The sequence below is a fragment of the Capsicum annuum genome, chromosome 8 (assembly GCF_002878395.1).
Source record: "Capsicum annuum cultivar UCD-10X-F1 chromosome 8, UCD10Xv1.1, whole genome shotgun sequence".
Lineage (NCBI taxonomy): Eukaryota > Viridiplantae > Streptophyta > Magnoliopsida > Solanales > Solanaceae > Capsicum > Capsicum annuum.
Window position 1 is genome coordinate 58,832,899 of NC_061118.1, and position 72,089 is coordinate 58,904,987.

Below are 72,089 nucleotides of genomic sequence, written 5' to 3' on the forward strand. Positions count from 1 at the left end.
ATTGTGACCTATATGTTGTTTATAGCCCAAAATTACGTTGAAGCTTCAAGAAAAGGCAAGACTTAAGTTTATTAGAGCATTGCAAAGCTTGGACTAAGGCAGGTGATCGTTGAATTGGAGTTAACAATTTAATTTGGTTTAAGTATGCATGTTAACTATCTATTTGTCTTCTTGTTGCAATGCATGTTATTGAATATTGACTTCTTGGATAATTTTAAAAGTTATTTATCACCTAAAATGTGATAACTTTAAAAAGGGCTTGTTTTAAAGTACAAATGTGAATGAATTATCTCATTAAGTGATTGTACATGTCATGACATGGATTGATATTGTGAATTAAACAGGTAAAGGTTGATCTTCTCAGGAATTGGTGGATTTTAGGAAATATAAGGTTAGGGACATTGGAATAAGGGTGGTATAACACTTGGTTTGGGGTAATGATAGCAGATACTAGTTGTTTTGAATATTTGGTACATCAATTGAACTCGTCCTTTGCACTTCATGGCTACTTTTACAAGATTATTAGCATGTGTATACATGGTACTAGACAGATAAGGAGTTCTATAAGTAAACTATGTTATATTGTTGTTTCTTATTTTAATTTAGTTGCTTGAGTGAACAAGGTTATATTGTTGTTATTTGGATCCATGAGTGGTCTAAGCTATTGATATACTTAAACTGATTGAATGCTTATTTGAGTTGAATATTTACACTTATAATATGGTATCATTGGTTATTTGATCGATTGCTTAATGAATATGTGAAAGAAAGACTAAGTGAACAAAATTTGTTAATATTACATGGTTGCTTCTTATTTAGAAATTGTTGATTAAGTGTTCATATTATTAAGTTAAGTTGGCCTATTACCCTAGTACATAGTGGTTATGTATTTATACTATCCTGTACTTTTTTTTCATGAAGTGTAGATCATATTCTAGTTGCTCAAACAAGACCTCATTTGTAGACAGTAATTGACTTTTGATCCAAAGATGGGCGTCATCTTCCAAGAAACCATGGGTCTTTTTTCACTATGTTCTTGTCCATTTATTTCGTACATGGAAAGTTTAGTAATTGCTAATTTTATGGGTTTTACCCACAAATTATTTAGTTAGATGTTTTGGAACGGTGACCTTTAATTCTGATGGCATTTTAAACATTTTGATGTTATTCTATATTGTTTCATTTTAGAACTACTTTGAATATTGTTACTTATATATAATTGATTTCTTCTGAATTGAAAATGACTAATTGTAGGTAGTGGTTATTTGTCACGACTCAATTTCTCAAGTCATGATGACACCTACTTTAACTCACTAATAGTTAAAAAGTACAACAGAGAGTGAAAGACAAAATATACAAAAATAGTTTCCCTCAAGACCAGGTAAGGTCGGTACGAGAGCCATTAAGACAAAATAAAGTAGTATACAAAGAAAGATATGTAATATAGTGTTGGAATGTACAAAAATACTATATAAAAAGAGTTTATGGGGTAGGATCAGATCCAGGATCTAAAAGCTCACACTAGCTCCAAACACTAATACATCCTGAGGACAACATCATCGACGGTGACTTGTAATTAGATCTACATCAGGAAAAAGATGCAAAAGTCCAGTATGAGTACCAAAACAATGAGTACTTAGTAGGTATCTATCACGACCCGAATCAGGGCCTGACTGTGAAGAGTTTCCTAGGTCCGTCGAGGACCAGAGACTACATAATTTGCCTAGTCAAAACAGAATACAATACAACTAGCAGCGGATGAATTTCAAACATATAACAAGATAGGCAACTCAACTAACTCAGAAAAGAATCTAAGAATTTCAAATACCATTCCAATCCACAGTAATCCACAAAGCCTCTAAACAGATCAAAACTAATCTAAGTTGGGACAGGCCACCGACACTAGCTAAAATAGTCCAATAGAAGTAGTCTAATACATAAATGAAAAGAAACTTTAAAATAACACTCCTTCCAAAGAATACAAGATCACCACTTAAAAGTTGACTGCTAATAACCCAGAATACTATCACTGTGCAAGAAAGTAGAAGTGTCTCTGATTTCTGCATCGCCTGGGGATACAATGTTTGGATACAATTATCAAGTTGAGCGCTGGCATATAACTCGAGAATGGTATAAAGTAATGCCATAATCAACAGTCTAAAATTACTCAAGACAATACACATGATCATATACATACATATAACATGCTGGGATAGGGAACAAGGCTTAGTATCAAGTAAAACATTAGCCTGAACTATTTATCTTAACTGTCTTAAAAAGTTATCCACGGGCTATATGGGTTCAGCTTCCTCTACTGAAAGGGCCTCAGTACGTGTTAGCCGCACAAACTAGAGGTAACAAGGAAGACCAGGGAAATGCCCTGACCCCACGTCAATCCAGGATATAAATAAATATCAATAGTGTAAACCACGCACACAGTCATCAAGATCAACCCACACACCAGCAAATGCGAGTTTCCAGTATCAGTCTTTTGGGACCTCCACTTTTACGGCTTAGCTACATAACCCCCATTAAGCCAAATTTTAAAAAAAATTCACATAACCCATGCATTTAACCAAGGAATTGACCACTAAGGTACATCATTGGTATCATCATACCCTTACGCTTACAAGCTTATAATTATGCCATTACAAGTCCATTAACTTGGGGGAATGCATCAACCTCTTTTGTTTATTAAATCAGTGGGGGGGAATGTCACGATCCCCTTTGTTCATTAAATTAGCATGGGGAATGACAAGACCCCCTTTGTTAATTAAATCGGTATGAGAGAATCCCACGACCCCCTTTGTTCATTAAATCAAATTTTGTTCTCTAGCCTTTTATGCTATGCAATAGTTCAAAATGTATTTTCAATGTCTATAGTCTCATGTTTAAAGCAAGTTTCACAAAATTTGGTTAAGGTTATTGACAGTGCCCAAGCGCACACGCAAGTGTACGTGGTCTTATCAAGTAGTAAAGTGGCTTCAAAGAAGCCCAAATATCGATCTCTCAGGGACTTGCGTTCGCCGACTATCCAATTCTAGTTTAACAATTGAGAAAAAGTAAACAAAAAGAGAGTTTGTAATTTTATAAATTAAAAATAAAATAAAATAAATAATGTGTAAAAATATAAGTCTTGGGACAATAAATGGATTAAAGCCCAGGGTTAAACCACTTCGAACAATCATACTATGTTAATGAAATTAATCCGTTAATTCGCTTATCTTGGTTGTTGATTCTCAAGGTTTATTGCATGATCATGATTTCCCAACCTCTAATTTTTTACCTAATTTGGACATTACAACTACATCGTTGAGAGGGGATGTTATAATCCAATTAATAATAATCCAATTAAGTTAATGAAATTTATCATCCTACGTATAAATCAAGTAAGACATCTAAGTACATCCCTTTCCTAGATGCTAAGTTTAATTATTTATTTTATAAAAGAATGAAAACCCAAACTTTATTTATTCCTATGTTCTATCTCCCTATTTCCTCTCCTGAGATCAAAAGATCGACAATATATGTATTTTATGAGTGCTCAATCCATAAAATAATTAAAATAAGAATAAACAAACAATCAACTATGATAAGCAAAATTAATTGAATATATCCAAAATAATAGTACTCATATTCTTGACTTTAACCCCAGAAGGAGAGGTTTTAGCCGATAATATTCATAATCATGATATAAATAATTGAATACATGATATGACAAATTAAAAGCTAAATAAAATAATTTAAAACCTATAAAAAAATTATGTAGCCGCATCATTTATTTTTCCCGTCCAATCCGTGTCCACTTGTTCCTAGGTGTGACAAAAATATTAATATCCAAGTCTCCAAATATTATCTTTTCCAAGATTTACCAGCTGTCAACATGTCCCACTTGTGCTATATATAATCTCTTAATTATATAGAGAATAAAGATTCCCAAATAGCCTTTGGTACTTGTGCCAACTTATATTAAAATAGGATAATGGTACTTTGCCTAAACATTATCGGTCAACATTTAAATTTGCCATGCATAGACTGGCAAAATTTGGAATGTCGACGCGATGCATCGATTTTGCGTCGACGCACTAGAATTTAACTTTAAAATTTTGGTTAAATGTTGAACGTCCTATTCTTTATCCATATCTTTTGTAATGTATTTCTAATGAATTTTCGTCCTTTAAATCCTCAATATATCATCATATTTAGCTCAAAAAGACTCTTATAATATCACAAACCATAAATTAAAGATTAAAACAGCACAATAACCTCAATGATAAATTAAAATAAGATTAAGATAAGGTAAATTTGCAATGATCTTCTATTTATTATTGTGACTCTTGACTTAATCAAATTAAATTTCGCATATTACAAATAAGTTATTCCACATAAAATTTCACCATTAAAATATTTGGAACAAATCAAACACATTAGAATCCACTAAAAATAACTAGACTGTAATACTCCATTCTTTTTCCTAGCTAATTTCATCTCAAGAATATCTAGTATTAGCTTCTAAATTGAATGATGGTTATTTCATGAGGAATTTTAAAAATTTTCACTTTTTGTCATATGAGAAATTCAATAAGCTTTCCATCGATTTAAGATTCGCCCAAATCCGATAATCGGGTCAGAAGTTATGACTATTTTAAGTTTCTGTCATAAAACAATGCCATATTAGTCAGTGGTGCACCGCGCCACAAGAGGAAATGGCATTTGACAAATTCCAGAAGGGGTCCACGATTATGGCGCGTCGCGCCAGGGCCCAAATTCAGAATTGTTCGTTTTTCAGTGTCTCAGCGCGATTTTCCTCGCATCGCGCCAAACTTTCAGGTCACAAAGAAAGTGGCAACGGGATGGCTCCGCGTCGCGCCATCCCTTAATTTCTCAATTTTCAAAATCTAGTGACATGGCGTGATAGTGCCGCGTCGCGCAAGGGTCCAATTCGAAAAATTTTCACTGAAATTAAATGATGCGTTCAGGGTTAAAAGGGTCAACTTCCCACCCCTATTTAAGCCCTTTAAAACGTGATTCAGCTACTTTTCACCCAAAATATTCTAGTTTCTCTCAAGTTTCTCTCAAGAACAAGCTAGAATTTTCATAAAAGATCCAATTTTAAGAAAGTTTCACTGTCAATCTTCACAAAATCACGAACTAAGGTATGCATAGTGTTCATTCATGGACTCCTTTCGTCCATGAAACCTAAGAATCCCTTTTCTAGATTCAAGTTCATGAATTTTCTTATGAATTTCATGATTGGGCTGCTCTTATTCATGTGGATAAATGAGAAATTGAATTCTACTCCATGTTGGGTGACAAATTTTATGTGGGTTAAATTATTATAGATACAGATTCATGCAAACCTATGACTAAACCCTTGAATGATGAAATTAGAATTGAACCATGATGTTTAATTATTGTACAATGATGTTTACACGTACCATGCCTATAATATGTTTGATTAAATGCCTAGATGAAGGAAAAGTGTCTAACTCACATGATACTATGAAATCTCCATGTATGTACAAGTTATACCTATCAAATGTTTTGATAAAATGCTTCTATAAATGTATTATGGATTATGATGTTAGTTATATATTCAACTAAGTTATGCTTGTTCAGTTTTCTTCCATCGAGTCTTGGGGGTACTCATACCCGAAACATTAGCTGTGTGCCTAGAGCCATGTCATGTTTTCAAAATAATCTCAGTCAAGCTATGATCCTTAGACTTCAGACAGTCTAATGACTCAGGAAATTTCCATGATCTCATAAACTCAGTCAGTTGTCAGATATCTGTAGTATTCTGTCAGTCAACGGAATTCAGTAACTCAGTTCGGTTCAGTAATCATGTTCAGAGTCTATTTAGATGGGAGTAGGAATTAGCACCGAGTGAACCTAAGGATGAGAACACACATTATCAGATGAGGGTGTGATTCTTAAAATCATCCTTACGTTCCAGAACTATGTAGCCAACATAAGTGGAGACATCAACAATGTCCGATGAGGGTTGATAAGGTGGATAAGCATTGTCAGATAAGGGCCCTACCGTTCTCGTATAGGGGATACTATCAGATGAGGGTTGCCTATAGGTGGCGCAGTATTGACACACTTTTCAATTGGAGTTACAGATTGGACCCCAACTCAGCCATAATGGCATATCAGGGGCATGTCGGTTAGATAACTACTAACCATAGTTTCATGTTACAGAATTAGGACTGTCAGATATAGTCAATCAGTTTCAGTAATAGAACTCAGATAGTTCTTCAGATTTCAAGACTGTCAGATAGAGTCAACTCAAATACAGTACGGAACTCAAATAGTTCCATCAGATTCAGGATTGTCTGATACAGTCACTCATGTTATCAGTTATATTCAGATTCAACAATCATGTTATCACAATATTAGTGTTAGTTGTTATGTCTAATGCATGTATTCTCACGCTCATGATAGTTAGTTAGTTATTATTATTGTTCATGCATATGAACCCCATGCATTCAGCCTACCTCACATGCATACCAGTACATTCAAAGTACTGTCGCATTTGTGCTATGTTGTCTTATACCATAGGTTCAGAGACACTAGCTCCAGAGCAACAATAGATTCTAGATATCCGCAAACAGAGTTAGAAGTGAGTCCTCATCTTTCAAGGACATGATTATTTCCCTATTATCTCATTAATCAGTTTATTAGTTGGAGTTAGTTTGGGACATGTCTCATCAAATCCTTACTCAGATAGTTCAGTTAGTAAGAGGTTTTCTAGACTATCATGTTTCAGACTTCAGTATGTTCAGTTTTGTATTAGGTATTCTATTACCCCATACATATATTATATCATTCAGATCATGTTCAGTATTTAACCTTATGGCCTTTTAGTTCATGCTTCTGCATTATAAAGTATTTTATGCAGTATATAGGTACAGATATAAGTCATGGGTTAGCTTGTGGTCCTTCAAGGTCATGAGCACCGTGTAACATTCCGGGTACCATATTTGGGGCGTTAAATAGACACATACCTAGCTCAAGCTAATAAAACTAGTTTTTCGGGTTGAACTCTAAATTACTTAATTAAATACAAACTTGTTCGAAAAATATGTTGGATATTGTAATCACATACTTGGACACTTAAATTCTTATTTGTATCAATATGAACACATTAAGTACACGAATTGCTCCCAAAATAAGGCAAAATAAGCTAGAATAATGATATCGAAATGTATAAAATCACCTCAGGTCATCACCTCACACTTAAACTCTTGTTTGTCCTTAACAACTCTTTACTCTAAGCATAAAAATATGAGATGACGCTACACTTCTACTAAATGCAAGACACTCAAGCTAATAATATAATGACTACACAGAATGCAAGTTTCTACACAAAAGCACGTTATTCACACAATTGATAGCTCATGAACACAACTCCAAAACATCCTAGCCTCAAGAATTGACTCACCAAGTGGGAAACTCATGCTTATCATTCAATCCTGAACATCATACTAATCACCCACATTTATTAAACATGTGCCCCTCACAACAATAGAGTTACCCATAATCACTCACAATAATGCAATTTAGAACATAATAGGTCCAAGAATCAAATTATGCTCACTCTCACAAAGAATTCACAAGTTACACATAATGAACCATAGGCTTGCCCTTAGTGTAATGCTCCACTAATAGTCAAATGTAAAGCTTAGGGTCAAATAGGTCTTTATTGGGTTGTAATATAGGCAAAGAGACGGGGTCAAAAATATGACAACACCCAAGTGCACACACAAGTGTACATGGTCTACCAAGTAATAAAGTGGCCTAATTAAAGCCAAGTATCTATCCCACAAGGACTTGATTTAACAGAGATTTAATTTTAGTTCACAATCTAGATTAATTTAGTGCAAAATTAACCAAAGAAAGAGTTTGTAATTTTTGTAAATAAAAAATACAGTACATAATACGTAAAATAAAATACTTGAGTCAATCAATGGAGAAAATTCCAGGGTTAAAGCACTTCGAACAATCATACTATGTTATTGAATTTCATTCTTTAATTTGCTTATCTTGGTTGTTGATTCGTAGGGTTAATTGCATGATCATGGTTTTCCAACCTCTAATCTTTTACCTAATTTGGACATTACAACTACATTGTTGAGCGGGGATGTAATAATCCAATTAAGTTAATTAAAGCTATCATCCTACATATGAATCAAGTAAGGCATCTAAGTACATCCCTGTCCTAGACGCTAAGTTTAATTCTTTATTTTATAAAAGAATAAAAATCCAAATTTATTTATTCTCATGTTCTATCTCCCTATTCACTCTCCCGAAATCAAAAGGTCGACAATATATGTATTTTATTGGTGATCAATCCATAAAATAATTAAAGCAAGAATAAACAAACAATCAAATATGATAAGCAAAATTAATTGAAATTAATCCAAAATAATAGTACTCATATTTTCGGCTTTAACCCCAGAAAGGAGTTTTTTAGACTATAATATACATAATCATGATCCAAATATTTGAATACATGATATGAAAAATTAAATACTAAACAAAAATTAGAAACCTAATTTATTCGTGTAGCCGCTCCGTAATCGTACAAGCCGTCCCTTTGACCAGGTTGTTCTCCATGTATTTAATAATGTCCAACATATAATATTCTCCTAATTGTCCATTGTGTCAATGACGTGTCCAAGTTGACCAAGGAAAATAAAAATTGATCCCGTTTTGTTAAATATTGTCCAATAAACATGATGACGTCCAGCTCAATTTGTACTAAAATAATCTCACCTCTTGCTTTTAATTGCTTTGAATTACGTGCCATCCGTGTGAATTCAATTTAGGACCAATTCCTGGTGTCGGTGCAATTTGAAATTACTGTCCTTACTTGCATCGGCTAGACGCGTCGAGTTAGCATCGCTGGACGGGAATTGGCATTGAAAATATTTTCGAAGTGTAAATTGTGTTATCATTGATGCGATGCATTGATTCATTGAAATTTGCTTTCAAATTTTTGGTTAAGTATTGAACGTTCTATTCTTTATCCATGTCTTTCGTAGTGTATTTTTCATAATTTTTTTTTCTTTAAATCATGAACATATCACCGTATTTAGCTCACAAAGCCTCCTACAATATCACACACCACAAATTAGAGATCCAAACAACACACTATTATTAACGATAAATCAAAATAAAAGCTAAAATAAGACAAATTCGCAATGATCTTCCATTTAATATTTCGACTCTTGACTTTATCAAATTAAACTTTGCACATTACAAACAAGTTATTCCACTCATAATTACACCATTAAAATATTTGGAATAAATTAAACACTTTAGAATCCAATGGAACCAACTAGACACACACCTAGCTCAAACTAGTAAAACTAGTTTTTCGCGTTGAACTCTAAATTACTCAATTAAGCACAAACTTATTTAAAAAAAATACTTTGGACATTGTAATCACATACTTGGAAAATTAAATTCTTATTTGTATCAATATGAACACGTTAAGCACACAAATTGCTCTCAAAACAAGGTGAAATAAGCTAGAATAATGATACCGAAGTATATAAAATCACTTTAGATCATCACCCCACACTTAAACTCTTGTTCGTCCTTGAACAACTCTTTACTCTAAGCATAAAAATCTGAGGTGATGCTACACTTCTACTAAATGCAAGACACTTAAGCTAGTACTACAATGACTACACAGAATGCAAGTTTCTACACAAAGCACGTTATTTACACAATTGATAGCTCATGAACACTATTACAAAACATCCTAGCCTTAAGAATTGACTAACCAAGTGGATAACTCATTCTTATCATTCAATCAAGGACATCATCCAAATCACCTACATTCATCAAACATGTGCCCCTCATAACAAGAGAGTTACCTATAATTTCTCACAATAATGCAATTTATAACATAATTGGTACAAGAATCAAATTACGCTCACTCTCACAAAGAATTCACAAGCTACACACAATGAATCATAGGTTTGCCCTTAGTATAATGCTTCATTAATAGTCAAATGTAAAGCTTAGGATCAAATTGGTCTTTTCCGGGTTATAATGTAGGATAAGAGACGTGTAGTAACTATTTAGGAATAGTCACTAACCTCTCTAAGTGCTTTAATACACTACATTATACATTTAAAATCAATCTCCAACAGCCAAATTATACCTTTTTCATCCGCCCATCTCTTTTATATTCGCCCCATCTCTTTTAATTTTTTTCACAAACACTTGGTGGACGTAAAGTTTACTATCATATGAATCAATTTTTCTCTTTTTTTCCCAATCATAGAAATATTTCTTTCATCAATTATATCACATCAATCCACCACACATCAATTATAAACACCAATAACTATTACCTTGGTGCATCAATTTCACTTTTTTCTTAATCAATTTCTCAAACTCTTTTCTTAATTATTTTTTTTCATTAAAGCACTTAGGAGCTTTTTGGATCAAATTATGGTCTATCAAAGAAGGGATTTATCTACTTATGAGGTTACTAAATAAAAGGCTAAAGGTTTAATAGGGTTTAACTAGGATAATACACAAAGGTAGGTAAAAAGAAGGTGTAAAACAAGGCTATCAAAGAAATGCCTATAGCATCTCCTAAACCCACATTCTTTATTTCGCTTCACATACTCACCTGGAAAGTTCTAGACATCATATGAAACAAGGAATATATAAAATACCTCACAACACATGGCACATACTCAACTCAATAGGATCATCATAGACTCTTAACAAAACAAAAGCATAAATTCAAAATTAAGCCAAAAAGTACAAGAGTAAAAAACATGAGCCTAAGAGTCTCAGAAGTAGTAATTCACTCAATCAACATGCTTTTACCAAACAAAACACTTGCACCATGTAATAAAAAATAGCACCAACAAGAATATCTCAGTTATTCCTAACCTAAAAATTTTTAAATTGATCAAAAATTTGGAAATTTCTCCACCCCACACTTAAAAATTTACTCTGTCTCCAAAGTGAATTTAAAAGTAAAAAGATAGAAATATATCCTGAGGCCTCTAGGCCTAGATAGATGCATCTTCACACAAAAAGGGGATCCATGGGAACCCACACTCAATTTTTGCCATTCTTCTTAGCTCGTGTTTCTGGTACTCAAGACTTCCCATTAACCTGTGACTCAATCACAAACAAAAACTACGTGAAATAAAAACTAAAAACTGAAAAGAAAATATTTCTTAACTTGGGTTGCCTCCCAAGCAGCACCTGATTTAGTGTCGCGGCACAATCTATATCAACTCACCCATATTCCTTTACCCTTTTACTTCCTTTTGGGAGCTATTTTTTCATTTGATTCAGACTTTTTTTACCTTTTAACATGTCGAAAATCGGTGGTTTCATATTAGTCCACTCAATCAGGTAGTCGAAAGAGGTCTTTAGTGGCTTAAGAACCCCACACTCATCCCTTTCCAACACATTGATCATGCATAAATCTTTATATAAGGGATTTTCAATGGTGGCCTTGTAAACATCAAATACAATCTCTTCATCATCTACCCTCATCTTGAGTATGCCTTCTCTAATATCAATCAAAGCACATCCAGCCACTAAGAATGAGCGCCCTATGATAATTGGTACTTGTTCGTCTACCACAAAATCAAGAACAAAAAAGTCAGCAAGAATAATATATTTACAAACCTTTATGAGGACATTCTCAATGATTCTATCCGGGTATGCTATGGATCCATATGCAAGATGCATCACCACTCGTGTCGCTTTAGGTCTCCCAAGCCCAATTTTTTAAACAATGATAGGGGCATTAAATTTATGCTTGCCCCTAAGTCACTCACTGCATGAACCTCCTTACTCCCAATTTGAATAGGGATGGAAAACTTCCCTTGATCTTTAAATTTCTTGGGGATTTTATGTGACATCACCACGCTACACTCTTCAGTGAGTGTTATAGCTCTTACCTCTTGTAGTTTTACCTTTTTAGCCACCACATCCCTCAAGTACTTTTCATACTTAGGCATACTCTGCAAAATATCAAGCAAAGGTAAGTTAATATGAAGCTCTTTAAATGTGTCAATGAACAGTTTGAACAAGGCATCCTCCTTTGCTTTTATGTACTTTTGAGGGAAGGGTAGTGGTAGCATCTTCTTCTTCTCTGGTTTAACAAATTTTTCATTCAAGTACTCAAACTTCCTTGAATTTTCAGCATCTTCTTCAACCACCTTTTGGGTTACCACATCAGCATCTACCTCCTATGTTGCCATGGGAGGTTCTCCTTGAATCTCTTTGTCACTCCGCAAAGTTATTGCCATGACTTGCTTGGGATTTTCTGTATCAGCTGGCAAACCACCTTGTGGTTTGGTATTTAATGCTTACTGTAATTGCCCAACCTGTAACTCTAAATTTCTGGGCCACTTTCTAATTTTGTAATTCCGCCCTTTGATTGTTCATATTCACAACCAATTATGTTTGACCAGCTAAGATTTGTTTCAACATCTCTTCCATGTTGCTTGTAGACTGATTTGATTGGGCCTGTGCCTGTGGGGTGTTCCATGGCTGATTAGGTGGCTGAGTTTGCCACTTCATGTTGTAGGCATTACCGTAATTTGGCATTTGAGCATTGCCTATATACATAATAGATTCTGGATTTAAAGCACACATGGTAGCCACATGACCACTATTTCCATATACTTCACACCAACCTGCAGCCTATTGGATGGAATTAACTGTGGCTGCAGGTTGTGTTGCTCCCAACTTCATGCTGTTGAATGATGTGTTGATCAAATTCTGCAATGTAGAAACTTAAGCTGATAGGGCTATGAATTGGTCCACCTCCAACACACCCACAATTCTTTCCATGGCACTTCTAGAATCTGAATGCCACTCTCGATTTGCTTGTGCTATGCGATTCAGCAATGTGTACAGCTCATCATAAGTTAGCTCCAATGCTTGACCACCTACGGATGAGTTTAGAAAAATCTTCATATTGTGATCAAGAGCTTCTACAAAAGTATGAGCAAGTATCTCATTCGACTATTGATGGTGTGGACAATCCCTAAGAAGAGGCTTGAAGCGTTCCCAGCATGATATAGATTTTCATGAGGCTTCTGTTTGAAGCTCACTATTTTATTGCTAATCTCGCAGTCTTTCCTGATGGAAAGAATCGGATGAGGAACCTTCTGGCTAAGTCATCTCATGATGTGATTGAATTGGCTGGCTCCATATTCAACCACTTTTTAGCTTCCACCAAAAGTGAATAGGGAAACAGTGTCAACCTCACATAATCTGGAGTCACCCCAGTCGGAGTGAATGTATCAATAAGCTCAATAAAAGTCTGCAAGTGGACTTATGGATCCTCGTGTGAAAACCCTACAAACTATCCACTGCTAATAAGAAGCTGCACCATATTATGTTTCAACTCAAAGTTCCCCCTGCTGCCGATTGTAATGCCCCAAGAACCTATCCCGAGATGTCACACAGTGCTTAAGGCCACACGTGGCCTCAAGTTAACCCTCTAAGCCTTTCATCACTTTTAAAACTTACTATAACACTAATAATTTTAAAATAGGGAAGAATAATTATGCCATGAGAATACTGTGATATGAAGAAATACTGTTCTGTACAAACAAAATACTGAAAGTTCTATACATACTGGTACTCTAGTCTAACAAGGCTTCTACTACAAAAGACTTAGGATCCATTAGGACAGATCCCCAACTGAATCACCTGAACTGAAAAGAAACAACCAGCTACTATCAAGGAAAAAATCAGTGACATAGGTCCTCAAACCATGAAGACTCACCAACTGTAAGAATGTAGATGAAGGTACTCAAAGATCACTGTCACTGCTGAGACTGAGCACTACATCACGAGAAAATATAAAACATAGAAATGAGAATCAGTACTTGGGATTGTACTGAGTATGTGGGGGTGTGTGCGACACTTTTAAACAATATCATAAATGTAAAATAAAGTCATGCATGCTGACAATAATGACTCACTTCGTTTGAATTTCTTGAAACATAATTTCCATAAATCATCGATAATAACACATGCTTCACAAATCTCATAAATCATTGGACTCAACTCAAACTCTTTAACTCATGACTTAGAGTGACTTGGTAACTTAAGAAACTTAGACTATTATGGACTTGGGAGTTTCTTATAACCGACATAAACCACATGAGCTGCATGGAGTCCAACGTTTTTCCCTTCTAAGGAAGGAACCCCACATTGGTGGGAGCGTTATACTCTTTCCAGGGAGTATAACCTCAAACTCATCTCTGTGATCACAAACTCAGCTCTTTGACCCTTAAATCTCAATCCTACGGTGGCACGTAGTTTTGGAGAAGTAGGATGTATTGAACCCACACTTCCCACTTGGTGCTAAATAGTCCTCCCAGACTCAGCTCAGAATGCATTAGGAAATCCACCTTAATCAACTCAAGGGTCTATCATAAAGACCAAATCATAAATATATCTCATCTGTAAATCATAAACAACTTATGAATTCCTAACTAGACTCAAACTCAAAACAGTCTTTCCAAATATCAAGTACACTTACTTATCAAATCGTATAAAGTATCAAAAGCTTCGAGAAAATATCGTAGGACTCATTCTTGACTCTCAAGCTCAATATCAATAAATATATTCAATACTCAAACTTCTCTTGGAAAAAGCATAACTCATGACACTTGTCTTAAATCGCTTAGAAATCATCAATACAAAATGACAATATACAACTCATGGCGTAAATTCTCAATTTAAGAAATGTGATGGTAAAATAATCATAAACATCAAGCTTATTCAACTCAAATCTCATAAATCATCATTACAGAAATTTGGGTATAAACCCACTTGCAAGGATCATAAAATTGTAATGGTAAAAATCAATTCTTTGGGCACAAGAATGAAAGGATATTCTTGTTCAAGCCCCACATACCTTGATTATTATCAGGGATGAATAAACTTGCTATAGACTTCTTTTCCCACTTCTTGAGTTAGAAATCTTAATGTTCTTGACTTGAAAATTTTAAATCTTTAACTAATTTATGAAAACCATGGCTTGATATTGAGATGTTTAGACAAGAATTAGATTGAATTTTGGAGAGAAATCCTAGAATTTTGAAGAAGATGGAAGAGAAAATGAGGATTTTCTCCCTGACTTGTATAGATATAAAGGGTAAGGACGGGTAGAAAAGACCAAAATACCCTTGAGCAAATTCTAGAACTGGAGCTCGATTTTTGGCCCTGGTGCGACGCGTTAGGATCGCGGTCCTTCAATGGAATTGAACAATTGGGAAACTGCTCAGTGGCGCGACGCGGTGAAGTCGCATTAGCCACCTTCATCGTGACCTGGAAAGGCACCGCGACGCGGTGGAATCGCGTTGGTGCGCTGGAATTTGACAATCCTAAAATTGATCCTTGGTACAATGCGTCAATATCGCGGAGGCTTACTGGAAAATGACAATTGCCATTTTGGCTGGCTCCGCGACATGCTAAAGTGCCAGGTGGCACATTGTCTCACTAAAATGGCTCTAACTCTTCACCCAGTGTCGAATTTGGGCGAATTTGGTATGATGGAAAGCTTATTCAATGCTCTACATGGAAAATAATTGAAATTAAAGAAATACAACATGGTATAAACATCAATCACTTTGGAAGTAATCCATATTCACTCAAAAGGCGGATTTAGGCTTAAGGAACGATCGGGTATTACACCGATCTCTGAATTGGGGAAATCAAGTTCGTCGAAACTGGGACTGCCACTTCCCTAACCTTCCTACCAGTTGCTTGTTGTTCAGCCATAGGAACCATATTCTCTTGGTCTTCTTGGAATTGAGGAATTCTGGGGAGAAGGATTGCTTCTCTCCTGCGTTGATGGTAAAGTTGCTCAGGTTTGGAGCTTGGTTCAACTAGGTTGTGATCCCTTGCCAACTTTCTACTTTGAAAACTTATTTCCTGCAAAAGCAAAACCAAGACCAAGCGTAAAAACACCAAATAAATCTAAAAGTAAAACTAAAATAAATAATTGCCAAATAATAAGTCCCCGACAATGGCGTCAAAAACTTGACAATGCACACGCAAGTGTATGTGGTCTTATCAAGTATTAAAGTGGCTTCAAGGAAGCCCAAGTATCGATCTCTCAGGAACTTGCATTCGCCAATTATCCAATTATAGTTTAACAATTGAGAAAAAGTAAACAAAAAGAGAGTTTGTAATTTTATAAATTAAAAATAAAATAAATTAAATAATGCGTAAAAATATAAGTCTTGGGATAATCAATGGATTAAAGCCCAGTGTTAAAGAACTTCGAACAATCATACTATGTTAATGAAATTAATCCGTTAATTCACTTATCTTGGTTGTTGATTCGTATGGTTAATCGTATGATCATAGTTTCCCAACCTCTAATATTTTACCTAATTTGGACATTACAACTACATCATTGAGCGGGGATGTAATAATCCAATCAAGTGAATTAAATCTATCCTCCTGCGTATGAATCAAGTAAGACATCTAAGTACATCTCTGTCCTAGATGCTAAGTTTAATTCTATATTTTATAAAAGAATAAAAACCCAAACTTTGTTTATTCTGATATTCTATCTTCCTATTCCCACTCCCGAGATCAAAAGATCGACAATATATGTATTTTATGAGTGATCAATCCATAAAATAATTAGAATAAGATATGATAAGCAAAGTTAACGGAATTTAATAAAAAATTAATAGTACTCATGTTCTTGGCTTTAACCCCGAAAAGGAAGTTTTTAGCTGATAATATTCATAATCATGATCCAAATATTTAAATACATGATATGAAAATTTAAAGACTAAACAAAAATTAAAAACCTAATTTATTCGTGTAGCCGCTCCGAAATCGTTCAGGCCGTCCCTTTGACTAGGTTGTTCTCCATGTATTTAATAATGTTCAACATATAATATACTCCTAATTTTCCTTTGTGTCAATGACGTGTCCAAGTTGACCAAGGAAAATAAAAATTGATCCCTTTTTGTTAAATGTTGTCCAAGAAACTTGATGATGTCCAACTGTCCAATTTGTACTAAAATAATCTCACCTCTTGACTTTAATTACTTTGAATTGCGTGCCATCTGTGTGAATTCAATTTAGGACCAAGTCCTAGTATTGGTGCAATTTGAAATTACTGTCCTTAGTTGCATTGACGCGACGTGTCGAGTTAGCGTCACTGGACTGAAATTAGCATTGAAAATATTTTCTAAGTGTAAACGGTGTGATCCTTGATGCGATGTGTCGACTTCGTGTTGACTTACTGGAATTTGCTTCCAAAATTTTGGTTAAGTGTTGAACGTCCTATCTTTTGGCTATGCCTTTTATAGTGTATTTTCAATGAATTTTCGGCCTTTAAATCATGAACATATCACCATATTTAGCTCACAAAGCCTCCTACAATATCACACACCACAAATTAGAAATCCAAACAACACACTAGTCTTAACAATAAATCAAAACAAAAGCTAAGATAAGGCAAGTTGACAATGATCTTCCACTTATTATTTGGACTCTTGACTTAATCAAATTAAACTTTGCACATTACAAACAAGTTATTCCACTCATAATTACACCATTAAAATATTTGGAACAAATTAAACACATTAGAATCCAACAGAACCAACTAGACACACACCCAGCTCAAGCTAGTAAAACTAGTTTTTCGGGTTGAACTCTAAATTACTCAATTAAGCACAAACTTGTTTAAAAAATACTTTGGACATTGTAATCACATACTTGGACAATTAAATGCTTATTTGTATCAATATGAACACCTTAAGCACATGAATTGCTCTCAAAATAAGACAAAATAAGCTAGAATAATGATATCGAAGTGTTTAAAATCACCATAGATCAGTTACCACCAATTCAATTATCAAAATCTAGATAATTGGGGGAATCCATGACCCCTTAGTTTATTCACCATGCCCCTTCACCCAACACGTTCAAAAGCATCACTAAAGCATGAAGAAATACATATAAACCATGGGACCATCATTTAAGAAAAAATCATTCAAAACCCTCAAACCCACTTCCAAAGACAACATTCAAACCCACTTGAATAATAATTTAAAGCACATGCTTTAACAAAAAAAGATTTGGGGAAGAGTAACATACTTGAGATATCAAGAATTAAGGTGAGAAATCAACTCTTGGAAGCTCTAATTGTTGATCTCTTGAAACACTAGGTGTTCTTGACCTGAGGAATTTGAGAGAGAAAAGAGTGTGTCTTGATTAGTTAAAATATGGAAATACCCTTTTTTTATTATTTATGGATGTGGGGTCTAATTGGTAGAAAAAGGAAAATGTCCAGACTACCCTTAATTAAAAGCTGAAAATTTATTGCTAGTGACGACGGGTCACCCTATGATGCGTGAGGACATGTTATGACTCTTCACCATGAGTCGTAGTATGGATAATAGCATAAGGCACCCACACTAGTTTATACGACTCGTGTTCAGACCTTACGACTTGTGAGGTTCAATTGTTGACATATAAAAAAGAAGGGACAATTACACTAGTTTAGCTATGGAAGGAAACCTATGACTCATAAAGAGTCCATTCGACTCGTTACGTCCTATTTGTAGCCAGGACAGAGACGTTGGGTAACACACTAGTCACTCTACAATTTGGGGACCTATGACCATAATGATACCTTATGACTCGTAAGGTGAGCCGTAGGTTGGGCAGTAAGATCAAAACCAAGAAATTTTTAGGCCTAAAAATCTGGGGTGTTACACTCCCCCCCCCTCCCCCCAGGATTATTTATCCCCGAATGATGCATCAAGGCATTCATTAGCATGATTTAACACAGAAATGTAACCACACTTTCCTTTATAAAGAGTCAAAAAACAAAGATATATGGAGAACACATACCTTAAGCCCGATTATCCAAGGTGGGGAACAAGAATGGATATTTGTACTTCTGTCCTCTTCAGCTTCCCAAGTAGCTTCTTCAACCTTATGATTCCTCCATAGAACCTCCAATGAAGCCACCACATCCTTAGTCCTTAAACAATGGACTTGCCTATCCAAAATCTCCATCAAGAATTCCTCATAGGACAAAGAATACGAAATGCCAACATTCTCCAAAAGAACAACCAAGAAAGAATCTCCCACCCAATTCTTCAATACCGAAACATGGAACACCGGATGGATAGAACCCAAACTGGAAGGAAACTCTAACTCATAATCCACATTGCCCACTCTCCTCAAAATCAAGTATGGTCCCACATAACGGGGAATGAGCTTACCTTTCTTTCCAAACCTCATCACCCCTTTCTTGGGAGACACCTTCAAGAATACCCAAACACCAACATCAAACTCCAATTTCCCACGCCTCACATCTGCATAGGGACTTTTGGCGACTTTGGGTGGTCTTAAGCCTATCCCTAATCACCTTTACCTTTTTCATGACCTGATGAACTAAGTTAGGACCAAATAATCTAGTCCTACCAACTTTGAACCACCCAATAGGAGAATGATATCTCCTACCATACAAGCCTCAAACGGAGCCATCTGAATACTAGTATGATAGTTTTTATTATATACAAACTCGGTGAGAGGCTAATTGTCAACCCACCTACGACCAAAGTCAATCACACAATCCCTTAGCATATCTCTAAAAGTATGTATGGTCCTGTCTTCTTGTCCATCCTTCTAAGGGTGGAAAGTGGTGTAAAGGTTCACCTTAGCTCCCAAACCTATCTGAAATGACCGCCAAAAGTGAGGAGAGAATTGCTTACCTTGATCAGATATAATAAAGACATATTCACCATGCAACTTGACTATTTTCTGAATGAAAATCTTAGTATAATCCTTCGCAGAATAATTAGTCCTCATGGACAAGAAGTGAGCAGACTTAGTAATCTTATCCACAATGACCAAAATCAAATTAAACTGGTTTTGATACCACGGAAGACTGGCAATGAAGTTCATGTTAATTATTTCCCTCTTCCACATGGTCAACTCAATCACTTGAGATAAACCACCAAGCCTCAAGTTCTTCACCTTCACTTGCTGACAAACCTTACACTTGGCCGCAAAATTGGCCACATCCCTCATTATGTTATTCCACTAATAGATCTCTTTTAGATCATGGTACATTTTCGTCGAACTAGGATTAATCGTGTACCTCGACTCATGAGCCTTAACAAAGATCTTCTTTCTAATCACATGAACATCAAAAGAACGCAATCTACCTTGGTACCTTAGGATACCATCACCATAAATCTTAAAAGCCATGACTTTTTACTGACCCACATCATCATTAATCTGCATCAAGATAGGATCCAAAACCTTCTTCTCCTTTACCTCAGCACCAAGATATGACTTCAACACCTCTTGCACAATCACACCTCCATCTTTAGAGTCCAAAATATAAACTCCAAGATTAGATAAATAGTGAATATTCTTCACCAAACCTTGCTTTTCCTCATCAACATGAGATAAGCTCCCCATGAATAACTTGCCAAGAGCACCAACAACCATATTAGCTTTACCTGGGTGATAAGGGAGAATCATATCATAATTATTGAGCAACTCAAGCCATCTCCTTTGCCTAAGATTCAACTCCTTTTGTGTGAACACATACTTTAGGCTCTTATGATCAGAATTAATATCAACATGAACTTCATACAACTAATAATGCCAAATCTTTAAAGCAAAAACTACAACCAAAAATTCTAAGTTTTGAGTCAGATAATTCTTCTCATGTACCTTAAGATGCCTAGAAGTATATGCCACAAACTTATCATGCTTCATCAATACACAACTCAGTACCACATGGGACATATCACAATAAACAACAAAGCCATCAGTACCCTCAGGGAGGGTCAAAATCAAAGTTGAAGTCAACTTATCCTTCAACTTCTCAAAGATACCCTCGCAAACATTGAACCACAAAATATGCACCTTCTTCTGAGTCAACTTAGTCAATGGAACAGCGATAAAAGAGAATCTCTGCATAAATATCTTATGGTTAAACCCAAGAATCTTTGAATATTAGTTGGAGTCATGGGTCTAGGCTACTTCTTAACCACCTCAACTTTCTACGGATCCACCATGATCTCCTCACTAGAAACAACATGACAAAGAAAGGTAACAATATTCAATCACAACTCATACTTTGAAAACTTAGCATACAATCACTGACCCTTAAGTGTCTGCAACACGATATAGTGGTGATTGGCACGATCCTTCTCAATCTTAGAATATACCAAGATGTCATTAATAAATACAATAACGAATAAGTCCAGAACTTGATAGAATACCCGGTTCATAGGATCCATAAATTCTGTTGGTGCATTAGTTAAATCGAATGACATGATGAAAAACTCATAATGGTAATACCGGTTACGAAAAGTAGTCTTAGGTATATCTATGTTCCTAATCTTTAACTAATGATAACCTGACCAATGATTAATCTTAGAAAAACATCTAGCACCCTAAAGTTGGTCAAATAGGTCATCAATCCTAGAAAGAGGATACTTATTCTTCATAGTCACCTTATTCTATTACTGATAGTCTATACATATTCAAAAGGAACTATCCTTCTTACAAAAATAAGAGTAGGAGCACCCCACAGAGAAACACAAGGGTGAATAAAACCCTTATCAAGAAGATATTTCAGCTGCTCCTTAAGTTTCATCAACATAGTTGAATCCATTCTATAAGAAGGGATAAAGATAGGACAGATATCTGGGAGAAAGTTAATTTCAAAGTCTATTTCTCTATCAGGGGGAATACCAAAAAGTTCATTGGAAAAAACTTCAAGAAATTCGTTAACCATAGGGATAGATTGCAAAGAGGGAACCTCAGAACTAAAATCTTTAGCCCAAACTAGATGGTATAGATACCCCTTGGAAATCAACTTTCGAGCTCTAAGATAAGAAATAAACCTTCCCTTAGGTACTAGGGAACTCCCTTCCCACACAGTCACCAGTAAATTTGAGAATTGGAAACTAACCCTTCGGGTTCTACAATCAAGAGACTCATTGCACGAATGCAGCCTATCCTCCCCAAAAAGAATCACAATTTAACATATCCTACTCTATCAGATCTACTAACCTCTCCCTACCACAGATAGGCACCACACAACCCCTATAAACTTTTTTTGCCATAATAAAGTCACCCACTGGGGTAGACAAAAAAAGGTATTAAAAATACACTCAAGACCAAAACGAAAATAAATAGCCATATAAGGGGTCACTTAAGAAAGAGTAGACCTTGGATTAAGTAAGCAATACATATCCTAAAAGAAGAGTTGTAACATACTAGTGACAATGGCAAGAGAATCCTTAAATTCCTATTAGGTAGCGAGAGAATACAGAAGATTCCGACCAGTGATGGTACCAGAAGTAGCCCCCTTCAGTGCTGAAGCTAAAGACCTAGCATCTAGAACCTTATTGACTCCAGTAGCGATGTCGCCTGAAGGATAATTCCTATGAATATGGCCAGGCTGGCCACATCTGAAATATTTATTCCTCCCCTTATAAAAAAAACCACAGTACAACTATCTACAAAATCTACAGGGAGTATATAATGGAGCTAACTAGGCCCAACTGGCCTTATATTGGGCACCTTATGCCTTAACTCTATTATTGCTTTAAAAGCAGCGATCACCAAATGACTTAAGATATAAAGCATTAATCGTAGAATAAGAACAAAAATTTTCTCACTTCTTTTTGCACCACTGCCTGCTATCTCTACCACTATTTTAGTGGCCTCCACCCTACTCAGAATGCCTGGATTTCTTACTTTGCCTCTCTCCCATATCTGGTTACTTTTTTCTTCTCATCTTCGACCTATTGCATATACACCATAGCTAGAGATATCCACATCTTTGTTTAACATGGCGGCCTTGCACTCCAACACCAAGTCTAAAGACAAACCCGACGTAAACTTCCTCATCTTAGCCCTCATAGAAGACACCAACCCTGAAGCATATCAAGACAACTGATGAAACTTCAAGGCATATCTTCCACAGGCATTCTGCCTTGATTTAGATTAATAAACTCCTCATCCTTCAACTCTTAAGGAAAGAAGCGATCAAGAAAAGCACCAAAAAATTCATCACATAATTTTGGCTTAGTATTTTCCCCTTTCAATTATTCCACTCCTCATACCACAGACATGCCATATCCTTCAACTGATATGCAGTGAACTCTACACCATCCTAGTCAGAAGCATGCATCACTCAGAAGATATTTTCTATCTCATCTATGAACCCTTAAGAATTCTCCTCAACCTTGAAACTAGGAAAGTCGGAGGACTCAACCCATGAATTGGCCAACTCTAGTGACCTTAAAATTTAGAACAACAAAACCGACATGATCTAGATGATGAGACTAAGAAGTCACCAACTGAGTCAACAGATGAATACATTGATGGAATTCAGCATTAAAAATATCTTCTTAGGGCGGTGGGGCATGGACATCATCAGCTTGGGAGGCCCGAGGAGGATTAGTAGACACCGATGAAAATCTACATGGGTAGTCAGGAGCAGGGACCCCAGACTGGGTTTGTACTCCATAAGTAGAATGAGTTCTATCTTCATTATCCTCAGGTGGTACAGAGGGGTTTTCACGAGCATCAAATCTTTGGGGAGGCATAATTTGAAATACAAACAAACAAAATTAGAGGAGATTCAATACCTTAGACTCTATAGCTCAAAAATAGAACACAAGAAAGAGAAACATTCCTAAATACCCTGTAGCCTCTCCCATATAAGTGTGGAATGCTACACACCCATAAAAAGGACTCTACATAAAATGACTTTATAGACACCCAATGACCATGAACCTAGAGCTCTAATACCAAGATTTTTATGACCCAAACCAGGGCCTGGCCATGACGGGTATTCGAAGTTTGCCGAGGATCGAAGGCCACCCCCTTTGCCTAGTCAAAACAGAAAATAATACAACTAGAAGCAAATGAATTTTGAATATCTAACAAGATAGGCTGAGTTCTAAAATATTAATAAGATAGGAAACTCAACTAACTCAGAAAAGAATATAAGAATTTCAGTAGCTATCCCAACCCAAAGTAATCCACAAAGCCTCTAAGAAGACCAAAATCAATCTAAGTCGGGACATGCCCCTAAGAATAGCCAAAATAGTCTAATAGAAGTAGTCTAATACATAATTAAAATGATAATTTAAAATTATAGACCTTACAAAGAATGAAAGCTCACCACTTCAAAGCTTTCTCCTGACAACAAAGAAATCCTATTACTGCAAATGAAAGTAGAAGTGCCTATGGTTCCTGTATTGCTTAGGATTCAACATCCGAAGATGGTTAGCATATTGAGCACTAGCATGTAACTCAGGGAGGGGATAAATAAATGCCATAATAAATAGTCCAAAATCATTCAAGCCAATACATACAATATATACATACATAAAACATGTTGGGATAGGGAACAAGGCTTAGTATGGAAGTAAAACATTAGCCTGGATTATGTAGCTTAACCGTCATAGAAAGGACCCACGGGCTATATGGGTTCAGATCCCCCTACTAAAAAGGACTAGTGCATGTTAACCACATGAACCAGAGATATCAAGGAAGACTAGGGAATTTCCCGACCCTACGTCAATCCAGGATAGAAATAAAAAATCAATAGTGCAAACCATGTAAAAGGTCATCAAGACCAACTCTCACATCGATAAATGCGAGTTTCTAGTATCGGTCCTTCGAGACCTCTACTTTCATGGCTTAGGTACATAATCCCCACTAAGCCCAACCAAAATAAGTTTTATATATTAACCAAGGAATTGACCACTAAGTTACACCATAGGTATAGTCATACCCTTACACTTACAAGCTTAAAATTATGCCATTACAAGTCCATTAACTTAGGGGAATACCTTAACCCCCTTTGTTTATTAAAATCTATGTAGGGAAATGCCACGACCCCCTTTGTTTATTAAATCATCATGGGGGAATGCCACAACCCCCTTTATTTATTAAATCAGTGTGGGCAGATGCCATGACCCCTTTGTTTATTAAATCATTATAGGGAATGCCACAACTTACTTTGTTTATTAAATCAGTGTAGGGGAATGCTACGAGCCTCTTTGTTCATTAAATCAGTGAGGGAGAATGCCACGATTCTCTTTGTTCATTAACTCAAATTTGGTTCCTTAGCCTTTTATGCTATGCAATAGTTCCAAAGGTACTTTCAATACATATATTCTCATGTTCAAAGCAAGTTTCACAAGATTGGGTTGAGGTTATCACCAATTCAATTATAAGAATCCACATAATTAGGGGAATTCATGACCCCCTAGTTTATTCACCTTACCCATGCACCCCACGTGTTCAAAACCATCACTAAAGCATGAAAAATTATATATAAACCCCAAGACCATCATTTAAGAAAATAATCATTCAAAATCCTCAACCTACTTTCCAAAGCCAACATTCAAAACCACTTTAATAATAATTTCAAACACATGCTTTAACAAAATAAGATTTGGGTAAGTGTAACATGCCTGAGATATAAAGAATTATGGAGAGAAATCGACCCTTAAAAGCTCTAACTGCCTATCTCTTAAAACCCTAGGCTTTCTTAACTTGAGGTATTTGAGAGAGAAAATAGTGTGTCTTGATTTGTTAAAAGATAGAAATAACCCCTTTTTGTTGTTTTATGGGTGTGAGGTCTAAGTAGTGATGAGGGAAGTATCCAAAGTTCCCTTAATTAAAAGCTAAAAATTTATTTCCAGTGAAGACGGGTTACCCTATGACTCGTGAGGACATGTTCCTACTTGTCACCATGAGTCGTAGTGTGGACAGTAGCATAAGGCAACCCACACTAGTCTGACTTTGAGTCATACCCTACGACCCTTGCTCAAACCTTATGAATCATGAGGTTTAATCATAGACACATCAGAAACAAGAGACCATTACACTGGTTTGGCTATGGAACGGTCCCTCTGACTTGTAAAGAGTCCATACAGCTCGTTACGTCCTAGTCATACTCTTGTCAGAGACATTTGGTAACATACCGGTCACTCTATGATTTGGGGTCCTACGACCTATAATGACACCTTACGACTCGTAAGGTAAGCCATAGGTTGGGCAGTAAGCTCAAAACCAAGAAATTTTCAGGCCCAAAAATCTTAAGTGTTACAGCATCATAGGAAAACTAAGCTAAATTATAGTAAAAGCATAAATAGAGTGCGAGATTGTAAATTAAAGTCAGAAAGGGTGGAAATAGAATTAGTAGATCATGCCAAGCGGATGCAATATGTACATATAAAATGAGTGCCAAAATTGAGAAATAAATTCTAACTATTATCTAACTGGGGCCATAATACCATAAGGCACAATTAAGAAGACAAAATAAACCAATCGAGCCCCTATAAGCTCGGTGGGTGCAATAAAATAGTAACACTAATATAAAGATGGACTAACACAGTAACAAATATTAAATGAACCAATGTATGACAAAGTATACCTGATACTCCTTTCAAGTCTTATTTCCCATTCTTACCGATCCTTACCAAATTCCAAATCCCAAATTTGTATATATATAGATTGTAAAATGCTAAACTCGAATAGGAACTAGAGAGTGCTATCGTAACAGTAAAATATTAGACTCGAATAGAAACTGGTAATTAATAATGAAGTTGATGGATATAGGACTTACAATGAAACTAATAGCTGATAAGTAAAAGTAGCAATGCTCCTATTACATAACTCTAATTAAGTCAAGCTAATCATAAACGTTAAATCCAAGTGGTAAAGTCTACAAAGGCAATGCAGGTCCTAAATGCTAAGCCATAGAGTCAGATTTGTGGTCTAATACTATCCTTTTCAGGTTAACAAAGATAAACATTGCTCGTAAAAAGGACTTTCTCATCCTGAAAACTAAGACTTAGTCTAACATAATAGATAAAGATTATTTAGATAAATAAGGGGCTACTCTAGATAATTTACCTAAAAAAGGGGTCGGATGGGCTAATTATCTATCTCAATGACCCAAACCTAAAGCAAGCACCTACCTATATAGTTTGAAGCTTCTCAACACCACCCTAAGGCACTAATTAAGTTGAGACTAGTCTTAAGGGATATTCATGCACTAAATTAAGGGAAATAGGGTCAGATTCTATAAAAAAGGGCTCCTAATCAGCTAATTTATCTAATAAATGCTAAAATATAAACTGAGTTAGAATTACCCACCCATAGCTATGACAATACAACACTAATACTATAATAAAGCACAAACTAGAAGAAAAGTAAGCCTAGCCTACCTAGATGCTATCGAATACTCATAAAATCCTCTACTCTAGAGCTTTTCCCTTCCAAGAAGCCTCCAACCATTGCAACACTATCAAATTAAGGTTCTACACATCAAGACAAGAATATCAATGCCCATATTATGTATATATAAGCTGAGTTAGAAATCCAACTTAAAATACCATTAGAGCTCGCTTATGGAATTACAAAATTAAAACTATCATAGCGTCCCTCTCAGTTCAAGAATCATTTTCCCTAATAATCAAAGTCCAAATCAGTATTAAAATAGCCGTAAGGATAATTGCAAATTAAGAATTAAGTAAGAGAATTTGACTAGAATTATACAGAAATTGATGAGAATAAAGACGTGGAATTGATCCCAATGACGCCCCCAATCTAGTCCCAGCTCTAAATTTTGAATTTCCCATAATTTTTAAGCTCTTAATTGACTACAATGGTGTTTTTGGACTTAATAAATAAGTAGAAAATAAAGGTATAATAAATGATCTGAAAATGAAAGCATAAGTTTTATAAAATTTTGAGGGTCCTTCTTCATAAATGTTTGACCCCTATTACGATCATAGGAGTTGGCCCGGATAGACCTTCACGAATGTAGTTGGTCTACCGTAATGGGAAAAAAGGTTGGACCAGCCTGGCCAGTCTCCTCATTTTGAATGCAAAGGTTCGCCCGCAAACATGGAGGTCAAAATTCATAAACCTCACGACTGTGACTAAGGTCACAGGAAGGTCACAGGAACACAAAGGCCTTTTTTGTCCTACACCAGGTGCATTAGCACCAGCAACGTTGGCAAATAATTATTTTGATCAGATCCTCAAGATTCATTTGGAATCTCATGAACAAAAATAAACTATGATAACCTACTGAATTTGGCATTTTTTACTCAATGGCATAATTGAAATTTCCATCTAAGGTCATTTTGATTTAAAAATGGGTCCCACACCTAAGGGTCCATTTTAGCCAAAATCCATCCAACATCCTAAAATAAGTCTGGAAGCCTCGAGACCCAGACCAAGGATACCCTTAGCCTAAAATCAACATTTCAAACCTAATGAGACTATTAGAATTGGCATCTAAGGTCGTTTACTAGAAATTGAATCCCTAAACCCTTTTCTTAATAACAAAAGCGGCAAAACAAGGAAATGGGTCTATAAACTAAATAAACTGCTCAGTAATCAAACTGCTTGTCCCAGCAAGTAAAAAAAGACTTGGGAATCTACGGGAAAGCTCAAAGCATAAAAAAACACAAAAATTCAATAAATTACTTGGAAGGTCATTACAAGATCCACTACTAAAAGGACTCTCATTCTCAAAAGTAAAAGGGTTAAGAAATACCTAAAGGCTGGTACATGTAGGAATATTGGGTCAGTTTTTCCCACTTGGCTTCCTCAATTAGATGGTGTATCCACTGAACCTTATCTAGTTATATAGCTCTAGAATACATTTGTCTAACAACTTTGGGTAGGATAAATACTTATTTCTCAACAAAGGCCAACCTCTCATCCAACGGAATCGAGTCCTACAATAGCACATGAGACTCATCTAGAATTTAATGTTGCAACATAGATACACGGAAAATTATACGGATGGATAAAAAGGCTAGTGGTAAAGCTAACTCATAAGATATTTCTCCAACTATCTAAAGTATCTCAAATTATCTAATATACTTAGGGTTGAGATTGCCTCTCTTCCCGAACCACGTCATACTTTTCATCGGTGACACTGAAAGAAAAACCTGGTCACTAACCATGAATCTCAAGGCACAAAGCCTGCGATCAACATAACTCTTTAACCTACTCTGAGTTTCTCGTAGCCTATCTTAAATCATATGAACCCTATCCAAAGACTCATGAATCAAATCAGTATCATGGGGCCTAACCTAAGATGTTCAAAAAAACTAACTAAAGATTAAAAAGGCCTACCATACAATGCCTCGATGGTGCCATTTGAATGCTCAAATAGTATCTATTATTATAGGCAAATTCCCTAAGATTAAATACTACTCTTACAGACCTCCAAAGTCCATAACATATGTATGGAACATATTCTTTAAAAATTGAATAATTTGCTCTGACTATCCTTTAGTCTGAGGATGAAAAATGATGCTAAGATCAACCTAGGTATCCAACTCATCTTAAAATGCACTTTACAAGGTAAAAGTAAATTAAGAGCCTCTATCTAAAATAATAGACATGGGTACCTCAAAAAGGTGAACAACCTCCCTAACATAGATGTAAGCCAACCTCTCAGCACTGTAGGAAGGTTGAATAGGGATTAAATGTACAGACTTGGTCAATTTATATATAAATAACCAAATGCTATCAAAACCATAAGAATTGCAAGGGAAACCACCCATGAAATCTAGAGTATTCCGCTCTTATTTTTATACGGGAATGGGTAGTCTCTGAAGCAATCTACTAGGTCTTAAATGCTCAGCATTTACTAACTGACAACATAGGCACTAAGCTATAAAGTTTGCTATATCTCTCCTCATACCACTCCATCAATAATGTTGCCTCAAATCTCTATTCATCTTAGTAGTCCTAAGGAAAATAGAATATCTAGAGCTCTAAACCTTTCAAAGTATCAACTAAATCAAATATCCTAACCTCAAAACACAAATGTGACCTTCAAATCTTAAAATTCCCTCAAAATCTAGGGTATCCCTCTTAGACTTACCTCTCAACACCTGATCTCAAATGAAACACAACCTACTATCCTCAAACTATCGGCCCAAAATCTGCTCCAATACGGTAGACCTAGACTCAATACTAGCAAGAATTCTCTTAGGGTCTGAGATATAGAGCCAAACCAAAGTAAATGATAAGCTAACCATACTCAGCCAAACTAAAGTAAATGATAATCTAACCATACTCACTGCCTTCTGACTCAAGGCAACCACTACCATATTTGTTTTGCCTAAATTATCTAAATAAAGATATCATACTCCTTCAGCAACTCAAATTCACCCGCGTTGTATCAAATTAATATCCATCTAAGTTTTAATATGCGGAAGACTATGGTGGTTAGTGAATATCTCTTAGTGAACACCATACAAGTAATGCCTCTAAATCTTAAGCATAAAAACTACAACTGCCAACTCTAAGTCATAAGTGCAGTAATTGCGCTCGTGCACCTTCATCTGTCTCTATACATATGCAATAACCTGATATTTATACATTAAAACACACCCAAAACCAATACCAAAATCATCACAATAAATAGTAAACCCTCGCCCTTTACTAGAAAGGTCAAAATAGGAGTTGGCATAAGCAAGTCCTTAAGCTTTAGAAAGCTCACATCACAATTGTTAAACCATTTAAATAGAACCTCATTCGTATTCAATTTAGTTGTAGTCACTGTGATAGTATCAAATCTCTTGACAAACTGCTTGTAGTAGCTAGCCAACCCAATAAAACTATACACTCCTATCGGAGACATAGTCCTAGCCCAATCATGAATAGCCTCAATCTTCATCGAGTTTACCATAATACCATCCTTAGACATTATTTCCCTATCAAAGATACATACTTAAGCCATATTTTGCTAAGCCATATTTTGCACTTTGAGAATTTAGTATAAAGCATGTGATCCATCAAATCATAAGGCACAATCGTCAAATATTGCTCATGCTCCTTTCTACCTTTTTAATACACAAGGATATCATTGGTAAAAACTATCATAAAATAGTCTAAATAAGACCAAAATATTGTTTATCAAGTCCATGAATATTGATGAGGCATTAGTCAACCTAAAAAACATTACCAAAAACTCATAATGGTTATAGTACGTCCTAAAGGTTTTCTTAGGGATGTTCTACACCTGAATCCCCAACTGATGGTAGCCAGACCTTAAATTAATTTAAAAAAAAATTTACGCACCTAAATCTGGTTAAATAAAATCATCGTTATGAAGCATAAAATACTTATTCTTCATTATTACCTTATTCAACTACTTGTAATTAATACACATACATATAAAATTATCCTTCTTCTTCACAAACAGAAGAGGAGCACCCAAAGTGACACAATCAACCTAATAAAACCCTTATCCAAAAGATCTTAAAGTTGAATATAAGCTTTTTTATCTCAGTAGAAGCCATGCAATAAGGTGCTATAAAAATAGGCTCAACATTAATAGCAAGCTCTATATCATGCTCAAGAGGAAGTTTTGATGACCCTCTTCTTTATTATAGATAATTTATTCATATAAAAATTTAGGTTAAGATATTCCCTGAATTTGTAGTTAGAAGTTTCATGTAGGGCTAGGCTCGGATAAACTTTAAATGAGGTATGGTTTAAGGAAACCCAAGACTCGATTGGGATAAGCTAATTAATTTTAGATTGATTTTATGGTAGGTAAGACAATAAGGAACCCATAGGACTTTTCAAAATTTAATTCAGCTAAGTAGAACTCTCGATATTGATCTCAATGTAAAGGGTTTAGTTTAGAATATTGTAGTTCAAGCATGTGTTGTGAAAAATGAAAATCTGGGAGCATTCTCAACTTTTTGCCTTGTTGATGTTGCTATAGAGATGTTCACATTTCTATAGTGATCTACTTAAAAGTAGAATAAATCTCGCTATCATCACGGTTAAACCGGTCAATATCATTATACAGGGCAATATCACTATTGCAGAGTAAATCATTATTTTAGTAAAAATTTACCAAAACTATCCCATTATTTCAAAAACACATTTTGGGGAAGAGAAAAGGTGATTTAGGGAAATTTCAACCAGTTTTCATCACTAAGATAAGTAAATTATCCCTTTTAACTAGTATTTTTATTAATTAGCATTAGAATTAATGATTTGCAAACTTTTAGGATAGTTTTAAGCTTCCATATCTGGTTTTATAGTGCAAGGGGGTGAAATAGGTGTACAACCTTTGGGTTTTTATTAATAATAGTTATATCACTGTTTTATATCATTAATTCACTAAAGTAACCATAGAATTGATAGTTTTTAAGTGGACTGATGGTAGAAAACCCCTAAATTGGGTGGGATGATCATGAACTTGGCTTTAAGGGTTGGGATTGGGTTTAATCCTCAATATTATAGGTCATTGAGTTGATTATATGTTTTATTCATGTTTCTATAATGAAATCAAGAAAAATAATATAAAAAGGCAAGGCTCAGGCTTAGTGAGTGGTGCAAGCTCTGATTGAGGTAAGTGATGGTTAATGTAGTTTATTCTAATTTGTATTATGTGTGCACAATAAATATTCCTTAGTATTGTATGTTTAATGTATGTTGTTAGTGGATGAAAGGGCTAAAATAGGGTTGCTAAATATTAGAAATGAGGTCACATTCAATAAACTTATATGTAAGCTTGTTGGTTGTTACAAGTGTTGGTTTTCTATCATTGTTCTATGATGTTTATGATACCTATTCACTCATTTGTGGGGTGCACTGGTAATTGGAAATATTCATTTAAAATAAGGTTGGTAAACACTGATGTCTTTGTTGTAATACAAGTATAAAGCTCGTCCCTATGACTAGTGGGACACCATAAGACCCTTAGCATGTATGTAAAAGGAACAAGTGAGTGTGATGGTTCCCTGAGTGAACCAAGAGTTTTATGTTTTATTATTATCTTTATTCTTGTTTGAAATAGGTTTCATAATAATTATATAGTTGAATTAGTGGTATTATAGAGTCATATATTGTTGACTTGGTTATGGTATGGAGTCATATACTTTTGATGTGGTTCATGTGTTGAGTTTTGTAAATTAACTTATAGTTTTGATGGTTAACTTGACGTGGCTTTACTAGTTATTCTTTTTAACTTTTATGGTTTGTTAATAATGCTCTTGAATATGGTTAAGTGTTATGACCTGAATCAAGGTTGTTAGGTAGTGAGAATATGTTGGCTTATTTTACTAAATTATAGTTATGTGTTAACATAATGCATCATGGGTTGTCCAACTAACCGTACTAGTACATGACCTCAGTTGTGATTCCAATGGTTGATTCAAATTCAAGGGTGATATGTATCTTTTGTGATACCATGGATTCTTTTGTTGATGTAAAAGTCCCTTGTTCTAGACGTATGCACATTCTTATGTTTTTAGGGTCGCATCCTTTTTTTGACATTCTTTAGTAGTTTTGGTATAAATGACTTTTTGGTCCTAGGGAGTTTTTTTATAAGTACAATGTTTCTTAATTTGACTGTGCTTATTTTTTATCTCAACATTCGATATGGTTTTTCGATTAATAGAATTGACAAGTTGATTATTTTCCTAAGTGTAGATTACTTCTTGGGGTAGTTGGTTTACCCATTGGAGGTTTAGTGTGGGTCCATTCACAATGGGTTTGGGTCATGACAAAACCTAGGTAGGTCAAGATAAAATGCACTAGGAAACTCACAAAAATAGGAATAGAGTCAAGCAAAGGACTCTCAATCCTAATATCATGAAGATAAGCAAGAAAAGACTAACAACCCCTCGACATCAAACTACTAGCTAAATATAATAAATAATCCCCAGCGGCGTGTAGATAAAAGAACCCTACCACACAACAACGGGTATGCCAAGCATAGCTAAGGTAACAGTATTAGCAAAGCAATCCAAGACTACATGATAGGAGGATACCGGTCCATGCCTAGAATCATATTGAAATCCACTATATCTAGCATAATAAGTTCAACCAGAGTGTCATACTCTTGAATAGTTATGAAACACAATCTATATATCTGATCCACTATACAAGAATTACCCATAGGGGTAGCTACACACAAAGCCACAAATCAAATCTCCAAAGACAACTGTAATGACCTGGGACTACCCTCTAGTTATCACACGATGCTTACAGTCCTGAAGGACCACAACCTAACCCATGAGCTGGTACCTTCTGTGAGCACTGGATAACATGATCATAAATGCAGAAGAATACTGACATACCATAAGGTTTTAAGAACTAAATTTAAAACTAGAATACGTGTCTATAGAAATAACTGACTGAATCTGATAAAATAATGATAAACTGGATAACTAACTGTAATATCTGAATACTGAATAACTAACTCTAATGTTTGAAAAGCCTCTTAAACTGACTGACTTAATAAAAGTTGATGGGATAGGCCCCAACTAACTCCAACTAACTACTAAGATAAAGATATGAAGTAATATAATCTGTCCTCGGATGATAAGGACTTACCATTGCTGTTGTACTACTGATGATCTGAGGGACTAAGTATGATTTGGGAACTGAGCGTTAGCACCTATGATATGATACATCATAGCGCAAAAGAAAGGTATACGATCAGTACTTTGAATGTACTGGTATGCTAAATGAGGTAGGCTGATATGCATGGTTTTATAAATAGGAATAATACACTATCTAAATATATATGTAAAGCATAGGATACTAAATAGAGAACATGAAATCTGTAGGCACTGGAGATATGTGAAACATGTAAATACTGTGTATGCATGAGAATCTTTAAATACTAAAAATACATGAAAAGTTGTAGACACTGAGGATGCATGACCAAGCATATAACATGAACTAAGTAAAATCTGTAATCTGAAATAACTAAAATCGAGTACTTTGGTCAAATAACACTAAGACTGAATAACTGAGCTGGGATTATAACTGAGACTATATCTTAGACCATGGGAGGTATCATCTAACCAACATTTTGCAATTTGAGCTAATCAAGGTCCAACCTATAACCCCAGCTAGAAGGGTGTTAATACCATGCCACGGGTACTAACAATGGTTTTATGGATCTAATAAACTGATATAATGTCCAAAGGACTAAGGGTGTCAAGTTTGAAATGACAGGTGACCCCTGCAAGATAGTCAAGCCTAATCTTATGGGTGACTACTCATATTCTACACTGGCTACATAGTTTTAGAGTATAAGGAATGCTATTAACAACTCTGCCTATCTGACGGGGAAGCTGCTATCCCTACATTCGCTCTGTGCTAAATCCTACTACCAACTGAAAGACACTGAGATACTAGACAGTTCTGAGTTGAATAACTGATATTTGACTATTCTGATAATGCTCATAATATAATCTAAAGACTATTCTGCAATGTACTGATACTAGACTAAGTAAACAACTATGGATTTTGGGTATTCAATACCCCCAGGATTCAAAACAATAATAGTAAACTAACACTAAAGCTTGAAGGATAAAACATAAATGGTTTTATTTAATTCAATCACTTTTGTAGGCATTTTATCAAAGACTTGTAGTTCATAGTTTAGAACAATCATAGGAATCTCATGGAATTTGTAGGAATAACATGAATTCATCATAATAGCATTAAATCATGGTTTAATTAAGTAAATCATAATATTAAAACATGGAAGATTAAATAATAACAATAATTTCATGGTAACATGGTATAAAATCAATAGTACATGGAGATTCAAGGATGAAATCATAATTTAAAACATAATAACTTGAAAAGATCACAATTTTATAATTTAAAAGGGTTGCTTAGGCTCCATGGATGAAAGGGATCCATGGATGAACATCTAACATACCTTAATTGAAGGATTTCTTGAAGTTCTTGGTGAATTCTTGAGGATTGCCCTTGAATTTTAGAGCTAGGGTACTTGATTGGGAGAGAATGCCTTTTGATTTGGGGGAAATTAACTAAAGAATGATTTTAAAAACATTTTTAGGGCTTAAGTAACACACCTGGGCAGACTAAAATAATGAAGGAAAGGACTATTTTATCCTTGGATGAAATATTAATTTTCCATCGAATTTTCCCAAAATAGGCACCTGGCGCGACGTGGCGCTATCGTTCCATGTCACTGAAAACTGACAACTAGGAACTGTGCTGACGGTGCGACGTGCCATTATCGCGGTAAGCCTTTTGATGCCATTTTTGCCTCCTCCATGACACGCCAACATTGCGTAGGCCCACTGGAAATTGACAAATAGGAAATTGGCCTGCTCCATGACGCGCCATGATCGTGGAGTCACACTTAAAATCAACAATTTTCATTTGGACTGTCTACCTAATGTGCTAAGGGTTAAAATAATAGTTTTTAACAACTGAAACTTAAAATCGCCATAACTTCATACTCGTTTATCGGATTTAGGAGAATTTTATATCGTTGGAAAGCTAACTGAATTTCCTATGCAATGGCAGGCTCTAAACTAAAAAATAAGGAGTGTTTCAAGAATTTCATATATGAATACTCATGTATTGGGACTTAGATTATGCTAGGGAAATATAGGGTGTTACAATATCTCCCCCTTGTGATTATTCGTCCCCGAAAGAAACTGGTTAAGTTGAGGGAACTGATGGACTGAGCTTACACGATGAATATGTATATTTGATGCATGGAATGCATGACTAAAATGATTCATTAATGCACGACTGACATGAATATGATGTGCGGCTGAAACTGAGCATGACAGAGAAAAGAAAATCTTAATTAAAATGGTACCTTATACTGAATCTCGATTCGTTAAGAAGAGATGAGGGTACTTGGTCCACATATCTGCCTCTGTTTCCCAAGTGTCTACCTTAATGGACTAATTTTGCCAAAGAACTTTGACTAGTGTAACTTCTTTGTTCCTTAGTCTGCGAACTTGATGATCAAGAATTTCGACTGGGACTTCCTCAAAGGAAAGACTGTTCTAAATATCTACACTTTCTAAGGGAACAACTACAACTGGTTCACCAATACACTTTTTCAACGATGAGAAATGGAACACTGGGTGTACTGAGGCTAAATCTGAAGACAACTCAAGTTCTTAAGATACCTTTCTGAAACTACTGAGAATTCTGAAGGGACCGACATATCTGGGACTTAGTTTTCGTTTCTTGCTGAATCTCTTTCACTCCCTTCATGGGATAGATTTTCAAGTACATGATGTCACCGAAATCAAACTCGAGATCCTTTCTCCTCATATCTGCATACAATTTTTATCAGCTCTGGGAAGCCCTAAGCATTTCTCTAATCAACTGAACCTTTTCTAACACATCAAACACCAAGTTAGGCCCTACTACTGTAGCCTCACCTAGTTCAAACCAACCAATTGGAGGTCTATATCTCCTACCATAGAGAGCCTCAAATGGAACCATACGAAAACTAGAATGATAGCTGTTATTGTATGTGAATTCAATCAACAACAAATGGTCATCCCAACTACCCTTGAAATCAACAACGCATGCTCTCAGCATATCCTCAAGAGTATGAATGGTCTTTTCTGCTTGACCGTCTGTCTGAGTGTGAAAGGTTGTATTGATGTATACTTGGGTACCAAGATCCTTTTGGAATGCTTTCCAAAAGTGAAAGGTAAACTGAGTACCTCTATCTGAGATGATAGATAAGGGAACATCAAGCAACTTAGCCTTCTCTCTGAGATAGATATTGGAATAGTCCTTGACTTAATAAGAGGTATGGACTGGCAAGAAATGAGCTGATTTGGTCATATTGTCTATGATAACCCAAATAGAGTCATGCTGATGACGGGCATGAGGCAAAACTGTTACAAAGTCCATGTTCACTTCCTCTAATTTCCACATGGGAATATTGAACTCCTGCATGAACCCACTAGTCTTCTAGTGCTCAACCTTAACTTCCTGAAATATTGAGAACTTAGCTACAAACTCTGCAATATCTCCCTTCATCCTACTCCACCAATAGATCTCTCGCAAATCGTGGTACATCTTAGTGGCCCCTGGATGAATAGAGTAACGTGCCCCATGCATTTCTGCAAGAATTTTTTTACCTCAAATCATCTACACCAGACACACACAATCTACCCTAACAACGTAAAACAGGGAGAAAACCTCCACCTTTTGATCTCTGACTGATTATTTCAACTTAACTAGACTGGGATCTCTATCCTGCTTTTTCTTTACCTCGAAGACTAGAGATGACTCTGAGATACTCTGTACCCATACACTACCTTCTTCTAAATCGAGTAAATGAACACCTAGCCGGGCAAGCTGATTAACTTTTTGAGCTAGCTTCTTCTTACTATCCGCAACATGAGCTACACTACCCATAGACATTCTACTGAGAGCATCAGCCACAATATTGGCCTTGCCTGAATGATACTGAAAACTCATGTCATAATCTTTCAATAACTCTAACCACCTTCTCTAATGTAGATTCATACATACTGAAGGCTTTTGTGATCAGTTAACATATTTAGATACACCCCATACAAGTAATGCCTCCAAATCTTTAATGTAAATACTATAACTGCTAGCTTAAGATCATGGGTTGGATAATTATTTTCATGGGGTTTAAGCTGTCTGGAGGAAAAGGCTATGACCTTACCTCGCTGTATGAGGACACTATCAAAACCTACTCTAGATACATCACAATACACAACGAAACCATCTGAACCATCTGGTAAAGTTAATACTGGGGCTGAGGTGAGTCGAGTCTTCAACTCCTGAAAATTCTTCTCTCATGAATCTAACGACTAAATCTTAACTTTCTTCTGAGTCAATCTGGACATGGGGGATGCAATATAAGAAAATCCTTTAATAAACCGGTAGTAATATCTAGCTAAACCTAAAAAACTCTTAATATCTGATAGAGAGATAGGTCTAGGTCAGTATCTCACCACTTCAGTCTTTTGAGAATCAACTCTAATGCCATCACCAAAAATAATATAACCAAGGACGGCTACTGCCTTAGCCAGAAGTCTCACTTACTGAATTTAGCAAACAACTAATAAGCTCTAAGAATTTGAAGCACTATGCTGATATGGTCTGCGTGATCATTTTCGCTATGAGAATAGAAAAGAATGTCATCAATGAAGACTATGACGAACATATCCAAGTATTTCTTGAACAATCAGTTTATCTAGTCCATGAAGGCTGCTGGGGCATTTGTAAGACCAAAGGATATGACTAGAAATTTAAAGTGACCATACCGAGTTTGGAAAGCTATTTTTGGAATGTCACGTTCTCTGAGTCTAAGCTAATGATAGCATGATCTGAGGTCTATCTTGGAAAAGTAACTGGAACCCTGAAGTTGGTCGAACAAGTCATTGATTCTAGGAAGTGGATATTTATTCTTGACTGTGACCTTATTCAACTGATGATACTCTATGCACATTCTAAGAGAACTATTTTTCTTACACATGAATAGAACTGGTGCGCCTCACGGGGAGATGCTGGGTTTGATGAATCCCTTATCTAAGAGATCCTTCAACTGTCCTTTCAGTTCTTTGAGTGTAGCTAGAGCCATTCTATATGACAGAATAGATATTGGCTGAGTATCTAGGAGAAGGTCTATTCCGAAGTCGATTTCCCTTTCAGGAGGAACTCCAAGAAGATCTTTAGGAAATACATCTACGAATTCATTTACTATAAGGACTGACTCAAGAGTAGGAGTTTCTGAGTTAGAGTCTTTTACTCGTACAAGATGATAGACACACCCTTTGGATATCATCTTTCTAGCTCTAAGGTAAGAAATCAACTAACCCCTAAGAGCTGTAGTACTACCCCTCCATTCAAGGACTGGTTCATTTGGAAACTAAAAATGAACTATTATGTTTCTACAATCAACTGAGGAATAGCATGAATGGAGCCAATCCATGTCGAGAATGATGTTAAAATCCATCATCTCTAACTCCACGAGATCAACTGAGGTAACTTTCTAGAATAGTGTAATCGAATAGTTCCTGTATACCTGTTTGGCTACAATGGAAATACCCACTTAGGTAGACACTAAAAGGGGCTCTACTAGAGTTTCGGGACTAACTCCGAGGTTGACGGCTATAGATAGAGTTACAAAAGAAAGAGAAGCTCCAGGGTTTAGTAAAGCATAAACATATAAGTGAAAGACCAGTAATATACCAGTAACTATGTCAGGAGAATTTTCCTAATATTAGTGGGACTAAAGAGCATATAATCTGTTCGAATGCTGACTACTGGTAGCACTGGAAGTGGCACCCTACTGGAACTGACAACTAATGGGTTTAGCCCTGTTGGCGTGTATCCCTACCCTTCATAGAAACTATCCGACACTCTAAAATCTGATGGCTTGGCTTGCCACACCCAATGCATACATCACTACCCGCTCTATACTCACCTTGATAGCGTCTGTCATACTTCTGACATAAGGGATTAGTATGAGCACTGCTAATACTGACCTGGGACGTAGAGCCTAGTGCCCTATCCCTATTATCGTTTATGAATTTGGGTATTGGGGCACTGGCTAAAGAAGGTACTGGGGCTGAAGACCTCTGATAAAACTAACGATGGTTACCACCTTTTAACTTTAGCTGATTGAAATTAAAACTACCCATCCTAGCCCTCTTGTTTCCTATCTCTCTTTCCTTAATCTTCTACTCCTCTACCTATTGAGTATGAAACATTAGCCTAGATAAGTCCATCTCACTAATCAGCATTGTAGTCCTGCACTCCTTAAACATACTATCAGATATGCTAGACACAAACTTACTTATCTTAGACCTACTATCAGCTACCACATGAGGAGCATATCTAGCTAACTGAGTGAACTTAAGAGAATACTCCCTCACACTCATGCTGGCTTGCCTCAAATTAATAAATTCTAATAACTTGGACTCTCTTAACTCTAATGAAAAGAATCTGTCTAAGCAAGCCATCGTAAACTCTTTCCATTCTATAGGCCCTGCATCAATACCTTTATCAACTTTCCACTGCTTAAAGCAAGTTTGGGCTATATCTTACAATTGATATACAACCAACTCAGCACTCTAACTAGACGTTACCCCTATAGTATCAGTTACATTCTGAACTATATCTAAGAACTCCTATGGATCCTCTTCATACTTGGACCTCATGAAGGAAGGAGGATTCATTCTGGTAAAATCCTAAATTTTTGTTGTAGCAGTATTAGTCACTGGGTTAGGCAAACCAGTAGTTGGCCATTTATTCTGTGCTGCTTTGGACCAGAGGATCTGCCTGGATGGGCTGAGGGGTTGGCTAAGTTTCTATTATTCTTTTGTTCTTCTTGGGTGGCATGTTTTGTAAATAGAAGGAAGAAATAGATAAGACGAGGCGTTTAACTTTAGCTCATGCTCACTCATATGACATGAATACTGAAAGAAAGAAAACTTTTCCTAAATGCATTGTAGGCTCTCATCCATAAGTGTAGCACGCTATACACCCATGCACAAGACTCTATTCAACGCGGCTTTAAGACTTCCTAGGACACTTTAAAACCTTAGTCTATGATACCAATTTTGTAACAACCAGGGACTAACCCCTAGTCTACACACGGTGCTTACAGTCCTGAGGGACCACAAGCTAACCCATGAGCTAGTACCTGCTGTGAGCACTGGATAACATAATCATAAATGTGGAATAATAGTGATAAACCATAAGGTTTTAATAACTGAATTTAAAACTGGAATATGAGTCTATAGAAACAACTGACTGAATCTGATAAAATAATGATAAACTGGATAACTAACTATTATATCTGATACTGAATAACTGACTCTAATGTCTGAAATGCCTCAAAAATTGACTGACTGAATATGAGTTGATAGGACAGGCCCCAACTAACTCTAACTAACTACTAAGATAAAGACATAAAGTAATATAATCTGTCCTCAGATAATGAGGACTCACCACTGCTACTGTACTACTGATGATCTGAGGGACTAAGTACGATCCAAGAACTGAGCGTCAGCACCTATGATATGATACATCATAGCTCAAAAGAAAAGTATGCGATCAGTACTTTGAATGTACTAGTACGCTAAATGAGGTAGGATGATATGCATGGTTTCATGAATAGGAATAATACATGATATAAATATACATGTAAAGCAAGGGATACTGAATAGAGAACATGAAATCTTTAGGCACTGGAGATATATAAAGCATGTAAGTACTGTGTATACATAACAATCTGCAAATATTAAAAATATGTGAAAATTTGTAGACACTGAGGATGCATGACCAAGCATATAACATGAACTGAGTAAAATTTATAAACTGAAATACTGAACTAACTAAAATTTGTATACTTTGGTTAAACAACACTAAGACTAAATAACTGAGCAGGGACTGTAACTGAGACTATATCTGAGACTGTGGAAGGTATCATCTAACCGACAATGCCGAATTTGAGCTAATTGGGGTCAAACTTGTAAACCTAGATAGAAGAGTGTTAATACGGTGACACGGTCACTAACAATGGCTATGTGGATCCACTAAACTGATATAATGTCCAAAGGACTAAGGGTGTCAAGATTGAAATAATGGGTGACCCCTACGAGATAGTCAAGCCTAATTTGATGGGTGACTACTCATATCCTAAGCTGGCTATATAGTTCTGGAGTATAGCGACTGCTACTAACGACTCTGCCTATCTGATAAGGAATCCTCCATCCCTATACTCGCTCGGTGCTAAATTCTACTCCCAACTGAAAGACACTGAGATACTAGACTGTTCTGAGTTGAATAACTGATATATGACTATTCTGATAATGCTCATAATATAGTATAAAAACTATTTTGTAATGTACTGATACTAGACTAAGTAAACAACTATGGATTTTGGGTATTTAATACCTCCAGGACTTAAAATAATAACAGTAAACTCACACTAAAGCTTGGAGGAAAAAACATAAAGGCTTTTATTTAAATCAATTACTCTTGTAAGCATTTTATCAAACACTTGTAGTTCATGGTTTAAAATAATCATAGGTTTGTCATGGAATTTGTAGGAATAGCATGAATTCATCATAATAACATTAAATTATGGTTTAATTTAGTAAATCAGAATATAAAAACATGGAAGATTGAATAATAACAATAATTTCATGGTAACATGGTATAAAATCAATAGTATATGGAGATTCATGGATGAAATCATAATTTAAAATATAGTAACTTGAAAAGATCATAATTTTATAATTTAAAAGGGTTGTTTGGGCTCTATGGAAGAAAGGGATCCATGGATGAACATCTAACATACCTTAATTGATGGATTTCTTAAAGTTCTTAGTGAATTCTTGGGGATTTCCCTTGAATTTGAGAGCTAGGGTTCTTGATTGGGAGAGAATGCCTTTTGATTTGGGGAAATTTAATTATAGAATGATTTTAAAAATGCTTTTAGGGCTTAAGTAGCACACCTGGGCGAACTAAAATAAAGGGGGAGTAGACTGTTTTATCCTTGGATGAAATATTACTTTTTTGTTGAATTTTCCCAAAATGGGCACCTGGCGCAACAAGGTGCTATAGTACCGTATCACTGGAAACTAACAACTGGGAACTGGGCTAATGGTGAAAAGTGCCATTATTGCAGTAGGCCTTTTGATGCCATTTTTTCCACCTCCGTGATGCGCTAACATCGCAGAGGCCCACTGGAAATTGACAAATGGGAAATTAACCTGCTCTGTGATGCGCCATGATCGTGGAGTCACATTGGAAATTGAAAATTGTCATTTGGACTATCTACGCGATGCGCTAAGGGTTAAAATAACGGTGTTTAACAACTAAAACTTAAAATTACCATAACTTCTTACCCAGTTATCGGATTTAGGCGAATTTTATATCGTTGGAAAGTTAACTAAATTTCCTACACAATGATAGGCTTTAAATTGGAAAATAATGAGGGTTATAAAAATTTCATATACATAGACTCATATATTGGGACTTAGATTATGCTAGGGAAATACGGGGTGTTACAACAACCCAAACTGTTGTGAATATTAAGCAGAAACATATGAATACGTAGAGACTAAATCAAATAAAATAGAAGTTGGCAAATGGCATACTGAAATCATGCGATCATAGCATCCAAAGTTGAAGCCTCTGGCCTACAAGGAAGATCATATAAGAAACCTTATCTGCCTCTATATTGGGTAGCTACTCGACCTGCCTGAGAACCTTTTCTCAAACCCTAGGGACCACCATCGCTACCCTGTGTACCACCCCTAGGTGGAGGCAGTACTGATCTAATTTATTATATACTCTACTCTAAAAGCTCGATCATCCTATGCTAGAGACACTCTCTAGAGAAATAGCCAATGGTACCACGCTCAAACATTCCTCAGACACTTTGCCTATCAAGAATATTTGACTGATCTAGAATGTCCACCTTGGCCTGAAGATCCTAACTATGACCCCTCAAATACTAACCACTGTGCTGCCCATTAAAGTTACTATAATCATGTTGAACCCTATCTGTGATCTAAAATATTGTTTGAATTAGCCCACTAGGCTAAACCTGATGCTAATAAGGCTGACATTAGGTGTCCCTACATTTAAAACCTCTATCTTAAAATTATGGGCCACGACATCTCCCACTATAACTACGCTATTGATGTTGCCTCTTATCATTATACTTTTGGGCCTCATGATGCATCTTCTATATAGTTCGAGAATAATTTGAGATAACTACTAAATATTTACCCACAACAACCAAACTTTGACTAGCCATGCCTAGTTGAAGACTTATCTCTCTAACAAAACACCGAACCCACTCATACTCAGTTAATAGAATCATAGTGGCCTGTCTGGTAGACCTGTGGAAGCTTACCTTATACTTTGTAATTGACATAGAATTTTTCTCTAATTATGTAAATCGGTCTATCAGATGTTCGCATAGGATGCGAGGCATGCACTTCTCCAAAAAAACCTTAGAGAACTAAGTCTATTTCACATGAGGAGATCTAGATAGCCTAGAATCTATATAACCTCTCCACCACTGTGAAGATGACTTATTAAACTAAAAAGTAGTTTAGTACACACCACATGCCTATCCCAGTCACACATTACACAACCTCTTTTCACAACTTATCGAAAACTCAAAGCCATTCTTGACCGGGGCCCTTAAAAACCTAGGTGGAGTCAATCTCAGAAATTGGGCCATCACCTTTTTCTCCTCCACAGTCATAACTAGCTGGGCTACTGCTATTTGAAGAAGTATCGATATTGGCGTGACCTCTACTCTAGGTTACAACTCCTAAGACAATACCATCTTTGGTTATTTCCTGAGCCCCATTTATCAGTAGAGCACCTATGAATCCAAAGAGCTGAACTAAGGCAGCCCTAACAACTGAAGAAGAAATAAATTTTGGTAGGACTTGGGTTGTTCCCTGACCCACCTATTATTGTTGTGATTGAACCTCGAGTTTATCTTTATATTAAGAGCAATAGTGTGATTTGGTAAAAACTCCCTTACCTGATCTTGAGTTGGGTTTGTAGCCCTTCCCTAACCTTAATATCTAGGTAGACCTCCACTTCTAACCAAGGCTCTAACAATAGGTTTGAGGCTCTGATTCTCGACTTCCATAGCCCGCATCCTATCCATCTATGAAAGAGTGAAGTAAATAAAAATATAGAAACCAATATAGACACAATGTGTGAAAATGAATCAAAAAGGTGAAAATTTTTCCTAAGAATACCTATAGCCTCCCAAATATAGGATATAAACATCATTGTACTAATTTGCGAGACTATACTTGGCATTGCTCTTATACCAATAATATCGGTGAACCTAACTAAACTGGTACAATCCAGTTTCTCAATCCATGATGACTCTTACTTGAACCCACCAGTAAGTAAGCCAAACCATAGCATAAAACTATAAGTAATAGGCTAAGCAGCAAAAAATAAGATAATAAAGGAAATAAACATTTAATAGAAATATTGAGTAAACAAAAGCAATGGTATACATTTATAAACATGTTTTCTAATAGAAGAATAAAGACAAAACACACAAAATAGTTTTCCCAAGAGCAAGTAAGGTCTATACAAGAGCCGCTAAATTGAAATAGAGTATTAGAGAAAATTAGATCTATTATATAGTCTTAAAATTTACAAAAAGACTATCTAAAAATATCAAAAGGAGAAAGATCAACTTCGGCCTCTAAAAGCAAACCCTAGCTCTGAACAACAGCATAACCTAAGGACAAAGTCAGGGACTATGAATCATACTCAGATTTGAATCATAAAAAGATGCAGAACTGTAATATGAGTACCAAATTAATGGGAACTCAGGGGAATCACATGCCAATTGATCTAAATTAAAGTAAAAGCATAAATAAAGAGCGAGAATGTAAACTAAAGTTAGAAATAAAAGGGAGAAAATGAAAATAGTAGATCATGCCAAAAGAATTTGACATATATATATATAAAATGAGTACCCAAATACGGAAATAAAATCTAACTATAATGTAACAGGGTTCCCATGAGCCCAGAAGGAACAATCAAGAAGTAAAAATAACTCAACTAAGATTCTATAAGCTCAGTGGGAGATGTGTCATGGGTCCATTACACTTTTGATGCTTAAAACTACAAAAATATGCACTTACTTGGGTTATTTTATTAGATATGATGTGTATTTTGTGTGTGTTATAGATGAATTAGGTTGGTAGTGGTGTGGATCAGTAAAGAATGAAAAATATCTAAAGAAATTAATGTGTTAACTAGACTACAAGTTGTTTAATCACCTAACGACTCATAGTGTAAGCTGTGATGACAATAGTGAGGGTGTCATTCAAAGGATCAAATTTAAGGCTTACCATGACTCATTAGGAGTGAAAAAGAGTCATGGTGTGACTTATCTGAGGAAGAAGCTATAGTCCTGAAGGTTGATAAGTTGAAGTCCCAGTAGAAATGTATGAAGACCATGAGTCATTACGACAGCCAATGACTCGTATGAGGAGTTGTTCTCATAATAGACAAAATTTCTTGAAAGATAAAATATCACTAGAGTGACAATGAATGGAAGATCAATGACTCGTGAGGTCTAACCATAAGTCATTATCACTGAGCCTAAAAACACGAGCGACAACAGCCAATGACTTATCATTAGTCTAGATGACTCGTGACTACAGGCGTGGCCACTGCCGACTTAATTTTCTATTTTGTTTTGGTTAGGTTTCCTTTGTTATTTTGAGAAACTATAAATACTCTTTAGGTTCTCTTGTATTAGCTTACATGCTATATATTCTTAAAAATATTTTGATTCCAAGATTAGACTTTTGATCTTAGAATTCTCTTGTTCTTGGTTTTTAGTTTAGTAATTAATTCAAGACTTTGAGTTTTATTCTTTATTATTATGAGATTAACTCTATGATTTCTTTATTGAACTCTATAGATTGTTTTACAACTATGAGCAGCTAATTCTCATAATTGGTATTGTGGGAACCTTGGTAGAATAACAAAGTAAAAAAAATATGAGGTTCAACTAGAACATTTTTTACACATGTATTGTGATCTTCTTCTATTTATTTGCTTTCTTAGTGGTGGCCAACTCTAAGAACTAGCATGTATTCGAGATCATCTCCACAAGAGAGATCGAGATAGGAAAAAGAGGATTATAATAGTGATTCAAGGCTATCAACCCTTATCTAATAACTTGACACCCATAAGGTTATAGTTAAACTGGGATCAAAGACAAGTTTAGTAAGGAGACAACCTGAGACTTACAAGGTAAAAGGTGAGATTTACCTATTGAGTACAAAATAGTCGGTAATACCTAGCTTGTCATATTCTGCATGTATGACAGTGAGATAGTTGGATTAACCATGAGAAACCTATGAATTTAGGAAGCCAACGAGAACATAGTCCTAGTATTCGTTTTAGACTATTTACAACCAAAACCCTTCATAACTTTTAAATTTTTATTAATTTTTGATAACTTCCTATTTACTTTCCTATACTTCTGGATACTTTAACAAATTTAAGATATGAGTTCAACCTATTCCCTATGGAATTGACCCCAACCTAGTTGTTTTACTATAATTTGATAGCTACCGCATTGTATCTTTGAGGAGGGAATAATTTGGATGACATCAAATTTTGGCGTCGTTGCCGGGGAATCTGGTTGCAAAATTATTGATTGAAGTTGTTAAAGATTTTGGGTCTAATTTTTTGGTTCTTCTTAAGGAATATGCCGATCTATGTATAACATTAAGTGTCAAGGTAATCCCTTACTCCCATTCATCCTGAGCCAAAGAGAATCCCACAATCGAATCATAGGATGAGAAAACATGAATGTGAAGGTCATATTGAGAGACTTTAAGACAATCCAACTAGCTTGCCTTATTCTCCTCCTGGGATAGTTTAGGAGATGATTGATATAACCATTGATCAATTTTTTGCATAAGCTACTGCTAATAATGCAACGAGGGATGTTGATTCTCATTGTATAGCTTAGAAGGCATAGCTGGGTAGGTAGAGATGGGGAGCAGATAGTCGAGAAGAACTTGATAGAAATAGAGATAGAGTTAGAAGAGGTAGAGCTTAATTACTCCCAGCCTATCAGCACTTGGAACCATATAATAATCCAGGTGAGGAATTGGGAAACATTGAGCCTACCAAGATAGGAACTATTACTCCTCCTACATTGCTACCAGGTGTGACATTTGATATTACTAGTGTTATGATCCAGTTGTTGAATCTAAAAGGTGTGTTTGCAAGCTTTGTGATAGTTGACGCAAACATACACCTAAATAATTTCATTAGAATTTACACTTCGTACACTATAACTGGGGTAGATCAGGAAGTGCTAAGACTTAGGTTGTTCTCTTTTTCTCTAACGGGTAAAGCTACATTATGATTAGAGAAACTTTATCATGGGTCCATTTAGATCGGTTCTTCCCACTATCCAAAATGCTATAGTTGAAGGATAAGATATATAATTTTAGATAATTTCATTTGGAATCAATGTATGAGGCATGGTTTCAATATAAAAGAAGTTGATGATGGTGCCAAACCATAAAATTACAGAAAAAATTTGCTTGAAATATACTATCAAGCCTTAAATACAAGTTTGAAAGACATGATGGATACTATTACTAGCAGAGCATTCATGCGACTGTTTTGAGAGTAGCATAAAAAATATTAGATCAAATTTTTCTCACCAACTGAGGGTAGAATACTGTAATACCCCATACTTTTTCCAAGCTAATTTCATCTCAAGAATGTCTAGTATTAGGTTATAAATTAAATTATGGTTATTCCATAAGGAATTTTCAAGATTTTTCCTTTTTATCGTGTGGGAAATTCAATAAGCTTTCCATCAATATAAGATTTTCCCAAATTCGATAACTGGGACAGAAGTTATGACTATTTCAAGTTTCCATCATAAAACAACGCCATATTAGTCAGTGGCACACCGTGCCACTATAGGAAATGGCATTTGTCAAATCCTAGTAGGGGTCCACAATTATGGCGCATCGCGCCAGGGCCCAAATTCAGAATTGTCCATTTTCCAATGTCTCAGTATAATTTTTCCCACATTGCGTCAAAGTTCTAGGTCACAAAAGAAGTGGCAACGTGATGGCCCTACATTGCGCCATCCCTCAATTTCCCAATTATCAAAATCTAAAGACACGGTGCGATAGTACCGCATCGCGTTAATGGTCCAGTTCGGTAATTTTTTTTACAATTTTAAATGACGTCTCCAGGGTTAAAAGGGTCAACTTCCCACCCCTATTTATGCCTTTAACATGTGATTCAACCATTTTTTACCAAAAGTATACTAGTTTCTCTTAAGTTTCTCTTAAGAATAAGCTAGGGTTTCTATTGGGGATTCTAATTCAAGAAGGTTTCACCGCCAATCCTCACGAAATCACGAACTAAGGTATGCATAGTTTTCATTCATGTACTCCTTTCTACATGAAGCCCAAGAATCCCTTTTCTAAATTCAAGTTTATGGATTTTCTTAAGAATTTCATGATTGGGCTGCTCTTGTTCATGTGGATGAGAAATTGAATTCTACTCCATGTTGAGTGATAAATTCTATTTGGGTTAAGTTATTATAGATATAGATTCATGCAAACCTATGACAAAACCCTTGAATGATGAAATTAGAATTGAACCATGATGTTTAATTACTGTACAATGATGTTTACATGTACCATGCCTACAATATGTTTGATTAAATGCCTAGATGAAGGAAAAGTGCCTAACTAGCATGATACCATGAAATCCCCATGTATGTATAAGTTATGTCTATTACATATTTTGATGAAATGCTTCTATAAATATATCATGGATTATGATGTTAGTTATATGTTCAAGTAAGTTATGCTTGGTCAGTTTTCTTCCATCGAGTCCTGGGGGTACTCATACCCGAAACATTAGCTGTATGCCTAGAAACATGTCATGTTTTCATGATACTCTCAGTCAAGCTATGATCCTTAGAGTTCAGACAATCTTATGACTCAGCAGATATCCATAATCTCATGAACTCAGTCAGTTGCCAGATATCAGTAGTTTATGTCAGTCAAAGGAATTTAGTAACTCAGCCCATTTTCAATTCAGTAAATCATGTTCAGAGTCTATTCAGATGGGAGTAGGAATTAGCATCGAGTGAACCCAAGAATGGGAACACACACTATCAGATAAGGGTGTGATTCTTAGAAGTCATCCTTGAGTTCCAGAACTATGTAGCCAACATAGGTTAAGACATCAATACTATCCGATGAGGGTTGATAAGGTGGATAAGCACTGCTAGATAAGGGCCCCACTATTCTCGTATAGGGGATACTACGCCCATAACTTATCCTTACCGGTGGTGCAGTATTGACACCCTGTAATATGGTTTATAGATTGGACCCTAACTCATCCATAATGGCATGTCAGCGGCATATCGATTAGATAACTACTTCCCACAGTTTCATGTTATAAAATTAGGACTGTTAGTTATAGTCAATCAGTATCAGTAGTAAAACTCAGATAGTTTTTCAAATTTCAGGACTGTTAGATACAATCAACTCAGATACAGTACAGAACTCAGATAGTTCCATCAGATTTAGGACTGTCAAATACAATCACTCATGTTTTTAGTTATATTCAGATTCAGTAATCATATTGTTATAGTAGTAATATCTGTCGTAATGTCTCACGCATATATTCTAATACTCATGATATTTAGTCAGTTATTATAATTGTTCATGTATATGAACCCCGTGCATTCAGCCTACCTGACATGTATACTAGTACATTCAAAGTATTGATGTATTTGGACTATAGTGTCTTATACTATAAGTTCAGAGACACGAGCTCTAGAGCAACAGTGTATTCCAAATATCCATAGACAAAGTTAAAAATGAGTCCTCATCTTCTGAGGACATGATTATTTCCTTATTATCTCATTAATCAGTTTATTAGTTGGAGTTTGTTGGGGACATGTCCCATCAACTCCTTACTCAGATAGTTCAGTCAGTTAGAGGCTTTCTAAACAATCATGTTTCAGACTTCAGTTTGTTCAGTTTTGTTTTGGGTATTCTATTACCCCATACATATGTTATATCACTCAGATCATGTTTAGTATTGAACCTTATGGCCTTTCAATTCATGTCTTTGCATTATAAAGTATATTATACAGTATACAGGTACAAATATCAGTCATGGGTTAGCTTGTGGTCCTTCGTGTTCATGAGCACTATGTAGCATTTCAGGTACCATATTTGGGGTGTTACAATCTTAGTATTAGAGCCTCAGATTCAATAGATTCCTAGGAAGTCTGAAAGCCGCATCTAGTAGAATCTTGTACATAGGTGTATTGCGTGTCATATTTATGTGCAAGAGGCTATAATATGTTTTAGGAATAGTTTCCCTTCTTTCAATATTCATGTCATGTCAGTGAGAATAATCTACAGTCAATGTGTCATTCTAATCTATTTGCCTTTTTCTTCTACTAAACATGCGTCCTAAAAGAAGAAACAAAAATTAGTAAGCCCCTCAGATTGAAGATCATTGGGGCGATCATGTTAATCATGATGAGTTTAGGGCCTCATTCACTACTCTTGATCAGTTAGTTGAAACTCAAAATAAATGGCCACCAGTCATTCCAGCCAACCCAGTGGCCAATTCATCCCCAGCTAGGATTCGGGACTTTACCCGAATGAACCCTTCGTCCTTCCTTAGGTCTAAGGTAGATGAGGACCCTCAGGAATTCATTGATCAGGTTCAGAAGGTGACAGACATCATGTGGGTGACTACTATTAATAGTGCTGAGCTAGCTGCATCTCAGTTGCAGGATGTGGCTCATACTTAGTTCAAACAGTAGAAATTAGAGAGGTCAGATGATGTAGGTACAATAGAGTGGGAGGAGTTTGTCACTGCATTCTTAGACAGATTCTTTCCCTAAGACCTTAGAGAGGCTAAGGTACTATAATTTATCAACCTCAGGCAGGGTAATATAACGATGAAAGAGTATTCTCTAAAGTTTACTTAATTAGCCAGATATGCCACTTATGTGGTTGAAGACCACAGAGTCAAGATGAGTAAGTTCACTTTAGGGGTAAATGATAGTGTGGTAAATGAGTGAAGATCTTCCATGCTGAATAATGACATGACTTTAGCACGGCTTATGACTCATGCTCAGCAGATAGAGGAGAAGAAGATTAAGCAGAGAGAGAAGAAGAATAAGAGAGCGAAGACAGGTAGTTTTAACTTCGCTCAGCCTAAATCAGAAGGAGAAAATCATTCCCAATTTTATCCTATGTTATCAGTTCAAGACCCTTCTTTAGCCAGTGCTCCAGTTCATAAGTTCAGGGAGGGTAACAGAGATAGAGCGCCAGGCTCTAAGTTTCAGGAAAGTGTTAGCAATTCCCAAACTAATCCCCTTTGTCAGACTTGCAGTAAGAACTAAAAGAGTGCTTGCAGAGCTGGTAGTGATATCTATTTTGGCTGTGGAAAGTCAGGCCACAGAGTCAGAGATTGCCCTCAGTCAGGTTATCATAGTCATCTTCACTCCTTAGCTCAGTTCAGGCACCCGAATCAGCAGGGTACCACCACCAGTGCTACTAGTGGGCAACGCCTAAATCATCTCTATGCTTTTTAGTCCCGACAGGATCAGGAAAATTTTCCTTATGTAGTTACTGGTATGTTGTAGATCTTTCATATGCATGTTTATGCTTTACTATATCTAGAAGATTTTTTGTCTTTTGTTACTCCCTATATAGCAGGCGATTTCAGAATCAGTCCCAAAATCTTAGAAGAAACCTTTTCAGTCTCTACCCTAGTGGGTAAAACAATCATAGCCTAGTGGGTATACAGGAACTGCCCGGCTATGATATTTTAGAAAGTCACTTCAGTAGACTTAGTCGAATTAGAGATGACTGATTTTGATGTCATTCTCGGCATAGATTGACTTCATTCCTGCTTTGCCATAGTTAACTGTAGAAACAGAATAGTCTAGTTTAAGTTTTTGAATGAACCTATCCTTGAGTGAAAGAGTAGTACTTTAGCATTTAGAGGTTATCTAGTTTCCTACCTTCGGGCATGGAAAATGATATCTAAAGGATGTGTCTATCATCTTGTTCAAGTTAAGGACACTAGTTACGAAACTCCCAGCCTTGAATCAGTTCCAGTTGTAGGTGAATATTCAGATGTCTTTCCCGAAGATGTTCTAGAAATTCCTCCTGAAAGGGAAATAAACTTTGGTATTGATCTTCTTCCAGATACTCAGCCTATATCTATTCTTCCATACAGAATAGCACTAGAAAAACTTAGAGAACTAAAAGAATAATTGAAGAATCTCTTAGATAAGGGATTCATCAGGCCTAATATTTCCCTGTGGGGTGGTCCAGTACTATTCGTGCACAAGAAAGATGGTTTTCTTAGGATGTGTGTAGACTAATTTCAACTCAATAAGGTCACGGATAAGAACAAGTATCCTCTTCCCATAATCAATGACTTGTTTGATCAACTTTAGGGTGATAGATATTTCTCTAAGATAGAGCTCAGATCCGGCTATCATCATCTCAGAGTTAGAGAATGTGACATTCCAAAAACAGCTTTCCATACTTGGTATGATCATTTTGATTTCTTAGTTATGTCCTTTGGTTTTACCAATTCCCCAGTAGCTTTTAAGGACTTGATGAACCGTATGTTCAAGCAGTACTTAGACATCTTCGTCATAGTCTTCATAGATGATATTCTGGTCTATTTTATAGTGAGCGTGATCATGCATACCATCTCCGAAAAGTTCTTCAGACTCTCAAAGATTATCATCTATTCATCAAATTCAGTAAGTGCAACTTTTAGCTAAGGTCAGTAGCATTCCTTGATCATATCATTTTTGGTGATGGCATTATAGTGGATCCTCAAAAGACTGAAGCAGTAAGAAACTAGCCTCGCTCTGTCTCTCCATTGGATATTAGGATTTTCTTGGGTTTGGCCGGCTATTAAGATGGATTTTTGAGAGATTTTCTTCTATTGCATCCCCTATGTCAAGTTTCAGTGGTTAGATCCTTACAAGAATAGTTTTTAGGAGTTGAAAACTCGAATCACCTCAACTTTAGTATTAGCTCTTCTAGATGGTCCAGATGGTTTCGTAGTTTATTATGATACATCTAGAGTAGGTTTTGGGTGTGTCCTCATGAAGCATGGTAGGGTCATAGCTTATGCCTCCCAACAGCTTAAGCCCCATGAGAGGAATTATCCTACTCATGATCTTGAGTTAGCAACCATAGTCTTTGCCTTGAAGATTTGGAGGCATTATCTATATGGTGTTCATGTTTATGTGTTCACTGATCATCAAAGTCTTAAGTATGTATTTTCTCAGAAAGATCTCAATCTTAGTCAGAGAAGGTGGTTAGAGCTCTTGAAATATTATGACATAATTATCCTTTATCATTCGGACAAGGCCAACATAGTGGTCAACTCTCTTAGTAGACTATCCATGGGTATATTTCTCATGTTGAGGATAGTAAGAAGAACTTTGTTCAGGAAGTCCATCAGCTTGCCATACTAGGCATTTTCTTAGTCAATTGAGAAAAGGATGATATATAGGTTTAGAGTAGTTTAGAATCATCTCTAGTTTTTGAGGTAAAAGAAAACCAAGATAGAGATCCCAGCCTTTTCAAGTTAAAAGAGTCAGTCTAGGATTAGAAAGTAGAGGTTTTCTCCCAAGCGGGAGATAGTGTCCTACGTTGTCAGGGTCATCTCTGTGTTACAGGTATAGATAACTTAAGGTAGAAAATTCTTGCAGAAACTCATAGTGCACGCTACTCTATTCATCTAGGGGCCACAAAGATGTACCCTGACTTGTAGGAAATCTATTGGTGAAGTGGGATGAAGAGAGACATTGCAGAGTTTGTGGCTAAGTGCTCTACATGTCAGCAGGTTAAGATAGAGCATAAGAAGCCTAGTGGGTCCATGCAGGAGTTCATTATTCCTACTTAGATGTGGGAAGTTGTAAACATGGACTTCATGATGGGTTTGCCTTGAACTCATCATCAACATGATTTAGTCTGGGCCATTGTAGACAAAATAACCAAATCAGCTTATTTCCTTCTAGTTCATACCTTTTATTTAGCCGAGGATTATGCCATACTCTACATCAAGGAGTTAGTCAGATTGCACGATGTTCCATTATCCATTATCTTAGATAGAGGTACCCAGTTTACCTCTTATTTCTGGAAAGCATTCCAAAGGGGTCTTTGTGCCTAAGTTTATCTTAGTACAACCTTTTATTCTCAGAAAGATGGTCAAGCAGAAAGGACCATTCAGACATTAGAAGATATGCTAAGGGCGTGTGCAATTGATTTCAAGGGAAGTTGGGATGACCACTTACCTTTGATTGAGTTTGAATACAACAATAGCTATCATTCCAATATTCAGATGGCTCTATTCGAAGCAATCTACGATAGGAGATATAGATCTCCAATTGGTTGGTTTGAAGTTAGTGAGGCCTCAGTCATAGGTTCTGACTTGGTATTCGACACCTTAGAAAAAGTCTAGTTGATTAGAGAAAGAATTTGGGCTACTCAAAGCCGATTGAAGTTCTATGCAGATGTTTGTAGAAAAGATCTCGAGTTTGAGATTATTGATCATGTCTATCTATAAATCTCTCCCATGAAGGGAGTGAAGATATTTTGCAAGAAGGGAAAGATCAGTCCTTGATATATTGGTCTCTTCAAGATTCTCAGTCACTTTGGCAGGGTAGCCTATGAGCTTAAATTGCCGTTAGATCTAGCCTCAGTTCATCTATTCCTTCATGCCTCTTTGCTCAAGAAGTGTATAGGTAACCCATCAGTAGTAGTCCCTATTTAGAGCATTGATGTTCAGAACACTCTCTCTTATGAAGAGATTCCATTTGAAATCTTAGACTATCATACTCATAGATTGAGGAATAAAGAAGTCCCTCTAGTTAAGGTTCTTTTGCAAAATTAGTCCGTCGAGGGAGCTACTTGGGAAGCAGAGGCAGACATGCGTACCAAGTATCCTCACCTCTTCTTCACCAACTCAGATCAAGCTCAAGATAACAGTTATCCTTAAGCTTACTCAGTTTTATGTTCACTGTTCATCACAAACTTGGTATGCAGTTTCATGCCCATGTTCCCATTATAAAGTTAGTATCAAGTACCATTGCATATTTAGTCATGCACTCATGTATCAGTTCAGTTATGTAATTATGCACCAGACATGCATTCTCATTATGAGAAACTTAGTTCTTCAGAACACTCAGTCATGTATTCATAAATCAGTTACATAAGCATCAGCTATGTATGTTCAGTATTATATGTTCAGCTTGTCAATCATGTCAGTCATGAGATCATGTTCAAGTTATTCAGGTTTTAGTATGTATGTCAGTTGTTTTTTCTCCCTCTCAGTCAGTCTTATTCGGGGACGGATGTTCTCAAAGGGGAGATATTATAATATCCCATACTTTTTCCTAGCTAATTTCATCTCAAGAATGTCTAGTATTAGGTTCTAAATTGAATGATGGTTATTCCATGAGGAATTTCAAGATTTTCCCTATTCGTCATGTGGGAAATTCAATAAGCTTTCCATTGATCTAAGATTCACCCAAATCTGATAACTGGGTTAGAAGTTACAACTATTTCAAGTTCTCATCGTAAAACAACACCATATTAGTCAGTGGCACGCCGTGCACAAGATAAAATAGAATTTGGCAAATTCCAGTAGGGGTCCACAATTATGGCGCATCGCGCTAGGGCACAAATTTAGAATTATCCATTTTCCAGTGTCTCAGCATGATTTTCCCCTCATTGCACCAAAGTTCCAGGTCATAAAGAAAGTGGAAACGCGATGGCCCCATATCGCGCCATCCCTCAATTTTTCAATTGTCAAAATCTAGTGAAACGGTACGATAGCGCCGAATCGCGCTAAAGGTCCAGTTCGGGAAATTTTTACAATTTTAAATAACACGTCCAGGGTTAAAAGGGTCAACTTCCCACCCCTATTTAAGCCCTTTAACACATGATTCAGCCACTTTTCACCCAAAATATACTAGTTTCTCTCAAGTTTCTCTCAAGTCAAGCTAGGGTTTCTATTAGGGATTCGAATTAAATAAGGTTTCACCGTCAATACTTATGAAATCACGAACTAAGGTATGCATAGTGTTCATTCATGGATTTCTTTCATCCATGAAGCCCAAGAATCCCTTTTCTAAAATCAAGTTTATGGATTTTCATATGAATTTCATGATTGGAATGCTCTGGTTCATGTGGATAATGAGAAATTGAATTCTACTCCATGTTGGGTGATAAATTCTATGTGGATTAAATTATTATCGATATAGATTCATGCAAACCTATGAAAAAACCCTTGAATGATGAAATTAGAATTTAACCATGGTTTTTAATTATTGTATAATGATGTTTACATGTACCATGCCTACAATATGTTTGATTAAATGCCTAGATGAAGGAAAAGTGCCTAACTAGTATGATACCATGAAATCTCCATGTATGTACAAGTTCTGCCTATCTTATCTTTTGATGAAACGCTTCTATAAATGTATTATGGATTATGATATTAGTTATATGTTCAAGTAAGTTATGCTTGGTCAGTTTCATTCCATCGAGTCCTGGGGGTACTCGTACCCAAAACATTAGCTGTGTGCCTAGATCCATGTAATGTTTTCACAATACTCTCAGTTAAGCTATGATCCTCAGACTTCAGACAGTCCTATGACTCAGCAAATCTCCATAATCTCATGAACTCAGTCAGTTGCCAGATATCAGTAGTTTATGTCATTCAAAGAAATTTAGTAACTCAGCCCATGTTCAGTTCAGTAAATCATGTTCAGAGTCTATTCAGATGGGAGTAGGAAGAGCACCGAGTGAACCCAAGGATGGGAACACACACTATTAAATGATGGTATGATTCTTAGAAGTAATTTTTGTATTTTAGAACTATGTAGCCAGCATAAATTGAGATATCAACACTGTCCGATGAGGGTTGATGAGGTGGATAAGCACTGTCAGATAAGGGCCCTACCGTTCTTATATAGGGTACACTATCAGATAAGGGTCGCCCATAGCTTGTCCTTACTGGTGGTGCGGTATTGACACCCTTCCAATTGGGGTTACAGATTGGACCCCAATTCATCCATAATAGTGTATCAGAGGCATGTCGGTTAGATAACTACTTCCCACAGTTTTATGTTATAGAATCAGGACTGTTAGATATAGTCAATCAGGCTCAGTAATGGAACTCAAATAGTTCTTCAAATTTAAAGACTGCCAGAAATAGTCAACTCACATAAAGTACAGAACCCAGATAGTTCCATCAAATTCAGGGTTGTCAGATATAGTCACTCATGTTATCAGTTATATTCTGATTCAGTAATCATATTATTATAGTATTAGTGTCAGTTGTTATGTCTCATGCATGTATTCTCATGCTCATGATAGTTAGTCAGTTATTATTATTGTTCATTGCATATGAACCCTATGCATTCAGACTACCTCATATGCATACCAGTACATTTAAAGTACTGATGCATTTGTGTTATGGTGTCTTATACCATAGGTTCAGATACAAGCTCCAGAGCAACAGTAGATTCCAAATATCCATAGACAAAGTTAGAATTGAGTCCTCATCTTTCAAGGATATGATTATTTACATGTCCCATCAACTCCTTACACAGATAGTTCAGTTTGTTAGAGGCTTTCTAGACTATCATATTTCAGTCTTCAGTATGTTTAGTTTTGTTTTGGGTATTCTACTACCCCACACAGATGTTATATTATTTAGATTATGTTCAGTATTGAACCTTATGACCTTTTAGTTCATGTTTCTGCATTATAAAGTTTTTTATGAAGTATACAGATATAGATATTAGTCATGGGTTAGCTTGTGGTCCTTTCGGGTCATGAGCATCGTGTAGCATTCCGGATACCAGATTCAAGGTGTTATAATACACAAAAGGTAGAGAGAGGCACTGGAACTTATGCTATTAGGGCTTTCAGTGAGCACAGAGTTGTAGAAGACAGTGGCAGAAGAGGTTGCTCAACTAAGGATGGAGGTTGGGTTATTGACCATTCACTTTCTGATGATGAATTCTGAGAAGGTGAATGTACTGGGTGTACTGGGTAAAGCCTCTAGATCATATGATTTTTATTTAGAAGAAGAGGCAAAATATCTAGACATAGAATTGGTAGGTCTTTGAGCCAAGGGACAAGGGTCTAATCAAGACACTTGGAACTCGAGGCAACAAAACCAAGGTCGAAACTATTATAGGGATACAGGATTCTAAAAAGAAAGTGAGATGGTGACTAGAGTCATAAAGATGATTATAAAAAAAAGGGTGGTGCATATATTCCATCGAGTAATCATGACACTGAGTTAAGGATAAAGGTATTTCTTACTACACTAGTTAAGGAGTTAGAAAGTCAGGAAAGTTGCCTTAAGAAGATTAAGGTAGATATTTTATGTTTGACTCATAAAGTGGAATCGCATGCTACTATAATAAATAAACTGGAACAACAATCTGGATAGATCTCAGTAACCTTGAATCAGTATCAACTGGGTACCCTTCCAAGTAATACTGTGTAAAACCATAAGAATAACAATCACTATTTATCAATCACCACCCATAGTGGTAAGGAAACTATCGATCCTTCTATGCCTATAGTCGAGAAATCTAGGGATGATACTATTGATGTGGATTCGAAACCTAAACTAAAGCCAAAAAAGTTGGTGACTAATGTTGAGTCATCATAAAAATCGACAGTTGTTAATTATAGAGTTAAGATGGAAAAAGGTAAGAAAAACATAGATGATCCAATATTAAAGTCTATTCCACGACTTCCCGCACCTTTCCCTGGAGGTTGAATAAAAAACAAGAGGAAGGGAAATATCAAAAGTTTTTGGCGATGTTGAAAAACTATTTGTTAACATTCCTCTTATTGAAGCATTGGAACAAATGCCAAGCTATATTAAGTTCGTGAAGGATTTGATCACTATGAAGAATATGATGAGTTTTGAGCCTGACGATAATATGCACCATTTTAGAGTTGTTGTTTCTCAATCATTAGTAGAGAAAGAGGAGGACCCAAAGCATTCAATATTCCATATACCATTGGGTCCTTCAACTTTTCTTAGGCTTTATGATTTGGGAGCTAGTATTAATTTGATATTGTTGGTAGTATACAAGTTGTTCAGGTTGGGGAAACCTAAACTGACATCCATAAGGTTATTGATAGCGAATCAGACTATGAAAAAACTAGTTGGTATTTTGTGTTACATGTTGATGAGGGTGGCGTCCTTCATATTCCCACTAATTTTGTGATCCTTCACTGTGAGGTGGACTTTAAAGTCCCTCTATCCTGGTAAGGCCTTTCTAAGCTACGGGTAAGGCCTTGGTTGACATGGAGTTAGGGCAGATGAAGTTCAGATCAAATGGTGAACATGTGATATTTCATGTAAGTTAGTTGATATGACAACCCAATAATATAAGAGTGGTGTCTGTTATAGACACTATAGATGATGATAATGCATTGATTGTACCCATTAAGGAGAGACTTGGTGTTGAAACACTAACAATGTTCATCATGAACTTTGACAGTAATGCCATTGATGAGTATAATGATATGGTGAGTGCATTGTATGGTAGAGTTTTGTATAATTATGCTCTAAAGATGGATGACTTTGATTTGAAGAATAGAACCACTTCTCCTACTTGACCATTTATTCAGGGGCCACTAGTCTTGGAATAGAAGTCCCTTCCATCTCACTGATGCTATGCAATTTGGGGGTCCAATAATAACTTTTCGATCATTATTACTACTGACTTGTTGGAGACACAGGTTGAGGCATCGCTATTAATTTTCAAAGATTTAAGGGGTCCATCGGATGGACCATTGCAGATATTATGGGGATTAAACTCGATATTTGTACCCATAAAATATAGCTTGAGATGGATTGTATACCCATTATAGAATACCAACATCTGTTGAATCCTCCTATGTAGAAGGTCGTAAAGAAAGAGATCATTGAGTGATTAGATTCTAGAGCAGTTTACCCCATTGCAGACAGTAAGTAGGTCATCCCAATTCAGTGTTTTGCCAGGAAAGGTGGGATCACCTTGGTCCCAAATAAAATGAATGAAATTATGCCCAAGAGACCAGTCATTGGTGAAACACCTAGACTTATAACCATTGAAAAACTTCATCTTTTGTTGTCATAGAAGTGGGTTTGACTAGGGGCTTGAGTTGTACTCTTTGGATACGAGTCGCATCCTTCTTCTTCTTTCCTCATATATACTAGGAGGTATGGCAAGGGTCACTCACTATACTAGGTATGAGTGACCCTCCACTCAATCGTACCTAAGGGTATGAGTCATACCTAGGTAAGTTGTATGGTTTAAGGTCTTAGCTTAAAGTGGACTATTCTTGTTATGAGTGGAGCATACGAGTTAGGGGTGAGTCATAACCTTTGGATATGAATCATAGGTGTATGGAAGTACCCTTAACAGTATGTGTGACCTAGTAGAAGCCTAGGTTAAGAGTTAGGGTACCACTCGTACCCTAGGGTATGACTACTTAAGTGAGCGAAATGGTAAGTCATACACCTGGACGAGTTCAATTTTCAACTTTTAACTAAGGGCCTTGCGGTCATTTCCTATGTCTAAAACCCTAATACCTATAACTATAAAAGTGTACATAACCTCCTAAACATCTATTTTGATTGATCAAATATCCTAAATACTCTCTCAAGCTCATCTTTGAAGGATTGGAGGCTAGGGTTTTAAGGGTGATCATCAAGAGGCAAACTAAAGTCAATATTCTTTGTTATTTAAGTTGTCTAAGGCATGTACCTCTTCCCCTTACTAAATAACTCTAAACCCATGTATTTCACACTTGGATTGGTAAGTGTACATGGTGGTTTTAAGATCAAATGAAAAGGGTTTTGTTGCCTAATGGTGAATAATGATAATTCTTACTTAGACTTATATTTATACATGTTATGGATGATAGTTTACACACGTCAATGGTTTTTGTATATGGTATAATAGGTGGGTCTTGAGTAACCCTAGTCTTGATGATTTATACCATGAAATTGGCCTTAGTAAAGGCATGTACACAATGTGTTTGTGAAAATGTCTAAGTGAGATGTCTAGTTACATGATGATGATCCTTTGAACTATGGAAATCAGTCAATATGTATAAATATTTGATAAATAATACTGTGAAGGTAAAATGGGCCATGTATTGTGTAATTGATAACCTTGATGGTTTGATGAACAGGAAGGGGGTTAAAGTCTCTAACATAAAAATGAACTTGAATTGTGTGTTGAACTAAATTGTGGTATAAAATTGCTAATAAAGTGTGAATGGCTCCTAAGGGTTTTGAGGACCATAGTTTGAATTGTATGATGAGTTGAATTAATTCATTGGCCTATTGGAATGGTTGATCAATAAAGGCTCCCATGAGGACCATGTGGTTATTTATGGTATTGAATTGGCTAAATGGGTTAAAGTCCTTATATGTAGAATTGAATGTATGTGGATGCATGGAAAAAGGGTTAGAGTCCCAATGTCGACTAATGAAAATTGTGATGTCTTGAGGTTAGAGTCCTCTACCTTATTAAATCATTTGTGTTTAAGTCCCTTTTATAATGAGATATCATGAGGTAGAAGTGCCTCACTAAATTAATTGACTTGGGATTAGAGTCCCCTATCTAATATGGAATAATGATAGAGTCCCTTGCCTAATGTATGAGTATGTGGTTAGAGTCCCTTGCTTGAATAAATGTGTGTGAGTTGTTAGAGTCCCTCACTTATATAAATGTGTGTGAGTGGTTAGAGTCCCTAACTTAAATGGATGTGTATGTGGTTAGATTCCCTTACTATATGATATGTGAATATTGTTAAAGTCCTATGCCTAATGAGAAATTCTTGAATCTATAAGTGTGGAAGGTTAGAGTCCTCCATTGCATGTATGATGAATGAGTGCTTCCAAAATATTGAAAAGACTTGCCCCCTTGATTAGCATGTTATATGTCTATATGTACGGATAAGTTTATAAATGTAATTGAATATGATATCTTTCTTGTTGTTGAATGATGATGCTATTTTATCCTCATCCTTGAGTTACATGGTATCTTCCAACTACTAACTATCTTTGAATGTTATGTCCCTTTGAGAAATAGGGGTCAGAAATTATCTTCTCTTCCTGTGCAGTGATTAGGCGATCGAAGTGGTTTGTGCATTTACTACGGAGTGGTGAGCTTTCTTGTTTCGGAAGACATTCATTCATGGTACCCTATCCTTATACTTAGTCTCATTTTGACATGGTTTGGCCATTTTCGGGGGCTTGTGCCGACATATACATTCTAAACTTCAGTTTGTATAGAGGTATTGTGGATGACTGTGGACTTAGGAATATTGGTTAGTTTATGAATCTAATGAAGTGCTTAGACATTTTTAAGTTATGACTTTTAATATGTTTTCCGCTATCGTATCATGTGGCTGGATTCCATCCAACCCTTGTGAGGTATATTGATGATTAGGTCGGGTTATCATGGTGACCTCCAATTCATGTGAGCTTTGTGTACCCATACGACATGGCCCAGTTTTAGGGCGTGTATATTGGATGGAAAGTATGCATAAACTACAGAAAGCTGAACACTCTGACTCAAATGAACTATTTTCCCATGTATTTTATATATGACATGCTTGACAGAATAGAAGGTAGGGGTTGGTACCATTTTCTTAATGAATAATAGAGATACAATCAGATTTCTATCACTCTCGAGGACCAAGAAAAGACTACTTTCACCTGCCTTTATGGGACTTTTGCATTAAATGGGACGCAGTTTGAATTATTTAATGCTCCCGCCACCTTTTAGAGATGTATGATGTCTATATTTTTTGACATGGTGGAGGAAATGACAAAGGTCTTCATGGGTGACCTTATGATCATTAGGGACTCTTTAAATAACTGTTTAGCCTATTTGGCCAATGCACTCCAGAGGCGTTAGGAGTAAAACCTGGTGTTAAATTAGGAGAAGTGCCATTTTATGATGAATAAAGGTATTATCCATGGGCACAAAATATCAAAATAGGGTATTGAGATGGACAGAGTAAAGATTAAGGTTACTGAAAAATTACCTCCTCTGGTCTCAGTCAAAGGTTCAAAAGTTTTTTGGGTCATGCTGGCTCTTGTACAAGATTCGTCAAGGACTTCTCTAAAATTTCTAATTCTCTATGCAAGATTTTAAAGAAGGATGTGAAATTTGTTTTTGATGGTGTATGTCTCAAGGACTTTGAGTTCCTTAAGGAGCAGATGATTTCATCTCCTATTATTGTATCCCCGGATTGGTCTTTACTGTTTGAGGTTATATTAGATGTGAGCGGAGTGGCCTTGGGTGTTTTCCTAGGCTAGAGGTATGAAAAAAATACTTGATACAATCTATTATGCCAGTAATTGTAACTCCCTGAGCGTACACCTTGGGCGTTACACGGAGCTTACAATCCCAATGGACCACAAGCTAACCCATGAGTTGGTACCTGCTGTGAGCAATGAATAATATAATAACATATGCAAAAGAACAACTGATAAGCCATAATGTTTTAGAAACTAAAACATTTTTGAACTATAAATCCGAAAACCACTGCCAGATAACAACTGTCGGAAACTGATAAAATAATGACAACTCACTGACTGTCTGAAAGCCTCTAAAATTATCTGAATAAGAGTTGAAAGGATATGCCCAAACTAACTTCAACTAATTACTGAACTGAAAGAATGAAAATAAACTTACTGTCCTCAAAATTTGAGGACTCACCACGATTGCTGCTATTGACAATCTGGAAGGTCTATCCGCAATTTGGGATTTGAGCATGTGAACCAATGGTATGATACATCATAGCGCAAGAAATGAGTATGTGATCAGTAATTTGAATATACCGATATGCTAAATGAGGTAGGATGATATGCATGGTTTTATGTACTGGGGTAATAGCTAACAGAATGAATAGCATGAAGTATTGAATAGAATGCATGAAATCTATAAATACTGAGAGTGGATGACAAAGCATAAAACATGTTCTTAATATAATCTGTAAACTAAAATACTGGGGACTGATAAATGAATAACTAATATATGTATGCCATAGTAAAGAAAAACTAAAACTTAATCACTGAGCTGATTACTGGCTGAGACTATGTGAGTTATCATCTAACCGACATTCCCTAATAAGCAAATTGGGGTCCAACCTATAACCCCAGTTGGAAGGGTGTCAGTACCATGCCATGGGTACTAATACTGGCTGTGTAGATCCACTGATGTACTGTCTTGACGGACAAAGAGTGTCAAGCCTAAACTGATGGGTGACCTATGCGAGGTAGTAAAGTCTAAACTAATGGGTGATTCCTTATATCCTAACCTGACTATTTAGTTCTATAGTACAGGGACTACTATTAACCACTCTGCCTATCTGATGGAGAAGCTACCATCCCTACACTCACTTGGTACTAAATCCTACTCCCAACTAAACTAACTCGGAATGCTGAACTATTTTAAGTTTAACTGGTCGTGATCACTGACTGAACTGATATTGCTCGAAACATGTCTGAAACTAATCTGAAGATACTGAGGCTAAGTAAACAACTAAGTTTTTGGGGTTTATAACCCCTAGGACTTGATAGCAATGATAGCAAAATAATACTAAAACTTTAGGGACATAATATGAAAGAATTTATTCAAAATTCATTCTTATAGGCATATCATCGAACACTTAATATGTATAGAGTAAGCTAAGCATGAGAATAGTTTAAAGCTTGTAGTAATAACATGATTTCAACATCATTAATTATGATTTAAATCAGCAAATAACATTATTCAAACATTTGGGGCTTCATAACAACAATAATTTCATGTAAACATGGAATGGAGTTTCAATTCATGCGAATTCATGGTAAAAACACAATTAAAAATCACAATTACTCATAAAGATCACAACTTTGAATTTAAAATATGATATGTGGACTCCATGGGTGAAAGGGAACCATGGATGAACATTTAACATACCTGGGTTGATGAATTCGTGAGTGTTCCTGGGGTTTTCTTTGAGATTTGATCTTGAATATTGAAGGCTAAGGTTTTGTTCTTGAGAGAAAATTAGTTTATTTGAGTGAAATTATGAGTAATGGGGCACATAATGAACCTTTATGGTTTTAATTTTGTTCTTTGGATGAGTTTGGGCTATGGGAAAAGACCAAACGTCCCTAGAAATTAAATTACAAAAATTGGGAATCCCAATTTTTGGCTCCGGCCCGATGTGGTGCAATCGCATCGGGTCACTAGAAAGGGACAATCTCCATTTTGTACAATGGCGCAATACGGTGCTATCGCGTTGCACCACTGGAAATGGATAATCCTGAACTGGCACCTTGTCGCGATACGGTGCCAATCGCGGTCCCTCACTTAATGTCAAAATGCCCCTTGGTGCAACACGGTGTTATTGCAGTGGTCCTCTGGAAAAGGACGAACATGATTTTTTTCATCTCCGCAACACAGCCCTATCATGTTGGGATACTATTTTTTGCTAAAAGTGCCATAACTTCTATTAGGTTTAACAATCCACCATCCAACGAGAAAATTTCTTATTGAAGTACTAGTTTAATTAATGCTTTAAGAATTAGAAAAAAAATTCATGCTTTGCAAAGTGCCCAAAATTGAAGATATGATCAATAGTATCCCATCTTGTTTTATGACAATAATAGAAAACTAGAGGTTTATTTTCAAATTCTATGATATTCTCATTCTCGAGAATTAAATTTGGGCAAAATTTGTATCGTTGGAAAGATAATTCAATTTCCTATCATTTGGTTTCTCTTGAGCTGGAAAATTCTAAGTAGAATAAAAGATATGTTATTTTGAAGTTGGAAAATCCTCCAGGGTCTTAATGGTCCTCTCTTCCTGACCATCGGTGTGAGGGTGAAAGGCTGTACTGAGGTGAACTTTGCTACCAAGACCCTTCTGAAAAGCTTTTCAAAAGTGACAGGTAAACTGAGTACCTCTATCTGAAATGATAGATAGTGGAACACCGTGCAACCTGACCAACTCTCTAATATAGAGCTTGGCATAGTCCTCAGCTGAATAAGAAGTATGGATTGGAAAGTAATTGGCTGATTTGTTCATCCTGTCCATAATGGCCCAAATCAAATCATACTGCTGACTAGTACGAGGAAAACCTGTCATAAAATCCATGTTCACTACTTCCTACTTCCAAGTAGGAATACTGAACTCCTGCATGGACCCACTGGACTTTTGATGTTCAATCTTAACCTGCTGACAAGTGTAGCACTTAGCTACAAACTCTGTAATATCCCTCTTCATCCCACTCTACCAATAGATATCCCACAGACCGTGGCACATTTTAGTGGTGCCTGGATGAGTTGAGTAATGTGCACCATGCGCTTCTGCAAGAATTTACCATCTTAACTCATCCACATATGGCACACACAATCTACACTGGCAACACAACACACCATCTCTCCCTTGGGAGAAAACCTCTACTTTCTAATCTTTGACTGACTCCTTTAACTTCACCAGACTAGGATCCCTATCCTATTTTTCTTTCATTTCATCAACCAAAGAAGATTACGAACTATTCTTAACACAAATGCTACCCACAACTGAATAAACCAAACGAACACCTAACCTAGCAAGCTAATGAACTTTCTAAACTAGCTTCTTCTTATCATTCTCAACATGAGCAACACTACCCATAGACAATCTACTTAGGCCATCTGCCACTATATTATCCTTGACCGGGTGGTACAAAACACTCATATCATAATATTTCAACAATTCTAACCATCTCCTCTAACGCAGATTCAAATCTTTCTGCGAAAACACATACTGCAAGCTTTTGTGATCTATAAGAATATCAACATGCACCCCATATAAATAGTGTCTCCTAATGCTCAAGGCAAACATAGTAGCTGCTAACTCGAGATCATGGGTAGGCTAATTCTTTTTATGGGGCTTAAGCTGTCTAGAGGCACAGGACACAACCTTACCCCTCTGCATCAGAACACACCCTAAACTAACTCTAGAAGCATTACATACATAACAAACCTATCTAAACCATCTGGCAATGTCAAAACTAGGGTTGTGGTGAGTTGAGTATTTAATTCCTTAAAACTCTTCTCATAAGAATCTGGCCCCTGAAACTTAACCTTCTTTTGAGTGAATCTGTACATGGGGGATGCAATAGACGAGAACCCTTTAACAAACCACCGGTAATAGCCATCCAAACATAAGAAAATCCTGATATCTGACGAATAAATAGGTCTGGGATAGTTTCTCACTGCCTCGGTCTTTTCAGGCTCAACTCTAATGCCATCACCGGAAATGATATGGACAAAGAAAGCTACTGATCTTAGCCAAAATTCGCACATGCTGAATTTAGTAAATAACTGATGGGCTTTAAGAGTTTGCAATACTATTCTGAGGTGGTCTGCATGATCATTTTCATTACGGGAATAGACAAGAATATCATTAATAAAGACTATGATGAACATGTCCAAGTATTTCTTGAACTCTCTATTTATCAAGTCCATAAAGGCTGCTGGGCCATTTGTGAGACCAAAGGACATGACTAGAAACTCGAAGTGACCATACTAAGTTTTGAAAGCTGATTTTGGAATGTCACATTCTCTGACTTAAGAGGACGATAGCTGGATCTGAGGTCTCTCTTATAAAAACAACTGGCATCCTGAAGTTGGTCAAACAAGTCATCAATTTCAGGGAGTGGATATTTGTTCTTGATTCTGACTTTGTTCAATTGACAGTAGTTAATACACATTCTAAGAGAACTATTTTTCTTATGCGAAAAAAATTGGTCGCCACACGGGGAAACGCTGGGCCTAATGAATTCTTTATCTAGGGGATCTTTCAATTGTTCCTTCCACTTTTTGAGTTCAGTTGGAGCCATTCTATATGGCAGAATAGAGATAGGTTGTGTATCTGGAAGAAGGTCTATTTTGAAGTCAATTTTCCTTTCGGGAGGAACTCTGGGAATATCTTTAGGAACACATCTGGAAATTCCCTCACTACTAAAACTGACTCAAGATTTGGAGTCTTAGAATTAGAGTTTTTGACTCGAACAAGATGATAAAACACCCTTTGGATATCATTCTCCTCACTCAAAGGTACGAAATAAGTTGACCCCTAAGCGCTGTAGTACTACCCCTTCATTCAAGGATTGGTTCATTTGGAAACTGAAAATGAACTACTCTATTTCTACAATCAACTGAAGCATAGCATGCGTGGAGCCAATCCATGCCGAGAATGATGTCAAATTCCATTATCTCTAACTCTACGAGATCAACTGAAGTAACTTTCTGAGATAGTGTAACCAGGCAGTTCCTGTATACCCACCAGGCTAAAATAGAAACACCTACTGGGGCAGACACTAAAAAGGGTTCTGCTAAAATTTTAGGACTGACTTTGAAGTTGGCAGCTATATAAGGGGTTGTTTCAAAGGAAAAAAAAGCTCCAGGGTCTAGTCAAACATAACCATGCAAATAAAAAACATACAACGTACCAGTAACTACGTCAGCAGAGCTTTCCTAATCTTATCGGGACTGAAGTGCATGGATCCTATTCTGATGTGGGCCACTAGTAGCACTAGAGGCGGTGCCCTGCTGAGTTAGGCGACTGGCTGGAATTGATGACTGATGGGACTGGCCCTGTTGGCATAAATTCCTACCTTTCTGATAAACTACACGACACTCCCAAATTTGATGGCCTGGCTTTCCACACCAAAATCATACATCACTGCCAGCTCTACACTCACCCTGATTTCTACCTTGTTTCTATTAAAGAGGATTTATACGACCACTGTTTACACTACCTTGGGACTTAGATCGTAGCAATCTATCCCAGTTATTATTTTTGAACCTTTCCACAGGGATACTATCTAAATATGGGGTAGGAGCTAAAGATTTCTGATAGAACTGGGGACAGTTACCACCTTCTGACTTTGGCTGAGTAAAATTAAAGCTACTTATTCTAGCCCTCTTTTTATCTCTTTCCTTCTCCTTATTCTTTTTCTTCTCAATCTATTGAGCATGGACCATAAGCCTAGATATGTCCATATCCTTAATTAACATTGTAGTTTTATACTCTTTGACCACACTGTCAGATACGCCAAACATGAACTTGCTCATCCAAGACCTATTATCAGCCACCATATGAGGAACATACCTATATAGCAGAGTAAACTTAAGGGAATACTCCTTTACACTCATGTTTCCCTGCCTTAAATTGATAAACTCTAACACTTTGGCTTCCCTCATCTCCAATGGGAAGAACCTATCTAAGAAGGCTGTAACAAACTGCTCCCATTCTATAGGCTTTATGTTTATGCCTCTATCCCCTTTCTACTGCTTAAACTAGGTATGGGCTATATCCTGTAACTGGTAAGTAGCCAATTCAACACTCTCACTAAAATTTATCCCCTTAATATTTATTACCTTCTGCACCATATCTAATAATTCCTGCTGATACTCTTTAGATTTAGATCCTGAAAACTAAGAAGGATTTATTTAGGTAAAGTCCTGAATCCCAGCTGTGGGAGTATTGGCGACTGGGTTGGCCAAAAAAATGGCTGGCTGAACATTCTAATATGCTACAGAGTGATCTAGAGTAGTGAATACAACTCTGAACTCAGCATGAGAAACATGCTCATTCAAGGGATCTTTCTTAACGGGTAGAGATGCTGGTTGGTTCACATTTATTCTTCTGTTTGTTTTTTTGGGAGGCATGTTTTATAAAAGGAAGGGAGAATAGATTAGACAAGGATTTTAACATGAGCTCATGCTCTTTTACATGACATAAACAATGAAATAAGGGAAACTTTTCTTAAAAATCCTCATAGCCTCTTGTCCATAAGTGTGGCACGCTTTACAACCATGCAAAAGACTCTACTTGATGCATTTTTAGACTTTCTAGGAAAATTTAAAACCTTAGGCTCTGATACTAAGGTTTTAACACCCGGAGAGTATACCCTAGTCATCACATAGTGTTTACAATCTTGAGGGACCATAAGGTTTTAGCAACTAAAGCATTTCAAAAACATAAAGTTGGAAACAACCACCAAAAAATAACTGTCTAAAATAGATAAAATAATGGCAACTGGCTGACTGCCTGAAGTGTCTAAAAGCCTCTAAAACTGTCTGAATAAGAGTTGATGGGATAGGCCCAAACTAACTCCAACTAACTACTAAACTAAAAGCATGAAAATAAATATAGTCTATCTTTAAAATATGAGGACTCACCATGACAGCTGCTACTGACAATCTGGAAGGTCTATGTGTGATCAGGGAACTGACCGTTTGAACCAATGATATGATACATCATAGTGCAAGAAACGAGTATGCGTTCAGTACTTTGAATGGACTGGTATGCTAAATGAGGTAGGATGATATGCATGGTTTCATGTAAGGGGTAATAACTGACTGAATGAATATCATGAAGTACTAAATAGAATGCATGAAATCTATAAATATTGAGAGTGCATGACCAAGTATAGAATATATATAATCTATAAACTAAAATATTGAGTACTAAGATAAATAAATAAATAACTGATATCTGTATGCCATAGTCAAGCAAAACTAAA